Below are 72,089 nucleotides of genomic sequence, written 5' to 3'. Positions count from 1 at the left end.
CATCTACCAAACTATACTCCACATTTTTCCATATTTTAACATTCATTTTAGACTTAATTGAATCAGTCATTTCATTTTCAGATTAAATATTTATTTTTTTCTATATTTCATATCATCACAGTATCTAAAAAGTTACCTGGACTTACTTTTTCACTTAGAAAATGTGGTAACTGTGTCCGAGAGTATCGGAGACTTATTCAGAGAAATAATTCTTTAAAGGCAGAATTCAATTTGGAGCCAATATCATAGAGATTATTTTCCGAAGCTTTTCAAGATCATCTCTGAATTTTCTTAGTACAATGCACCTTCTGAGGCAATCTTGGCCTAATGTCTTACTTGTTAGACTTTCAGTATATTGAATGGTAACAGATTAGTTGTTGAGTGTCAGTGTGTGTAAGTACTCACGCTCAGGAACAGACATCAAATGTGAGTTTTCTCACTGGAATCAATCATTAATTATTTTGATAGAGAGTTACCTAGATTTCTGGGCTTCAATAAAAGCCTTAACTACCTCTAGATTTCAATTAGGTGCCCTATACAAAGTACTACTAAAGAAAAAATAACTCATTGTAAGCAAGATAGACTTTGGTATTACAGAGAACTAAGTTCAAATTTGTTTCCACTTATCAGAGAATACTGGATTTTCTAGAATTTTCTTAATACCACTCAGATTCAGTTTCCTCAAGACTTTTACTTATGTATATTTGTTTTAGGTGAAAAACATCTATTTCTGCTTCATTGACTATGCCAAAGCCTTTGACTGTGTCGATCACAATAAACTGTGGAACATTCTGAAAGAGATGGGAATACCAGACCACCTGACCTGCCTCTTGAGAAACCTGTATGCACGTCAGGAAGCAACAGTTAGAACTGGACATGGAATAACAGACTGGTTCCAAATAAGAAAAGGTGTACGTCAAGGTTGTATATTGTCACCTTGCTTATTTAACTTATATGCAGAGTACATCATGAGGAACGCTGGGCTGCAAGAAGCACAAGCTGGAATCAAGATTGCTGGGAGAAATATCAATAACCTCAGATATGCAGATGGCACTACCCTTATGGCAGAAAGTGAAGAGGAACTCAAAAGCCTCTTGATGAAAGTGAAAGAGGAGAGTGAAAAGGTTGGTTTGAAGCTCAACATTCAGAAAACAAAGATCATGGCATCTGGTCCCATCACTTCATGGGAAATAGATGGAAAAACAGTGGAAACAGTGTCAGACTTTGTTTTTTTGGGCTCCAAAATCACTGCAGATGCTGATTGCAGCCATGAAATTATAAGACGCTTGCTCCTTGGAAGGAAAGTTATTACCAACCTTGATAGTATATTAAAAAGCAGAGACATTACTTTGCCAACCAAGGTCCGTCTAGTCAAGGCTATGGTTTTTCCCGTGGTCATGTATGGATGTGAGAGTTGGACTGTGAGGAAGGCTGATCGCCGAAGAATCGATGCTTTTGAACTGTGGTGTTGGAGAAGACTCTTGAGAGTCCCTTATACTGCAAGGAGATCCAACCAGTCCATTCTAAAGGAGATCAATCCTGGATGTTCATTGGAAGGACTGATGCTAAAGCTGAAACTGCAATACTTTGGCCACCTCATGCGACGAGTTGACTCACTGGAAAAGAGTCTGATGCTGGGAAAGGTTGGGGGCGGGAGGAGAAGGGGACGACGGAGAATGAGATGGCTGGATGGCATCACCGACTCTGTGGACATGAGTTTGAGTGTACTCCGGGAGTTGGTGATGGACAGGGAGGCCTGGCGTGCTGTGATTCATGGGGTCGCGGAGAGTGACTGAGCGACTGAACTGAACTGAACTAATCTATTGCCTAATACTCATTAACTACAATGTCTCAAAAAAAATATCAAGTAACATTTCAGGATTTTGTTTCATTTAATTATACACTCTCAAATTACCTCCTTTATGATGTCCTGAATATTCACTGGAAGGACTGATGTTGAAGCTGAAACTCCAATACTTTGTCCACCTGATGAGAAGAACTGACTCATTTGAAAAGACCCTGATGCTGGGAAAGCCTGAAGGCATGAGAAGAAGGGGACGACAGAGGATGAGATGGTTGTATGTCATCACCGACACAATGGACATGAGTTTGAATAGACTCCGGGAGTTGGTGATGGACAGGGAAGCCTAGCGTCCTGCACTCTATGGGGTCGCAAAAAGCTGGACAAGACTGAGTGACTGAACTGAAAGGATCTATCTCTTAGTACTCATTAACTACAATGTCTCCAAAAATTCTCAAGTAACATTTCAGGGTTCTGTTTCATTTAATTATATACTCTCAAATTACCACATTTATGATGTCCAGGTAGCTTTCAGCTTTCTCTCCAAACAGTTTCTGACTCTCATAATAAGTCTTTGATGCTGACTAGAATAAGCTTTCTTTTTTCTTAATCTCTCTTTGCAACCCCTGGACTGCAGCACACCAGGCTTCCCTGTCCATCACCAACTCCCGGAGTTCACTCAAACTCATGTCCATTGAGTCGGTGATGCCATCCAACCATCTCTTCCTCTGTTGTCCCCTTCTCCTTCTGCCTTCAATCTTTCCCAGCATCAGGGTCTTTAGGCAAATACAATAAAAAATGAAGAGACTGAATTATCAAATTGATTATAATGAACTTGAAAAAAAAGTATAAAGGAGACAATGTAAGATGTCTTCTTGTTTTCTTACTTGTTTAGCTGAGTGTATCTTAAGTGTCATCCACCAGGATATAAATTAGACATGAAAGATGGATTTGGACTAGGAAGATGTAAAATGTAAGGTGCCTGCAGCCTACTTGAAAATGTCCAATATACCCAGACATGAAGTTCTTGAGATTATACGATTTTGTTGGCTGGGAGTATAAATTTTGGAATTATCATTGCACTGGTAGTCACTGAAGGAAAATAATCCTTAGAGATACAGCTGTACTGAATTGTTCTCTATCCTGAGTGGAAGCTGCATTAGAATTAATTTAGTTTGTATATACTAATGCTGGAATCAAGATTTCTGGGAGAAAGATCAATAATCTTTATGATATGCTAATGACACTACCTTTATGGCAGTAAGAAAAGAGGAGCTAAAGAGCCTCTTGATGAAAGTGAAAGAAAAGAGTGAAAAAACCGGCTTAAAACTCAACATTCAAAAAAATGAAGATCATGGCATCCAGTCCTATCACTCCATGGCAAATAGATGGGGAAACAATGGAAACAGTGAGAGATTTTATTTTCTTGGGCTCCAAAATTACTGCAGATGGTGACTGCAGCCATGAAATTAAGAGACGCTTGATTCTTGGAAGAAAAACTATGACCAACCTAAATAGCATATTAAAAAGTAGAGGTATTACTTTACTGACAAAGCTATGGTTTTTCCAGTAGTCATGTATGGATGTGAGAGTTGGGCCATAAAGAAAGCTGAACACTGAAGAACTGATGCCTTTGAACTGTTATGTTGGAGAAGACTCTTAAGAGTCCCTTGGACTGCAAGTAGATAAACCAGTCAATCCTGAAGGAAATCAGTCCTCATTATTCATTGGAAGGACTGATGCTGAAGTTGAAGCTCCAATACTTTGGCCACCTGATGCAAGAAGCTAACTCATTGGAAAAGATTCTGATGTTGGGAAAGATTGAAGGCAGGAGAAGAAGGGGATGAGATGGTTGGATGGCATCACCCACTCGACAGAGGTGAGTTTGAGAAAGCTCTGGGTGATGGACAAGGAAGCCTGGCGTGCTGCAGCCCATGGGGTTGCAAAGAATTGAAAACTGACCCACTAATGCATGCAAGATATCTGGAAATTTGTAATGTTACTTAAAAGTCAACTTTTTATGCATATGACAGATATATCTGTGAAAATGCACTTCACAGTTAACAGTAAAATTAAGAAAACAACTGTAACATTAAAAAAAATAATACCTTATTTGAGGAGGCAGTTCAAGATACTGGCATAAGAATGTCCTGAACTCACATCTTCCCATGGACACAGCAAATGTACAAGTGTACATGGAAGAAATTCCTTTGAAAAGAACTGAAGAACTACTGGAACACTTGCTTCACAACAAAGTACAAAAGGGCCACATCAAGATAGGTTGGAAAGAGAGAGAGAGACTCTTCACAACCCTGCCTCTGGCACAGTGGCCCACAGTCTGGAGGTATCTAAATAATAAATAGATAAGTAAATAAATAAAACTTATCTATGAGAAGATGTCAATCATATATTCAAATAGGGTTAACATCTAAAGATATATAAAAGCTCATACAACACATTATAAAACATGGGCAGGGAACCTCAGTAGTGTGTTTTTTTTTTTTTTTTCCCAAAGAAGACATATACATGGCCAATAGGCACATGTTCAACATCTCTAATCATCAGGGAAATGCTTATAAAAATCATAATGAGATGTTACCTCACACCTGTCAGAATGGCTATCATCAAAAAGATAAGAAACAGTAAATGTTGGCAGGAAGGTCTAAAATGGGAACCCTTATGCACTGCTGATAGGAATACAAATTGATACAGTCGTTACAGAAAACATTATGGATGCTCCTCTAAATATTAAAAATGGAGTTATCATATAATTCAGCAATTCCAATTCTAGGTATTTATCTGAAGAAAATGAACATACGAATTTCAATGTTCAATGCACCCCGATGTTCATAGCAGCATTATTTATAATAGCCAAGACATGGAAGCAGTCTAAACTTCCTTCGACAGATAAATAAGATGTGGCGCGCACACACACACACACTCATATATATAATGAAATATAACTTAGCCATTAGAAGAATGAAATCTTTACTAATATTTATGGACCTTAAGATTATTATGCTAAGTAAAATAAATCAGATGGAGAAAGACAAATAGCCTATGACTTCACTTATATGTGGTATGTAAAAATAAAACAAAACCACACTCAAAGATATAGAGAATGAACTAGTGGGGCAGGAGGGGAACATGGTTGGGAGGTGTGCAAAATGGGTGAAGAGGATCAAGAGATTTAGTTGTGATCTTCCAGTTATAAATAAATCTTGGGTTTGTAATTTGCAACATGCAGAATACAATAATTAATATTGTATTCACTTTACATGGTAGAGATGGTAACTAAACATTGTGCTAATTATCTTGTAATGCATATAAATGTGAATTCACTATGTTGTACATTTGAAACTAATATAATATTGTAGGACAGTTATACCTTAATTTAAAAAACAATTTGATAAATTTTAACCAGAACAGTCATGTCACTATTGTAATATTGTATACATAAAGAAGGAAAGAAGAAAGAAAAGAAAGTGAAGTCGCTCATTCATGCCCAACTCTTTATGACCCCATGGACTGTAGCCTGACAGACTCCTCCATCCATGGGATTTTCCAGGCAAGAATACTGAAGTGGGCTGCCATTTCCTTTTCTAGGGGATCTTCTTGACCAGGGATGGAACCTGGGTATCCAATACTGCAGGCAGACTTTACTATCTGAGCCACCAAGAAAGTCCAAAGTGAAAGTCGCTCAGTTGCATTTGACTCTTTGTGACCCCATGGACTATACAATCCATGAAATTCTCCAGGCCAGAATACTGGAGTGGGTAGCTGTTCACTTCTCCAGGGGATCTTTCCAACCCAGGGATCGAATGCAGGTCTCCCCCATTGCAGGCAGATTCTTTACCAGCTCAGTCACTAGGAAAACCCAAGAATACTGGAATGGATAGCCTATTCCTTCTCCAATGGATCTTTCAACCCAGGAATCAAACTGGGATCTCCTGCATTGCAGGCAGATTCTTTATCAGCTGAGCTACCAGGGAAGCCCTTGTATACATAGTACATATAAATATATATGTGTATTTTATATTCGTGTATATAATTTTTAATTTTCTCTGAAATTCACACCATTTTCCCCCATCTATTTTACTTTACCACTAATAATTGTCAGGAGATATCTCTCTGAGTATATTGTTGTTGGAATTATCAATATTAATCTTTAAAATATAATTAATTTACAATAGAGAAAATTGTATTCTGAAAATTTTTATATGTTGTTCTCTTTCATGCTTCACTTCATTGAAGCAGTGACTCTAGTCCAAGGCTTTATGAAAGCAGATTTCAAATTTGTTACTGCTCATTCTAAATTCTAAAAATATAATTGGGCTTGATAAAATGAGAACTTTTGCTCTTAGACTCATTATTGAATACTGGCACTTTTAATAATAATAGAAAGTCATAAGAGTGTCTATTTCCATATTAAAAAAACTGATAAACATTTTGAACTTATTCATATTTACCTAATGTAGACTGAAATACTTGTATATTTAAATGTTGTATTATTATAGTAAAAAAGTTATAGATCAGAAATATTTATAATGTGTGAAACATATTTTCTAGATCATATAATTACATGCACTTATATATTTTCCAGTGTTGATCACTTGACAGAACTGGGAGTCAAAATTTCAAGGTATGGTTAGAGATAAAATAATCCATTTTATAATATAAGAAAACAAACTGCACATAATCCAATAATAATTATTAGCAGTTGTTAACTTCAAAGCTATAGTTTTTCCAGTAGTCATGTATGTATATGAGAGTTGGACTATAAAGAAAGCTGAGCACCAAAGAATTGATGCTTTTGAACTGTGTTCTTAGAGAAGACTCTTGAGAGTCCCTTGGACTGCAAGGAGATCCAACCAGTCCATCCTAAAGGAAATCAGTCCTGAATATTCATTGAAAAGACTGATGCTGAAGCTGAAGTTCCAATACTGTGGCCACCTGATGTGAAGAACTGACTCATTGGAAAAGACCCTGATGCCGGGAAAGATTGAAGGGGATGACAGAGGATGAGATGGTTGGATGACATCACTGACTCAATGGACAGGAGTTTGAGCAAACTCAGCGAGATAGTGAAGGACAGGGAAGTATGGTAGGCTGCAGTCCATGGGGTTGCAAAGAGTCAGACACGACTGAGTGACTGAACTGAACTGAATTTCAAATCTTAGGAAATGTTCTATCGAAAACAGTAACTGACATTTCCTTTTACTCCTACTCTTCACTGACAAGCTGTATCATTTGGAAAGCTGGTTTATTTTCCTTACTCCTCATCTTTCCTCTTTGTCCTTGTTTTACTTCTCCTCTTCTTAATTTTTACATTTTTGTTTGAAAGAGGTGAGAAAGAGTGTCTTTTGCCTTAAGTCTTCTGGACTTGACTCTGCTAATCTAACTGCCAAAAATTGAAAGTGTTAGTCACTCAGCCATGTCCGACTCTTTGTGATCCCAATGGAGCCCCTCAGGCTCCTCAGTCCGCGAAATTCTTCAGGCAATAATACTGGAGTGGGTAGCCATTTCCTTCTTCACAGCATCTTCCTGTCCCAGGGATCAAACCCAAATCTCCTGCACTGCAGGCAGATTCTTTAGCATCTGAGCCACAAGGTAAGCCCTTGCCACTGGACACACTATCATTTTTGATGCCAATAATTTATTTTCAGTTTTATCCGATAATAATTTCAATTTTTAATCAAAAATTCCTAGAAGTCTTTTTTTTTTTTCCTTATTCTTTATTTTGTCACATCTCTCCTCCAGGATAATTTAACAACACTTTGGGGTGTTCTCTTTTTTTTCTCTCTCTCTCTTCAATGTTTTTTCTTTCAGTTTTTTCAAGTTCTCTTTTCAAACTTCTGGGTTTAGTTTTCTAGTTGATACCACCATGTTTTGCACCTATCATTGTCTCCCTCCACAAAGTCTTCCTCAAGAGGTTTAATTTAGTTAAATATGCCTGTGTACTAGGGCTTTACAGGTGGTGCAGTGTTAAAGAATCCACCTGCCAATGCAGGAGACATAAGTGACTACAGGTTTGATCCTGCATTGGGAAGATGCCCTGGAGGATACACTAGAGTAGGAAATGGCAATCCACTCCACTGTTCTTGCCTGGAGAATCCCAAGGGCAGAGGAGCATGACAGGCTACAGTCTTTAGGGGATTCCAAAGAATAGGACATGACTGAGCATGCTTGCATACTAATATATATGTACAAACATATATTATATACATATACAAACATTTTTCTCTATTGTCAGATAATGCTGCATTGTACTTTGGATATCAATTGCTGGAATCTATCAAATTATAACTGTTTTTCTGCTAAAATCCCCTCAATAGAACCCTTCACTCTATTTAAGATATTCAAAAGTAAAACCATAACAGAATAATTAAAACACAGTCATATATTCATATTAATGGTATTGTTACATTCATATACTTAATAAATATATTAATTCATGAGAAAATATAACAGATAATTATAATGTGGTTTAAATGATTTTGCTAATATTGGTCAAATATTCTTTGTTAAAACACTAATGAACTAAGTATTGCTTAGTAAGCGAATACAACTGATAGGTTTTCCATGCTAAAAAGCACTACAAAGATATCATGATTGTTCCTCCTGGGAATATATTAAAAGTGCTCTTTAGGCTTAGTATGAACACAAGCTGAGGCATATATTTTACATTTATTAAACCTTAGTTGCTTGAGCCATAAACTCTCACAATGTGAATATTTTCTGGGTGGCCTCAATTCCTTTTCTTAAGTATAGTTTCCCCAAAATTCTTATTATTATAAATGCTGTTTATGATAAAATATTTGATAAGCTGTTTTCTATTTTTGTAATCTAGATACTTATTTCTAATAGCAGTGGAGGGAAATGTAATTAAACTGGAAACAATTCAATATTTTAGTTTACCTCTGCTGCTGCTGCTGCTGCTGCTAAGTCACTTCAGTCGTGTCCGACTCTGTGTGACCCCATAGACGGAAGCCCACCAGGCTCCCCCGTCCCTGGGATTCTCCAGGCAAGAACACTGGAGTGGGTTGCCATTTCCTTCTCCAATGTGTGAAAGTGAAAAGTGAAAGTGAAGTCGCTCAGTCGTGTCTGACCCTTAGCGACCCCACGGACTACAGCCTACCAGGCTCCTCCATCCATGGGATTTTCTAGGCAAGAGTACTGGAGTGGCTTGCCATTGCCTTCTCCGAGTCCACTGTTATTTATGGACTTCCCTGGTGGTTCAGATGGTACTAAATCTGCCCACAATGCCAGAAACCAGTGTTTGATCCCTGGGTTGGGAATATACCTACAAAAGGGAGCAGCTACCCACTCCAGTATTCTTGCCTGGAGAATTCCATGGACAGAGAAATCTGGAGGGTTACAGTCCATGGGGTCTCAAAGAATTGGACATGACTGAATGATTAACACTGTATTTACAGGGCTTCCCAGGAGGTGCTAGTGGTAAAGAATCCCCTTGCCAATGCAGGAGATGCAGGTTCAATCCCTGGGTTGGGGAGATTGCCTGGAGGGGGCATGGCCACCCTACTCCAAGGCGACCACTCCAGTAATTTGATTGGAGAATCCCATGGACAAAGGAGCCTGGTGGGCTACAGTGGGATTGCAAAGAGTTGGACACTACTGAAACAACAGTATGAACGCACTGTTATTTAGGCAATGTCTTAGGTCAGGAAACAGCAATATGAAACATACATTTACATGCCAAATGGCACAGTCTTAAATTACTGAGATTGCAAGTTGAAGTAAGCATGTGATATCTCTAATTAAACCTATAGACTTCAGAGAGCACATGTGTCTATATGTCAAAATTGCATCCAGAATCAAACAGAACTTCCCAACAAATTTGCTTTACTTAAGACTTATAGAAATCAGATCTCTAAAATGAAGAAATAGAAAATGAAAATAATGGAATTTCTATCATGCCAGCAGAGAGAGAGAGACAGAAAGAAAAAACGGAAGAGGAAGAGGGAGAGAGGGTACATGAAATTACATGCACTGAATAATTTTTGGACAGAGATATTGACCAGCTTCAGAAATTTCTAACAGAACATAAAATTACAGTCTATCATCAGGCAAAATTGCTCATCAATTGATATAATCTGCCCTTTTTCCTGGCACATTAGTAGAAGATATAAGAGTTCAATTAATAATAAAAATGCAAAGAAATCCAATATTCTCCTTCATATACAAACACCATAAAAAATACTTAAAGAATCTACAGAATCATTTGCAGCCTTGGGGATTTTTTTTTTAAATATTAATCAATCACCCCCACACACACTTACCTCACACTTAGTATATATATACTGGCTTCTGCCAGTTATTTTACTCCCTCAAAAATGTTAAAGTCATTTGGTAGACTAAATACTGATGATTCAGCCAATATTCTCTTCATGAGAGAGATAACTAACTAGATTTCAGTGCTGAATATGAAAGAGGAGAAATAGGAAATAGAAAAACGTCAATTGGTCATCAGAGCAATAAAATTCAGGATATTTCAGTTAAGTTTTATTTTAGGGTTCACTAGGAAATAGCAAACCACTCCAATGTTCTTGCCTGGAGAATCCCATGGACACAGAAGCCTGGTGGGCCACAGTCCATAAGATCACAAAGAGTCAGACTTGACTAAAGTAACTTAGCATGCATACAGCTTTGTTTAATTTTATTTTGCAACAATGCACCATCTGGGATGCCAAGAGAAGAAAATTTTCTTATATATCCACATTATAATAAGAGTTTATTTCTATTCTTTGGTGAAATGTTCTCAAAACTTTACTACTAAATGAATTATTTTCCCAGTCACTTTTTCACAGGTGCAAAAATTTTCAAAGAAAGTAAATAAGTGACACCTAATTTATCACAGTTCTGTCCGTGTCCTTTGCTAGTGGGCTCTGTTATGAAACTCTGTGAACTAAAAAATGCTCTTTTATGATGACAAAAAATTCAAAAAGAATCTCAAAGAATAGTGTTGCTTAATAGTGTTTATATTATTTTCCATTCAAATTTCATTAAAAACAAAAAACAATTAAATGTAAAAGAAAACTTTATGCATTTGTTATTGCATGATATGCCAATCGATAGTGAAATAAGCATGGGTGGAAGTGATGACCATGAGCGTACAGGATAATAATGGGGCGGGGCCTTACATCTTATCAGTTCCAGTGTGTGAAGTGAGATTATTCCATTTTATCTGGTCACATCCTTGTAATATCAGAAGCAGAACACCAGATAATAAGCAAAAGCTCTGAGCCTCACAAGCTGGGTACATTCCTTGGAAATGCCTCCATCTTTCACCAACACTCATGAAAAATACATAGCAGAATGGGGTAGAGTTATGACTCAAAACATGCAGCAACATTCTACGTTTCACAGGTCTTACCAACATTTTAATGAAATAACCTCTATGATCTGCTGACCAAGGCTAATACAAAGGTTTTTAAACTATCTCACAATTATCAGGACTGTGAGTAGATACCTATGACCCTGACCCTGAGAAATAAAATATTGAGCCATCCTGAAAGACATTGACAAGGGACAAAACTCATGTCTAAACGATCAGCTCATGGTCACCTGAAATTTGACAAAACTGATTCAAATTTACTCTGGAGTTAAGTACATTGTAAAAGCCTTAGCTCTCTGTCAAAGATGTGATATTTAAACAACATAGTGACTCTAGTTAATAATACTGCAGTGCATGTCTGAAGGTTGCTAAGAATATAGACCTTCAAATCTCTCAGCACAAGACAAAAATTGTTACTATGTGTGGCAATGCATGTTAACCAGACTTATTTTTGTGATTACTTCACAGTATATGCAAATATCTAATTGAGTTGTATACCTGAAACTAATATAATATTATGCTACTAATATCTCAATCTTTTTTTTTTAATATGTGAAGTTTGAGAAAGTTAGGAAAAAAGGAAATGAAGGGGTAGTCTCCAAATTATTAAGTAGAATATAACTTATACCCAAGGGGCTGTTGTCCATCATGTGTGCATGTTAAGATTTATAATTAGCTGGGAGGAAGAAAATGTCCTGAATGGCCCACAAGACTTGTGGTCAATATTAGAAAAATGCTTTTCTTTGTTTTTCATTAAAAAAAAGACAACATTTAGTTCCCAATGATTGGATTCTGCTCTAGAGAATATATGTTTTCAGTTCAGTTCAGTCGTTCAGTTGTGTCTGACTCTTTGCAACCCTATAGACTGCAGCACACCAGGTTTCCCTGTCCATCACCAGCTCCTGGAGCTTGCTCAAACACATGTCCATCGAGTGGGATGCCATCCAACCATCTCATCCTCTGTCATCCCCTTCTGCTCTCGCCTTCAACCTTTCCCAGCATCAGGGTCTTTTCTAATAAATCAGTTCTTTGCATCAGGTGGCCAAGGTATTGGAGCTTCAGCATCAGGCCTTCTAATGAATATTCAGGACTGATTTCCTTTAGGATTGCCTGGTTGGATCTCCTTGTAGTCCAAGGGACTCTCTAGAGTCTTCTCCAACATCACAGTTCAAAAACATCAGTTCTTAAGCACTCAGCTTTCTTTATAGTCTGACACTCACATCCATACACAGTTACTGGAAAAACCATAGCTTTGACCAGACAGACATGTCGGCGATGTAATGTCTCTGCTTTTAAATATGCTGTTTAGGTTGGTCATAGATTTTCTTCCAAGGAGCAAGCATTCTTTATTGCATGGTTGCAGTTACCTTCTGCAGTGATTTTGGAGCCCAGGAAAATAAAGTCTTCCACTGTTTCCCCATCGATTTACAATGAAGTGATGGAACCGGATGCCATGATCTTCATTTTTAGAATTCTATGTTTTAAACCACCTATTTCATTTGAGTCACAGCATTATAAAACTTGGTATAAAGGTTAGGTAGACAAATAGAAAATCAATTATGGGTAGCAACTCCACATTTCCAGCTAGTAAATCAAACTGATTTTAATAAAGTACCAGGACAATAATAATAAATTAAAAAGAAGCACATGTGGAGTTTCCCTGGTGGCTCAGTGGTAAAGAATCTGCCTGCTAATGCAGGAGACACTGCTTCAATCCCTGATCCCAAGAGTGGGATCCAATCCAAGTCTCCTGCATTCCAGGCAGATTCTTTACTGCTGAGCCACCAGGGAAGCCTCCTGGAAAGGAAAGATGTATTTAAGGTTTCTGCACTCTGAAATTTATATTTGGTGACAGATTTCTTGGGAATTTAGACATTCTTTGTTTACTGATGATAGTACAATAATTCAGAAGTATATGAACCATAGGTCTTTTGCAGATATGAGATCTGACACCTGTACTACCAGGGATTGCAATTAGTGAAAAAAGTGCAGTCTGTTTAAGAACATCAGAAATAATTTTTAATTTCTCACCAATACTTAAAGGCAATATCAAGCAAGTTATAGATGCAGGGAAAAAAATCTAATTTTTACCTTTCTCAGTGTGTAATGATAATTGAGTTCAAATTTGTCACATGCAATTTTTAATTCAAATTCCCTTATAGAAATAGTTCCACAATGAGTCCCAAGGTGACAAATAAGCCTCTTGATCTTTTATTATCATACAAAAATCAAATTCAGTTAAAGCACTAAGGGACTTCAAGGGGAAAATAAAAGTGGTTCTGTACCATAATCACTGCTTTTAACATTCTAGGTAGATCAATAAAGCGACCATATAGGACATATCAACTGACTGTGAACCACTGGCATATAGGTCAGGTATTCATAATATTACAAACCCATATTAGCCGTTATTATAACTTGAAAAAGACATAACCCCAGACATAAGCAGGCTCTACACAATACTGAATTTAGCAAATGCATCATTTTCATTACCAATGCACCTGGTGTACAAGCCCAAGTTTTATTGGTATCATAGTGATAGCAATCCCCTTTCTTTGTCTTAAATCAAACTCATATTAACACTCTGTCTCTGTGCTATAATTTACATAGAAGGAATCCAAACTGGACCATTGATTAAATTCTACTAGTTGCCAACCTGATGTCTTAAATCAATGATATACTATTAATCAGGTTAACTGGATATTGAAATGAATACTCTAGATTTCTTTTTGTCATGTATATGGAGCAGGTATGAGTTATAAACACAAATAAATCCATAACATGCAATGAGTGACAAATTCATTAGGATCCAGTATATGAGAAAGTGAAAAGTGAAAGTGAAGTTGCTCAGTCGTGTCCTACTCTTTGCAACTACTTGGACTGTAGCCTACCAGGCTCCTCCTTCCATGGGATTTTCCAGGCAAAAGTACTGGAGTGGGTTTCCATTTCCTTCTCCAGGGGATCTTCGCAACCCAGGGGTTGAACCCGGGTCTTCCGCAATTGCAGGCTGACACTTTACTGTCTGAACCACCAGGGAAGCCTATATATGAGAACTATGTTTAAAGATCTGACAATACACTTAGCCCTAACTGCCTCTTTGCATAACGTAAACAGATTCTGTATCCAAAGACAAGCAGTGCAAATTAACATAGTGGAACAGAGAGCAGGAATAATTCCAGCATGAGGTCAATTTGAAGTTGGGAATATATTTCTCAGAGTGTCCAAGTAGATGGGCATACCAATGTGTCAAGGCTGGCAGAACCGTAAGAGAATTAAAAACAATACTTTATAAAATTAGAGGTGGAAAGAATGGTCATGTTGATCAATTTTATGTATCTGTTACTTAGATACATAAACACAAGATTCTATAAACTAGAGGCAACTAGGACAGCCCTTTATGAAATGGATGATAGATAACACTAAATTTAACCATAATAAGACAAGCTGAATAGCACACAATGGTAAATATATGTCTCACACAGGGCTTCACTTGGGGCCACTTTTGTTAAAGTTCTTTGTCAGTTGATTGCACACAGTAAGAACATGAACTAGCCTGGTCTCTTCCAGCATTTTTGAAGGGAGATTGTTAGTAACTAATAAATTTCAGTATTACCTAATCTTTGTTCATAATAAACAAATGGAACCTAATTAAACTTAAAAGGTTTTAAACAGTAAACAAAACCAACAGCAAAACAAAAGAACAACCTGCTAAGTGGGGCAAAACATTTGACAATTTATATAACATTTATATTCTTGATAAAGGGTTAACATCAAAAACATATAAACAATTCACACAACTCAGAACAGCTTAAAAAAAAAAAACAATTAAAAATGAGTGGAAGACCTGAACCGATATTCTTCCAAAGAGGAAATGCAAATGACCAACAGTCACGTGAAAAGATGCTCAGCACTAATAATCAGGGAACTGACAATCAAAAGCACAATGAGATGTCACTTCACATCTATCAGAATAGCTATTATCTAAAAGAACACAAGTAATAAATGTTGGTGAGGATGTATAGAAAAGGGAACTCTTGCATACTGTTGGTGAGAATATAACTTGGCATTGGCACAGTGGAAAACATTGTGGAACTTTCTCAAAAAACTAATAATAGAACTACCAATGACTCAGCAGTTTCACTCCTTGGTACATATCTGAAAAAGCAAACCACTAATTCAAAAAGATACATGTATCCCAATGGCAAGAGCAGCATTATTTACAATTGCCAAGACACAGAAGCAACCTAAGTGTCCATCAGCAGAAGAATGGATAAAGAAGACACACACACACACACACACACATAGGTACAAATATTTCTCAGCCATAATAAAAGATGAAATGTAGCCATTTGTAACAACATGGATGCACTTGAGGATACTATGCTAAGTGAAATAAGTCATAAAGACAAATACTGTGTGATATCACTTACATGTGAAATCTAAAAATACAACAAACTAGTGAGTATAACAGAAAAGAAGCAGACTCACAGAAAACAAAATAGTGGTCACCATTGTGGAGAGTGAAGGGGGGAGGGCCAATATGGAGATAGGAGATTAAGAAGCACATACTATTATATATAAGATAAGGTATAAGGATAGACTTTATAACACAGGTGATGTAGCCAATATTTAATGACTATAAATGGAGTATAATTTTTAGAAATTGTGAATCACTGAACTGTACATCTGTAAAATAATATTGCAGATAAACTAATACTCTATACTTCAATTTTTAGAAACATGTTAAAAAACTCTTTAGTATTACCTAATGATTGTTGAAAAGATTGGACATTATTCATTGATGGATTATTCACTATTAATTTAAACATTTTCTAAAAGTGCAAAAATTAATTTGTATCTGTGATGAATATTATAATCTTCAAGACAAGGAGGGAATGTTAGGGCCTATATTAATGATGAATGCTGCAATTTTATTTATGTGATTAAGTATCACTTAAAGCAGAAGACTGAAGGCATTTTTAAACCTGTACCCACACTCTCAACTCAATTCTACTCAATCTTCTTCAGTAATCTTAATCATACAGTATTCTGCTTTCCATAAAACATGATTATAAAAGAATACAATAATTCTTAGTGGAGGGGCAAATCCCCAGTAAGATGCAGCCCAGTCTACAGAAGAGAGGTATATTGATACACCTTGCTTGGGTGATTCTCCCTGTGCTCAAGTTGAGTGGACTTTATGACATTTGAGAGTTGTTCAGGATGTTACTATTACCCCCCAAAAAAAGAACTGTTATCTAGTAAGAAGCCTGGGATCCCAATTACTGATTAGTAAGCTATTGTGAGGCAAGTCCTTCAGGCTGACTCAAAAGGTTGGTTAGGCCAGGATTTGTCTTCTTGGAAGGATAGTTGCTAGGACTACTTCTATTGCTCCAGCATCAGCCACCAGATCAAGGTTTAGAATGGATGCCATTACCACTAGATCTTAGAAGTAACATTGAAAATTGAAGCTGTAAAAATTTTTAAGTAGAATAAAACTTGGCAGATGCCTTTAAGCTATTCTGATATTTCCACGATAGTAGACAATTGACTTTGCAGGCAATTGAAAGTATGAGCTAATCTTCCAATGTAGGATAAAATACGCACGGGTCTGATTTTGTTTTATGTTGTGTGCTCCCAAAAAGCTCAAATATGTTGATGAGAGAACAGAATGGCAGTAGTTTGGAGATGACAACAGAGTAGAAGACACCAAGTTGTGCTCTCCGTTACTGAGCACAAGGTCCATGTTAGTGGGAGGAAGAAAAAACACAGCAGCTAATTGGAGAATCAAAAAGGAAGTATTGTTCTCAGAGAACAACTGACATTACGGCAGAGAGAAAGAAATGGAGAAAAGCATTTAGTCTGTAATCAAGAGAAGAAAAACAAAAGTCTTATAGAGAAACAGTGCTTTTAGTCAGTGGAAGTCTTTCTGAGTAGGAGAGTTGGATATTTGGGCTAGACATCTGGGTTAGAAACTAAATACAGGGCAGGGAATATGCATACGTGGAACCAGTGATTCTCACATTTTAAGCAGCTTGCGTGTCACCTGGGAAACCTGCTTAAGTGGACATACTTGTTCTGGGAGTCTGGAGCAGCTCCAAGATTTTCTATTTCCTATAAACTGCTCACATGATGCCAAGGCTGTTGGTTTGTGGGAAATGATTTTTGGTATCAAGGCTACCAGCCAAATGATGTATAGGCTTATACTGTGGGAGAAAAGGCAGAAATGAGGAGGATGTGCTAAGTCCCTTTAGTCATATCTGATTTTTTGTGACCCTATGGACCATAGCCTGCCAGGCTTCTTTGTCCATGGGGTTCTCCAGACAAGAATACTGCTGTGGGTTGTCATGCGCTTCTCCAGGGGATCTTCCCAACCCAAGGATCCAACCTACATCTCTTGTGTGCCCTGCATTCTTTACTACTAGCACGAAGGATGGTCAAAAGACTAATCTCAGACTTCCAGAAAGGATGCAGGATTTACATTACCACATTCTCTAAATGATTGGTGAACTGCTTAAGGGAAGAAATCATGCAGAACTTTAAAACTTTTTATTAACTTCAAGAATGTCTGCTTGATTCATTGAAGGTTCCAGATAAATACTTCTTCTTTGATTAATTCATAAGTGTGTGCTTTTTATCTAAAGAGAAAATGTATTTGTTCATGGTGGATTGCATTAAATAATAAGCTAAATAATAAAGCAGTCACTGCATTTTTAAACAAGTGTAACTTATTCATTTCTCTGAATTAATATTATGCCACTTTCAGTGATTTGGTTTCATTTTTATATTTGTTATAGCCACTTATCACAATTTTAATTATAACCAATTTAATTTAATTAATTTTCCAAATATACTTCATTATAATGCAGCACAGAAAGAGCCCTCAAGATAAATTGTACATGGAAACAGTTTAATATATAACTTCATATTTCAAAATATATTTATTTGTGTAGTTATCATGAATTAATCTGTATAAAACAATTGCTTTTATTATATAAATTCATATAGCAATTTTTTTATATACTGTGCTAGTTGCTCAGTCATGTCTGATTCTTTGCAACCCTTTGGACTATAGCCCTCCATGTTCCTCTGTCCATGGAATTCTCCAGACAAGAATACTGGAGTGGGTTGCCATTCCTTTCTCCAGGGAATCTTCCCGGCCCAGGTGTTGAACCCAGGTCTTCTGCACTGCAGGCAGATTCTTCACCGGCTGAATCACCGTGGAACAGAATTTATAGTAAATACAATTACTGATAATATTGAATAATTTACTCTTAAGTCAAATAAAATTTGTAACTAGCATCCACAAATAAGTGTTAAATTAGTATATTGCCTCATCCAATATCTTTTCTTCTGTCCTAATTTTTGGTGGGATTATATTCAATCCTATTTGATTAAGCACATATTTACTGCACAATTTTTTTTTATCACTGGTGCATTGCATATTATGCTCCGGGGGCCCAGGGATGAATTACAGTTCCTGGTGTTATTCACACTAGAATCATATGGAGGTAATGACCTCTCAGCACTTGCTACAGTGTACAGCATTCTATATAAGCAGTGTTACAGTAGAAAAAAGTGATACAGAAGTGCAGATAATTAACATCATTTCATTCATTACATTTGTCAACTGTTCAAGAGGAAATTCGTGTATTTGGTATGAACTGAACTTTAAAGGTAAATAAGAAAATGTATTGCTCACAGTTCTGAAGACTGGAAGGATGAAATCAGGGAGCCAGCATGGCCAGGTCCTGGTGAGGGTCTTCTTTCTGGTTGCAGATCCCTGACTCCTCCATGTATCCTATAGGATGGGAAGATGAAAGAGCACTCTGGGGTCCCTTTAATAAGGACACTAATCCCATTCATCTCATTCATGAGGGTTCCACTCTCATTACCTAATTACTTTCTAAAATTCCCACCTCCAGAGACATAGATTGGGGTTAGGGTTTCAACATATGAGTCTTTGGGGGAGTGTAAACAATCAGTACATAACAATAAGCAAGACTAAAGATATGGAAAAGTAATGCAGGAAGTATATTAGATAAGTAGCATGGTGGAACTGAAGGAGGGCTAGAAGAGGTAGCTAGAAAAGAAATTTGGGAGCAGAGTGACACATAGAGCCAATATCAGTATGTCTGCTGAAAAGATGATAAATGTATCTTATTTGTGTTAGTAATAAACAAAGAAAGTCAGAGTTATTACAGTGGCCATGATTCTTTAATTATAATTATTATTAGATTTTTGTTCTGATATTTCCATCTAATTTGTTCTGATATTTCCATCTAATTATAATATCCACAACTACATGAATTTGAAAATATCAGGCAGAACTGGGTTTGAACTGGAGAGTGACATGTCATAGAAAATAGTCCTTATTTGCTTTATACTATATGACACCACCCTTATGGCAGAAAGTGAAGAGGAACTAAAAAGCTTCTTAAAGAAAGTGAAAGAGGAGAGTGAAAAGTTTGGCTAGAAGCTCAACATTCAGAAAACAAAGATCATGGTATCTGGTCCCATCACTTCATGGGAAATAGATGGGGAAACAGTGGAAACAGTGTCAGACTTTATTTTTTTGGGCTCCAAAATCACTGCAGATGCTGATTGCAGTCATGAAATTAAAAGATGCTTACTCCTTGGAAGGAAAGTTATGAGCAACCTAGATAGCATATTAAGAAGCAGAGACATTACTTTGCCAACAAAGGTCCATCTAGTCAAGGCTTTGGTTTTTCCAGTGGTCATGTGTGGATGTGAGAGTTGGACTGTGAAGAAAGCTGATCGCCGAAGAATTGATGCTTTTGAACTGTGGTGCTGGAGAACTCTTGAGAGTCCCTTGGACTGCAAGGAGATCCAACCAGTCCATTCTAAAGGAGATCAATCCTGGGTGTTCATTGGAAGGACTGATGCTAAAGCTGAAACTCCAATACTTTGGCCACCTCATGCGACAAGTTGATTCACTGGAAAAGCTCTGATGCTGGGGGGATTGGGGGCGGGAAGAGAAGGGGACGACACAGAATGAGATGACTGGATGGCATAACCGACTTGATGGACATGAGTTTAAGTGAACTCCGGGAGTTGGTGATGGACAGGGAGGCCTGGCGTTCTGTGATTCATGGGGTTGCAAAGGGTCGGACACAACTGCGCTACTGAACTGAGCTGAACTGAACCAATACTCGGTCAACCACAAGAAGGGCTTATTATTGATAGTTTTTTTTTTTTTAATATTGTAGAATCATTATATCATCTTAGGAGATGGAACAATAGCAGATGTTTCCATTTAGTCAATTGCAGTGATGAAAATGGAAGTATCGAATTTTGGTGCATTCTGATTCTGATCATTAGCAGGGTAAAAGATGAAGCAAATGGTCAATTCAGGGCTGGTCTAGTAAAGAGAGGACATGGTGTCAGAGCCCACTTGATACAAAAGAATATGCAGGATTCAAAATCGTGTTGTATATATGGAACATAAAACTCTATATGATGAAAGGGTATAAAGGAAAAGTTGAATAAGTTTGTGAGCTTAGTTTCTCATTACGAATAGTTTCTCAAAGGAGAATTAAAAAGTGACATGGGCAAAAGCTGACTGGGAAACCAGGATCCTGAAGATTCAGGAGATATCAAAAATTCTGGGGTAAAGTGATGGTGGAATAGGCTAAAATTGGGACTTACAATATCTTGGCTAATAACTTAGCTTGGGGCTGAAATCATTGTACACAGTTGATTTTTCTGCATTAATTTTTCTTCAGCATAATAAGGGAAGGATCTGTCTACAGTGGATATAGAGATGATCAACTAAGATTTCACATTGAAATCATCTGGGAAAACATCTGCTGCTGCTGCTGCTGCTAAATCGCTTCAGTCATGTCCGACTCTGTGAGACCCCACAGACGGCAGCCCACCAGGCTCCACCATCCCTGGGATTCTCCAGGCAAGAACACTGGAGTGGGTTGCCATTTCCTTCTCCAATGTGTGAAAGTGAAAAGTGAAAGTGAAGTTGCTCAGTCTTGTCTGACTAGTAGCGACCCCATGGACTGTAGCCCACCAGGCTCCTCTTCCCTGGGATTTTCTAGGCAAGGGTACTAGAGTGGCTTGCCATTGCCTTCTCTGGGGAAAACATCTAGGCAGTGTTAATGCCCCTGCCCTACTGCAGATCAGTTGAACCAAAGTCTCAGAAGAGGACATGTTATTTTTAAAAGCTTCCCAGATGATTCTCATATATGGCAGGATGATAAACTACTGATCCAATTGATTAAGGAAGTGAACTCAAACCAAAAATTCTCAGAAGTTGTAGTTAAGAAATTAGTCTCTATCCATAAATTCAATATGATGTTCCTAAAGACTGATTACTCTGTGGTAAAGTGAAAGTGGTAATCTTTTTCTGGAATAAATAAAGAACTCTAATTAATCAATCAGAACAGAAATGCAATGTAATAGAGCACTGGATGATGGATACGACAGACTATTCAGAATTGAAGAAAAAGTGTCCAATGAAATTATTAAAAGATGCTCAATCTCACTGGTAATAAGTGTAATGACATTTTACACCAAAATATTTCATTTTCATACATGTGGCATACTTTTGAGAGTTTAAAGAGTTTAACTATATCTTAGTAAGAATATGGGAAAAATGAATACATTTATACTTTTGGATGAAATACAGGTTGTTAAAAATTGGTGGAAATTTTGATAAATTATATTGAATTAAATATGTAAATGCAATAAAAGAGAGTGAGTCTATTCCTGGAAAAATACTCTATAGAAATATTAAACACATTCACTCAAGATGTTCAATATAAGAATATGGGTCCTAGAATTTATGGTAATAGAGAAAAATCTAGAGATAACCTAAATCCTCATAAAATAAGATATTAGGTATATATTTTGTTATATTCATACAAATGAATTAAATAAATGAACAATGGCTACATATGTCAGTATAGATATATCTTATATACAAGTAGGAGTGTTTGAGTGTGTGTACACTAGGTGAACAACTTTGGGAGTCTTCATACATATATATGAAAGTGAAAGTGTTAGTTGCACCGTTGTGTCCGACTCTTTGGAAGCCTATGAACTGTAGCCTGCCAGGCTCTTTTGTTCATGGAATTCACCAGGCAAGAATACTGGTGCTTGCCGTTCCCTTCTCCAGGAATAATTATATACATTAGCTTATGAAAGAGGTATTACCCAGGTACAACAGAGTGTTTGATCTATCAAGGTGCAAAACGATGGTATCAAGAAAGAGTAATGGAAGATTAAGCATATCTTAACACCTTATTTCTTGAAAAAAAATTGAAGCAAGTGTTGAAAAATGTTAAGATTTCTTTTAACAAGTGGATTGTGCTATTATTTTCTGTGTTTGGGATGTTCATCAGTTCAGTTCAGTTCAGTCGCTCAGTCGTGTCCGACTCTTTGCGACCCCATGAATCACAGCACGCCAGGCCTCCCTGTCCATCACCAACTCCCGGGGTTCACTCAAACTCATGTTCATCGAGTTGGTGATGCCATCCAGCCATCTCATTCTCTGTCGTCCCCTTCTCCCGCCCCCAATCCTTCCCAGCATCAGACTCTTTTCCAATGAGTCAACTCGTCGCATGAGGTGGCCAAAGTATTGGAGTTTCAGCTTTAACATTAGTACTTCCAATGAACACCCAGGACTGATCTCCTTCAGAATGGACTGGTTGGATCTCCTTGCAGTCCAAGGGACTCTCAAGAGTCTTCTCCAGCACCACAGTTCAAAAGCATCAATTCTTTGGCAATCAGCTTTCTTCACAATCCAACTCTCACATCCATACATGACCACAGGAAAAACCATAGCCTTGACTAGGCGGACCTTTGTTGGCAAAGTAATGCCTCTGCTTTTTAATATAACTAGGTTGGTCATAACTTTCCTTCCAAGGAGTAAGCATCTTTAATTTCATGGCTGCAAACAGCATCCACAGTGATTTTGGAGCCCAAGAAAATAAAGTCTGACACTGTTTCCACTGTTTTCTCATCTATTTCCCATGAAGTGATGGGACCAGATGCCATGATCTTTGTTTTCTGAATGTTGAGCTTCAAGCCAACCTTTTCACTCTCCTCTTTCACTTTCATCAAGAGGTTTTTTAGTTCCTCTTCACTTTCTGCCATAAGGGTGGTGTCATCTGCATATCTGAGGTTGTTGATATTTCTCCCAGCAATCTTGATTCCAGCTTGTGCTTCTTCCAGCCCAGCGTTCCTCATGATGTACTCTGCATAGAAGTTAAATAAGCAGGGTGACAATATACAACCTTGACGTACTCCTTTTCCTATTTGGAACCAGTCTGTTCATTGACTATGCCAAAGCCTTTGACTGTATGGATCAGAATAAACTGTGGAGAATTCTGAAAGATATGGGAATACCAGACCACCTGACCTGCCTCTTGAGAAATCTGTGTGCAGGTCAGGAAGCAACAGTTAGAACTGGGATATTCATAATCAAATGCAATTTTAAAAAGCTGTTTTGGACAGTTCCTAGAGGAAACTACAAATCAATACTATTCTCCTTATTGCAGAAGTGTCCTGTCAGTTCAGCATAATGAATGTGTGTGAGGGGAGCCCAGCAACATCAATGTTAGTTTACGGAGATGCCACAGAACATTGGGATTTTTTCCTTCTCTTAAGTTTCTGTGATCTTTGCTGAAATTTTATTCCCACTAAAAATTAAGCTTCTTGGGGTGAGGTTTTTTGTCTGTTTTGTTTATCATAAGTAATTTATTAACATTTCCTGCCTCATAATTATTCCTTAAATATTTTCTGAATAATACTCTATTTTGTTTGCATTGAAAGTCTCCAATTTCATATACTTACATGAAAAGTTCTGAGAGTAGAAAGGCATGCTGTCATGTGACATTTAAAAGTAACAACTAGCTTGTTCCAATTTGTAATCAATGAATTCCACGAACAGTTCTGTGTTATTTATAGTTCAGTTGCTCAGTCATGTCCAATTCTTTGCTAACCCATGGACTGCAGCACGCCAGTGTGCCCTGTCCTTCACCATTTCCTGGAGCTTGCTCAAACTCACGTCCATTGAGTCAGTGATGCCATCCGACCATCTCATCCTCTGCCATACTCTTCTCCTCCTGCTTTCAATCTTGCCCACCATCAGGGTCTGTTCCAATGAGGCAGTTCTTCCCATCAGGTATACAAAGTATTGGAGCTTCAGCTTCAGCATAGGTCCTTCCAGTGAATATTCAGGACTGATTTTCTTTAGTATTGACTGGTTTGATCTTGTAATCCAAGGGACTCTCAAGAGTCTTCTCCAACACCACAGTTCAAAAGCATCAATTCTTCGGTACTCAGCTTTCTTTATAATCCAGCTCTCGTATCCATACAGGACTACTGGAAAAACCACAGCTTTGACTATATGGACCTTTGTTGGCGAAGTAATGTCTCTGCTTTTTAATATGTTGTCTAGGTTGGTCATAGCTTTTCTTCCAAGGAGCAATCATCTTTTAATTTCATGACTGCAGTCATCATCTGCAGTGATTTTGGTGCCCAAGAAAATAAAGACTGTCACTGTTTACATTGTTTCCCCATCTATTTGCCATGAAGTGATGGGACCAGATGCCATGATCTTTCTTTTTTGAATGTTGAGTTTTAAGCCAGATTTTTCACTCTCCCCTTTCACCTTCACCAAGAGACTAGTTCCTCTTCACTTTCTGCCATAAGGGAGGTGTTATCTGTGTATGTGCACTTATTGATATTTATCCTGGCAATCTTGATTCCAGCTGTGCTTCATCCAGTTTGGCGTTTCAATGATGTGTTCCGCATATAAGTTAAATAAGTAGGGTGACAATATACAGTCTTGACATACTCCTTTCCCAATTTGGAACCAGTCTGTTGTTCCATGTCTGATTCTAACTATTGCTCCTTGACTTGCAAATAGGTTTCCCAGTAGGCAAGTAAGGTGGTCTGGTATTCCCATCTCTTTAAGAATTTTTCACAGTTTGTTGTGATCCACACAGTCAAAGGCTTCGGTGTAGTCAATAAAGCAGAAGTAGAGGTTTTTCTGGGATTCTCTTGCTTTTCCTATGATCTAACAGATGTTGGCAATTTGATCTCTGGTTCCTCTGCCTTTTCTAAATCCAGCTTGAACATCTGGAAATTCTCTGTTCAGGTAATTCTGAAGCCTCAGTTAGAGAATTTTGAGCATTACTTTGCTAGTATTTGAAATTAGTGCAATTGTGCAGTGGTTGTGCACAGTTGTGCAACTGTGCATGCTACAGTCCATGTAGTGCAAAAAGTTGTTCACCACTTACAGACTGAACAGCAACAACATCGTGCTGGATTGTCTATAATTAACTATTTAGCACCTCGTATTTTTCGAAAACAGGAAACTATATTTCCAAAAATCACTTTCTAATATGGTCGGTGATAGAATTTTCCTCTATGGTCCAGGGTTAGAATTTACTGTGAGAGGGAAATTTGGAAGATGGAAGGAAAGAAGAAAATATTTGTTTCTGGAGACTGTTGTGTTAAGGGACAATGGCATCTGACTCACTTTTTACCACTTTGCACTCCCTTTCGTCTTGGAGAGACTTTCCAGACTTCTCCCTAAACTTCTTTTAAAAGTACTTTGCACAATTTCATTTCCTCTTTCTGCCCCAGTGCTCAAATGCTCTAATCTACCTGCTGCCTCATTCTCCCAGCTCCTCCCCATCTATGGATACCCTCATTCCTAACCTTTACCCTGTATTCCCCTCATGTTTGCGGGGGCTGTTTTCCTGAAAGAACCCAGAATGACCGTATGTTAATAGTGCCTCTGGCTGTAAGTGGACTTGAATTCTCTTTATTCCAAGAATCCCGATGACTTAGCAACATTTGGATTTCTTTTGGTAAAAACTCATCAACAGCAGTTCATGTGCTCTTCCTTCTCAAAGAAGACCTGAATAACTAATTAATACAATCTCTATCAAAGAGGTTTCAATAAATAGATGAAAGTGAAGTGAAAGTCTCCCAGTTGTGTCCAGTGCTTTGCGACCCCATGGACTATAGCCTGCCAGGCTACTCTGTCCATGGAAATCTTCAGGCAGGAATATTGGAGTAGGTAGCAGTTCCCTTCTCCAGGAGATCTTCCTAGCCCAGGGATCAAATACAGGTAGATATCCTGCATTGCAGGTAGATTCTTTACCATCTGAGCCACCAGGGAAGCCCAAGAATACTGGTGTGGTTAGCCTATCCCTCCTCCAGGTGATCATCCCAACCCAGGAGTAGAACAGGTGTCTCCAGAATTGCAGAAGGATTCTTCACCAGCTGAGCTATCAGCGAAGCAATAACTAGATACTATAATGCTTAATTTTAAGTATGTTTTCTGTCATATATTACCAACCACTGGATATGAACATCTTTAAATGGATATTTACCAAAAATATTAGTCCCTTCTTAAAATATGAACTGTGAATAACTTTTAAATATCAAACTCTATGGGATCTAACTGCAACAATTCTGATTTTCTTCTATACAGAGAGCTTTCACACATTTATTAAGGTTTGTATGTGTGTTGGGGCAGAGTGTTGGTATATAGAAAATTGGTATCAATATAAAATACATGATTGATTTTTATTCTTTAAGATGACCGATTAATTGAGTGAAATAATTTGTGAATAAGTGATCATAATTCAAAAAGATGCTTTATTAGAGTAGAAGTTTTAATTTTCATTATTTGTACATGGGTGTGTGTACATGTGTAAGTCACTAACCAAAAGAATATGAGTCAAGCTGACCATACCAAGCCCCTCTGGTGTGTGCTATTTCTTCACACTCTGGCCCTAAATTGATAGAAAAAATACTGAATTGATGAGATGTATATTTTTCAGCGTTTTAAAGTGGTAATATGAAAATTGTTTTCTTATAGTACAATAATCCTAAATAAATGCTTGTGAAATAGAAAGCTGTTAACGGTCAACATTATCAGAATAAAGATCATTTTTCATAGATATTGTAATTAAGTTGCTGAGTATAAATGTTCTATTTTGCATTTGAATCACTTAAAAAGAAGTGACTAAAATGTAAAGTTTTATAATTTACTCTATTGCTAGGGGTACTTGACCAATAAATTCACCTAATATTAGTTTGGACTTTTGGTTGAAGTTTATTGCTTTTTTGATCAAATTTGGTTTGGAAACGAAATAAACTAATAGCAATAACATTAACTGGATCACTGCTAATTCTTGTGAAAAATGAAAATTACACTGTTTTCTCTTAACTTTGGAAGATTTGTGATATCAAATTACCCTAAAGAGCACATCTAAATGTGAGATTTCAAGAGAATGCACTTTCCAACTGCTCAAAGTTTTCCAAAAATATTGGTGTGCTAATTATCTAATTAACTGGGATAGACAGTCCAATTATAATTCTGAAGTTCACTGTGGAAGTATAATTATTTTTGTAATCATTAACTTGGCTTAATCACCTTTAACACTAGTTTTGTAGGTCCTCAACTAATTGGTTTTACTAGCTAATTACTGAATACAGAAAAATTTGATTTTCATTAAGATCTGATAATATCTATTATCTGGGTAGGAATGTGTGGACATTGTGTACATGACACTAGATAAAGGTCACTAGAGGTCAACTTTTGTTGAACTCAGAAATCCTATAATGTAACTAATGTATAGGGACACATATAGATGCAAAGAAAGTAGTCTATCATTAGCTTCTAATGGAATCTTTGATTTTGTCTGCTTGCAAACTCCCTTTCCATATAAATTAAGTAATGCTGAAAAGGTCAATTTCAGTTGCAGCTTTCACTAAAATAAATTTGAAGTTAAACTCATAGAGAAAAAAATGATAAATAAAAAAATACAATGCCCTGTTGGAAGTCAATATAACTTTTCCAATCCCACACTTGCTTTTACTTATTTAAAGTTTTTATTTTTTTTATTTCAGTCCTTTATATATCTTTTTACTAAATTTATTATTCTCTATTTTCCATTTTAAAGCTAATAGAAAACATCTTTAAATTTTAATACCAGTTATAATAGTTTCTGTTATTCACTTTGAAAAGTCAGATCCTGAAAGTCATTTATGTTAGCAAATTATATTCATTACAAATTCTGGAACCAAGTTCAATAGATATTTGTTCCCTTTGGATTGTTATTTTATTATCTGAATGTCATACAGTGATTTTGTCCCCAAAGATGAAACAAAATATTCACATATTTATGAAAAATAAGTAAATGTCCCTGAAAGTATGCGTATGAATACCCAAAGGCACATACACTACAATTTAAATTTATATTGTTAAAATATTGCCATTTGTCTTAAAAACAGCAAGCGTCTAGCCAAAAATGTTTCTAATGTGATTCACATATCAAATTTTATTGTTTGCATATTAAAATATAAAATAATTTATATAAAGTGATCAAACAAATTGGAAATAAAAAACTATATAATCTATCCCTTTACCACTTTTGCTTTAACTAGAAAAAACGTTGTGTTTGTTGAGGAAAGTTTAAGAAATACTGTATGTGTTTACTAATATCAAACTGCAAAATGTCAGAATAGTTCAAAATCAACAACTTGTGGTGTACAATACAAAGAAGGACCAAAAATACATAAACTACTATTGCTTCTCACTCTCAGCAACAACCCAAAGGACAGATGAAAACATACTGTCTCTTTCTTTAAGGAGAGTTGTCATCTTATCAGCAAAACTAAATGTAGGAAAAATTATCTAAATAATCAATTGAGAAAGTTCACAAGACATATTCATTAACTAAAGTATTAGACATACCAAATTGTTGCAGTTCATATAAATTACATGAAATTTACCTGTTTTGAGCAATCTTTCTATTCTACATAGTACAATTTATCTTAATTCAGACTGAAATAATTTGAAGATTGGAAAACATATTGGCCATATGGTACATGTGTACACATGTGTACAACAAAGTTGCCCTTTTATTAATTAATGTAAAATACAAAAAATAGTCATCAACTTATTATGTAAACAAATGGGTAATAAATAAAATAGGTAATACATGCCTATGGCACAGAATTTTGAAAAGACAAAAAGGTACCTTGTGCATAGTAAGGTAACAAACACTTCAGTTGCTAAGCTCTCCTGTTCCTCTACAATTTACACCATCCATACATAGTTAGCACTTAATTACTGTTCTTTCAGACATTTCTAAACATATTTTACAAGTTAAAAGATAGTATCATATAATACTCTGTTTTGTATATTGCTTTTCTACTTAAAAGCATTTTTTTTAATGTAAATAATTTTCAGTAGCTACAGATATTCCTTCCTTTAGAATATCTGTAGCTATTTAACATGCCCCTTACTGATGCATGATGTTTTTCATGCTAGACATACCTTGTATATGTTAGTCACTCAGTCATGTCTGACTCTGGAACCCCAAGGACTGTAGATATACTGTATGTATTTACATAAATACATACATACATGTATTCAAATGTACTTACATTTAAATACATATCACTGTAGACTCCTCTGTCCATGAAATTCTCCAGGCAAGAATACTGGAGAGGTTTGCCATTCCCTTCCCCAGGGGATATTCCCAACCCAGGGTTCAAACCTGGGTCTCCTGCATTGCAGGCAGATTCTTTACCTATTAAAACACCAGGGAAGCCCAGACATACCTTAGTTTTCTACTTTAACAATATTTCACTAAGTATTGTTATACCTAGATTATGTACCACACGTACAAGTATATATCTAAGTTTTCTGCTTTAAAGAATATTTTGCTAACTTTTATTATACTTAGATCATCTCCCATAGGTCCAAGTACCTTTGTAGGAAAAATTCACGTATATGAATGGCTGCATCAAGGGGTGTGGTAGATTAATTTCTTTGTGTGTTTTAGGCACTTGGTCATGTCCAACTCTTTGCGACCCCATGGACTGTAGCCCACCAGACTTGTCTGCCCATTGGATTTTCAAGGCAAGAATACTGGAGTGGATTGCCATTCCTTTCTCCAGGGGATCATCCCAACCCAAGGATCAAACCCAGGTCTGCCGCATTGCAGGCAGAGTCTTTACCTACTGAGCCACCAGGGAAGCCCAGCTTAATTGCTTTAATGACTTGAATACTTCACATTCTCTGGCATCCATACTTTTTGACAAGTGGCTTTCAAGTTAATGTTGATAAACGAATGGTTATTATTTCCCTCCCCCTTGATTCTGAGTTCAGACATATAACAGGTTTGTGGACCAGTGCAATGTTTGACAGTAGGATGTAAATGTAGGCCTGAAAGACACTTGCAAGACTGGATTTGCTTGCAATGGTTCCTCTGCCTTCACCACACTACCCTATAGTAGGAACATGGGAGACACCTGAAACAGAGCAGTAACCCCGGCCAACACATTCCAGATAGCAGCAATGCAAAGGAGACCAGACAAAACCAGAACTAACCTGCCTAAATCAGTGATTAACAGTTCTGTGAGAGTTCAAAACTACTGTGTTTAAGTCATTGAATTTGGGATGGTGTGTTATACAACATTATTATGGTAATAGATAGCTGATATAAGTGCATGTGTGATTTTAATAGTTATTGTATTATTAATAAGAATGATACTAGATTTACTGTAATCAATAATGTAAGAGAGAGCAAAGCACTATGCCATTAATTTGTTGTTCTTTGACAATAATTAATAGATAGTAGCTCAGTCAGTCGGAGAAGGCAATGGCAAGCCACTCCAGTACTCTTGCCTAGAAAATCCCATGGATGAAGGAGCCTGGTAGGCTGCAGTCCGTGGGATCGCTAAGGGTCGGACACGACTGAGCGACTTCACTTTCACTTTTTGCTTTCACACATTGGAGAAGGAAATGGCAACCCACTCCTGTGTTCTTGCCTGGAGAATCCCAGGGACGGGGGAGCCTGTTGGGCTTCCGTCTAGGGGGTCACACAGAGTCGGACACGACTGAAGTGACTCAGCAGCAGCAGCAGCAGCTCAGTCAGTAAGAATCTACCTGCAATGAAGGAGATCCTGGTTCAATTCCTGTGTCAGGAAAACCCCTGGAGAAGGAAATGGCAACCCATTCAAGTATTCTTGCTTGGAGAATTGCATGGACAGGGAAGCCTGGTGTGCTGCAGTCAATGGGATCACAAAGAGTCGGACATGACTGAGCGACCGAACTGCCTTCTTTTAATTGTGTTTATTTCCTCCTCTGGCTTCTGATACAGGTTAAAATAGGTAGACAATTTACATGCTGGCACTTAATGATAAGTTGTGCTAGTTCTGGGAGATATGCTATGAAAAATGAATCTAAGAAAGAATGTGATACTACCTGGTGGAGGAGTGGAATAGTTGAGAACAGTTGGATAGGGCACAAGCGGTGGGGCTCTCCAGAGGTAGATAGTGAGCATTTCTAAGATTTAGTGTCTGCCTCTTTATCCCACCATCATGAATCTTTTAAAATAATACAGACAAGTCTTCAATACTTGATAGCCATCATTTCAGTGTGTGCTCAATTACTCATTCATGTTCAACTTTTGTGACCCCATGGACTGTAGCCAGCCAGGTTCCACTGTCCATGGAATTTTCCAGGCAAGAACACTGGGTTGGGTTGCCATTTCCTACTCCAGGCTTCTTCCCAACCTGGGGATCAAACCTTCATCTCTTGCATTTCCTCCATTGACAGGCAGATTCTTTACCACCACTCCACCTGGAAAGTCCAAGTATTAAGTTTAGATTAGACCATAGACTTCAGAGTCAAATAGACCTATGTTAAAGATTTGTGCAGAAACTTATCTTCTATGTGAATTTTGGGGCTCTTACTTGTTTTTTCATTGGAACATCTGAACTTGATTTTGCATCTTAACAGCAGTAGGTGTTGGACGATGAGAAGTGCTGAAGATATGTGTGTAGACATGTAATTGATTTAAATTATTTTCTGTAAGCAGTAGTTTTATAAACTTAAAATTTTTCAGAAAGGCAAGAATAACTGGATCTGTATAGAGGAAATGGTATTTCACTAACTGGTAGAGTTAGATTTTTAACAAGCTTCTGATATGAGATAAAATTTCATGTATACAGGAAATTGTATTGCAACATATTGTTGATAAAGAATGAAGTAATTTGAAACATCTTTAATAAAAGTAAATGAAACAATCAATTCAGGTCCTCTAATGTAATAAGCCTCGTTCAAATTAAGTAGTTTCTAGTAGCTTTCATCATGTTATAGCTTTCCCCCCAATCTTTCTCTACATTTGCAAATTTTTACATTTGGATTAAATTAAAACATTCATCTAAACTTTTATTTCCTTTTAGTGTTAATTAATATTGCTTTGTGCTCTCTGGACTATTTTCTGGCTCAAAAGATTCTCATAATCTTTTATTGATTTTATGCACTCTATAGCCTTTCCTAATGTTTTCTACTTCATAAATAGCAAAACAAGTTTATAGCACATATTATGAGTCATATCAGAGAAGGCAATGGCACCCCACTCCAGTACTCTTGCCTGTAAAATCCCATGGACGGAGGAGACTGGTAGGCTGCAGTCCATGGGGTCGCTATGAGTCAGACATGACTGAGCGACTTCACTTTCACTTTTCACTTTCATGCATTGGAGAGGGAAATGGCAACCCACTCCAGTGTTCTTGCCTGGAGAATCCCAGGGACGGGGGAGCCTGGTGGGCTTCCGTCTACGGGGTCGCACAGAGTCCGACACAACTGAAGCGACTTAGCCGCAGCAGCATGAGTCATATATGCTTTCGAAATGCAAGGAAATCTTTCAAAATCAAATAAGTTTGTGCAATATGAAGGAATAGAAATGATATACACAAAAAAGGGCCACTGAATTTTTCAGTTTTATGTAGCTTTAAATATATATATATATATATATATCTAGATACTTCCTCCAGAGAAATTGCAAAATATCCAACTATCTCGAGCCCACTCAGGCTGCTGCTACTGCTGCTGCTACTGCTGCTGTTGCTACTGAACCATAATTGCCAAGGATAGAACTAGGTAATTTGAATTACTGAAACATTCTTCTCATCTGATTATTCAATATGTTGACACTTGAGAAGCATTATAAGAATAAGTAGTCAGCATTATAGGGATAATAAATCAATAATACACAAAGTTGACTTTTTAAATAATATATTGTAATATTTTATTTCAATTCATTAAAAAATTTGAAAATATATCATCAAAAGTTCATTATATGTGTTTTAGTGTATTAATAGTGGCAATAACAATTTACATTTATTGAGCTAAGTGCTTGCTGCTGCTGCTGCTGCTGCTAAGTCGCTTCAGTCGTGTCCGACTCTGTGCGACCCCATAGACAGCAGCCCACCAGGCTCCCCCGTCCCTGGGATTCTCCAGGCAAGAACACTGGAGTGGGTTGCCATTTCCTTCTCCAATGTGTGAAAGTGGAAAGTGAAAGTGAAGTCGCTCAGTCGTGTCCGACCCTTAGTGACCCCATGGACTGCAGCCTTCCAGGCTCCTCCATCCACGGGATTTTCTAGGCAATAGTACTGGAGTGGCTTGCCATTGCCTTCTCCAGAGCTAAGTGCTTCAGTTCAGTTCAGTTCAGTCGCTCAGTCGTGTCCGACTCTCCGCGACCCCATGAATCACAGCACGCCAGGCCTCCCTGTCCATCACCAACTCCCGGAGTACACTCAAACTCATGTCCACAGAGTCGGTGATGCCATCCAGCCATCTCATTCTCCGTCGTCCCCTTCTCCTCCCGCCCCCAACCTTTCCCAGCATCAGAGTCTTTTCCAGTGAGTCAACTCGTCTCATGAGGTGGCCAAAGTATTGGAGTTTCAGCTTTAGCATCAGTCCCTCCAATGAACATCCAGGATTGATCCCCTTTAGAATGGACTGGTTGGATCTCCTTGCAGTATAAGGGACTCTCAAGAGTCTTCTCCAACACCACAGTTCAAAAGCATCGATTCTTCGGCGATCAGCTTTCTTCACAGTCCAACTCTCACATCCATACATGACCACGGGAAAAACCATTGCCTTGACTAGACGGACCTTGGTCGGCAAAGTAATGTCTCTGCTTTTTAATATACTATCAAGGTTGGTCATAACTTTCCTTCCAAGGAGCAAGCGTCTTTTAATTTCATGGCTGCAATCAGCATCTGCAGTGATTTTGGAGCCCAAAAAAACAAAGTCTGACACTGTTTCCACTGTTTTTCCATCTATTTCCCATGAAGTGATGGGACCAGATGCCATGATCTTTGTTTTCTGTAAGTGCTTAGAAAGTTGTAATTATTGTCCTCATTTATTGATAAGATTGAAGCCAAGGGGATTAAATAATTAGACAAAGTGTGACGAAAATTGTTACTGGTTGAGTTACAATCAAGGAATGGTCATGGCGTTAATCCTAATAAGAGTTTGTATATACGTTTGTGCTTTAATGTATATTCCCCTGGCCCTTTGTATTATATTGCATCAGGAAAGTTTTGTAATATGAGGCAAGAGACACTACTTATGCAGATAATAGTACAGAGACTAGCATATCACAAATGATCAAAATATAGAACAAAATGGATAAAATATATATCAACAAGAAAATTGAGCAAAGGACAGTTACATTGGAAAAAAATAGGAACTTTACAGAGAAAAGTATTACACATTGTTGACAGCCTTACTGACATTTCCTGTGAATTTTCAATTTTCCTCTTGGAAAGTGGTAGAATTGTACTTCACTGTTCCCTTTGGAGTTAGGTGCAAATAGGATTTATTTGCATTTTGAAATGTAACTAGAAGGTATGTGTGATTTATGGTGGGAAACTTTAAGAGCCAGTAAGATATTTTAGAAGTTTTCCCCCTCACTTCAATGAGCTGGAAGTGTGTATCCAGATTAATAACTGTGATAAGAGATGCCCCCCACCTCCACTCAAAATATGTTCATCACATTGAACATATGGAAATCCAGGGAATATTTTTAGCTTGTTTATTAAATTTCAAAGAGTAAGAGAAAGGCATGGATATCTAATAAATGCAAAAGAAAAACTATGCTTAAAGAAGGAAGAAATATTCATAGACAAATAATTTCATTGCTACACATTGATTTGATACTCAATAAAATATTATTAAAATCTGCATCCTCACCAACATTTATTACTTGTTTTTGATAATAGCTATTAAAATGGATATGAAGTGACATCTCATTGTGCTAATCTTTTAACTTATATTAATTTTCTATTAAATGTACACGAGAGCACACTTGCATAAATCAGTGTTATGGAATTACTAGTATGAATTTATCAATATGTTTTTGTATTTGAGTGCCTATTTCTGATGATAAAAACTATATATTGATTAGTTCACAGTAAAGATTAGATCATATATTGATAATCTTAAAAATGTGATATTTCATGTCGCAAACAGTCATTCATGGAAATAAATGAAGAGGAAAATATACATAAATTAGAAGCATATATGCTAAGTCACTTCAGTCGTGTCTGACTCTGTGTGACCCTATGGACTGTAGCCCGTCAGGTTCCTCAGTCCATGGAATTCTCCAGAAAAGAATACTGGAGTGGGTCACCATTTACTTCTCCAGCAGATCTTCCCTACCCCGCAATTGAACCCACGTCTCTTAAGTCTCCTGAGGTGGCAGGTGGGTTCTTTATCACTAGTGCCACCAGGAAGCCCCTTAGAAATGTATGCTAACATAATATTCCATTATAATAATAGATGCATTTTATTTATCAATTTTAATGCTTACTGAAATAATGTCTCCACTATGGTAAATAATAAATGATGCAAGCTATCAAGAATATAAAAATTCTTCTATCTTGCTAGATATTTTTTCTCTGTAAATATGGGGATAAAATTTTACAAATCACAGCAAAGACCAGTATGTGCATAATTTATTATGTTTCACAGAATAAAAAATATTTTGTTTTCATAAATTATTCCAGTCCACAGTAACTGTGAAACAAAACTACATGAACTATGATTCATGTAATAACTGTTCTGAAAAAGAAGAGAAACAAGATTTTAAGAAATAATAGAGAAGGTTACCTTTGGTTGAAGAAATATTATAATCTAAAAATTATAAAAGTTTACTTAGAAAATAGCAACCTTGAAGGGAAAAAATGAGTTATTCACCTATTCATAGACTAGTAAACTGTCTGAATTCTAAGAATTTAAAGGAAAGGGAAGAAAATCCTTTAAGCTTCCTGACTGAAAAGTCACTTAGAAAGAAAAATATTCAAATATATTAAACTTCTCATCTCTAACACCAGAAGCTAGAAGAATTTATGAAAAAATTCTCTACCCAGGAATCATATATCATGTTAAGATGGTATTACTTTTTAAAAGATATTTCACCTTTTTTGTGTGGGGGGAAAAAAAAGGAAAAAAACTTGTTGAATGCAAGTATTCAAAGCCTATATTGAGATGCAACTCACTTGCAGAAAATACTTGACAAAGGACTATAAAGCAAAATAAAATTTATGAGGAAAATAGACATATATAAAAAAGAAAATGAAGAGGAAGTTGTGCGGTGATCTTATAACAATAATTTAAAAAGGTTTATATTGTCAATACTAACTAGGTGTAGAAAAAAATCTATAAACTTTTAATGCTTGTAATAATGATTAAAATGTTTAATATAAAATGTTTAAAATTTTTTTAATGTTTTAAAATGTTTAATTTTCTAAGTACTTAAAATGTTTAAATACTACTTTCAGAAAAGCTAATAAAAAAATAGGAAATGTTGCTTCACAAAATGAATCCAAATTATTTATATGACTTTGATTAAGGTTTAACATTTATCTCATGCTTTTGAATTTAACTTTCCTTTCTCTTTTTCATGTGGAGTAGTTACTAAGTGAGAATATGCCAATCTGGGAAATGAATAGCAAACTAATCAACCTAAAGAGGTTTCTAAACATATGAGGGTTTTGTTTTGTTTTGTTATGAGAAGGAATTAAAAATAGATTTTTAAAATATATTTTTCAGTAAAAGAAACCTTTCAGAAAAAAAATTATAAGGTAATATAAGTTAAAGTCAAAATTACCCTCCATACCAAAACTAAGTTCCCTTTCTTTTCTATTTGGTTTCCAGGTGGTGCACTAAAAAAGGATCTGTCTGCAAATGCAGGAGACAGAGACACAAGTTCCATCCCCGGGTCGGGAAGATCTCCTGGAGAAGGAAATGGCAACCCACTTCAGTATCCTTGTTTGGAAAATCCCTTGGCCAGAGGAGCCAACTAAGCACACATGCACACATGCTTTTCTAATATACTTGCTTCTTAAAATCATATTTATGGAACAGTTGGTCACAAAGCCTTTTTCTTGTTTTCTTCATACCTTCCATTTTGGGTGTTTTATATAATATAGTTCTTATATAGGTAGGGATTCTTTCTTCTTTAGTGTTTGTCATACTGGCTCTCATGTCTGGTTTATACTATCAAGCACTCTGAACCACATAAAACATTTTTTTTACTACCAAAGGATATTTTAAATCTACCTATCTTTTCATTTTTCCCCAACTTCCAGTTTTTCTTTTCTTTTTTAATTTCATTTTAAAATGTTGCTTTCCTTCACAGTTAGGAGAATTAGAAGGAGAAGAAGGAAAAGGAGAGGAAGAAGAAAGGAAAGAAAGAAAAAAAGGGAAAAAGGAAAATAAAAACAAAAATTAAAAACTCTCAAGAATTTTGGGAACTAAATGCTTTTGAATTCCAGAATTTTAGTTTTATCTTTATTTATTTATTTATTTTTTCAAAATGGGAGAACACTGAGCCCCTGGGTAGGGTTAAGTTTTGGATAGGGTGTGCATTCGTGCTAAGTCGCTTCAGTCCTGTCAACTCTTTGCTATCCTATGGACTGGGATAGGGTGAGGCCTAGGACTTTTGTTTCCTGTTCCTTCTCCATTTCCCACATGTGATCAGTTATCAAAGGCTATAAATATCAATTCCTCTGTAATCACTTATTGGAAAAGAAGGTATCACCTAAAACATTGTTGGCTTATTCTCATCTCTAGGCGATTTCTAGGGAAAACTATTTTCTATAATCATTCATCTATCTTAAATGTAGATTTGATTTTCTAAAATTGTTCCCATTTAAAATCTCCCATAAGCTTTGATAACGTATATAATAAACTGCAAAATCCTTGGCACTCCATTATAAGATTTTCATTGAATTTCATTTTCACTGAATATCTTTGTTTTTCCTAAGGATACTGATTACTTCCTGTTTTTTTTTTTTTGGTGAATATTTCCAGCATTTCTTTACAAAATGACTGGCTGCTGCTGCTGCTAAGTTGCTTCAGGCGTATCCGACTCTGTGCGACCCCATAGACGGCAGCCCAGCAGGCTCCGCTGTCCCTGGGATTCTCCAGGCAAGAACACTGGAGTGAGGTGCCATTCCCTTCTCCAATGCATGAAAGTGAAAATAAAAGTGAAGTCGTTCAGTCGTGTCCAACTCTTAGCGACCCTGTGGACTGCAGCCTACCAGACCCCTCTGTTCATGGGATTTTCCAGGCAAGAGTATGGAGTGGGTTGCTATTGCCTTCTCCACAAAATGACTGGAATGATATATATTCTCACAGGTTTAACTCACTCAGCGTGCATTAGTATAAACTCCAGTTACTATTAAGTTTATCATATGGTTTAATATGTTGAAAGCATTATAGAATTTTCCTTCTACACCATTTTCCTCTACAGTATAATTTGTTACTTTAATTCATCAAATGTGAAATAATATGTTGCATATATAATAAAGAAAAATCCTAGTCTCCTTTTATTTTGAGGACTGATATTTTAATATCTTAAATACAGAGTTGACGAAGTTGATGCCACTGCCATTTGGAAAAAAATATAAAAAAGAATATAATATAAAATAAATGCTTATGTGCCCTTTTTAATATTATCTACCTATCTATATATGTCTATTATTGGTTGAGATTTTCCTTCAAGAAAGTTGCTTTGAAGCCCTAATCTTCAGTTCCTCAAAAAGTGACCTTTTTGAATGGAGGTTTACACAGAGATAGTAAGTTAAAATGAAGTCATTAAGGTGGGCCTAATCCAATTTGATCTGTATCCTTATTAAAAAAAGAAAAATATGGACACAGACAGACATCATAGAGGGAGACAACTTGAAGAGATACAGGGAGAATACCATGTAAAGGTGAAAGATTGGAGTGAAATGCCTATAAGCCAGGAACACAAATGGTTACTGCTAAACCACCAGAAGCTAAGGGAGTGTCATGGAACACATTTTCCCTCATATACTTCAAAAGAACCAACACTGACAACTTTTGATTTCAGAAATCTAGCCTCCATTAACTGTAAGCAAATAATGCTCTGTTATTTTAAGTCATCTAGGTTGTAGTACTTTGTTATATTAACCTCAAGAAATTAATCATTTATTTATCTACCTTCTAGCATCTCAGTTATATTCCTGCATTACAGATATAGCAGATTTATTTTGATCTAGTTTTAGAAAAGGCAGAGGAACCAGAGATCAAATTGCCAACATCCGCTGGATCATGGAGAAAGCAAGAGAGTTCCAGAAAAACATCTATTTCTGCTTCATTGACTAACCAAAGCCTTTGACTGTGTGGATCACAATAAACTGTGGAACATTCTGAAAGAGATGGGAATACCAGACCATCTGACCTGCCTCTTGAGAAACCTGTATGCAGGTCAGGAAGCAACAGTTAGAACTGTACATGGAACAACCGACTGGTTCCAAATAGGAAAAGGAGTGTGTCAAGGCTGTATATTTTCACCTTGCTTATTTAACTTATATGCAGAGTACATCATGAGGAACTCTGGGCTGGAAGAAGCACAAACTGGAATCAAGATTGCTGGGAGAAATATCAATATGCAGATATGCAGATGACACTACCCTTATGGCAGAAAGTGAAGAGGAACTCAAAAGCCTCTTGATGAAAGTGAAAGAGGAGAGTGAAAATGTTGGCTTGAAGCTCAGCATTCAGAAAACAAAGATCATGGCATCTGGTCCCATCACTTCATGGGAAATAGATGGAAAAACGGTGGAAACTGTCAGACTTTATTATTTTGGGCTCCAAAATCACTGCAGATGCTGATTGCAGCCAGGAAATTAAAAGACGCTTACTCCTTGGAAGGAAAGTTATGACCAACCTAGATAGCATATTAAAAAGTAGAGACATTACTTTGCCAACCAAGGTCCGTCTAGTCAAGGCTATGGTTTTTCCCATGGTCATGTATGGACGTGAGAGTTGGACTGTGAAGAAAGCTGATAGCCGAAGAATTGATGCTTTTGAACTGTGGTGTTGGAGAAGACTCTTGAGAGTCCCTTGGACTACAAGGAGAACCAACCAGTCCATTCTAAAAGAGATCAATCCTGGGTGTTCATTGGAAGGACTGATGCCAAAACTGAAACTGCAATACTTTGGCCACCTCATGCGGCGAGTTGACTCACTGGAAAAGTCTCCTATGCTGGGAAAGGTTGGGGGTGGGAGGAGAAGGGGACGACCGAGAATGAGATGGCTGGATGGCATCACCGACTGTGGACATGAGTTTGAGTGAACTCCGGGAATTGGTGATGGACAGGGAGGCCTGGCGTGCTGTGATTCATGGGGTCACAGAGAGTCGGACATGACTGAGCGACTGAACTGAACTGAACTGAACTGAAGTTGGGATACAACAAAACTTGCCTGTGACTATACCTGTTGTTATTCCATCTACATGTAAATTATCTCATAGACACTTCAGTGTTCAGCAATGATCTCCCATGACCAGGTTGCTAAATAGCCCATTAAGTTGGCTATGTATTTGAGTTTCTAATTGTATGCCTCTTGTTTAAACTGTTATCCCAAATAACATCCTTTTGAATTATGCAAATTAGAATGGGTTTTCAACCCCATCCAAGCTGTTTCAGAACCAGACCTTACTGTCTGTTCTTTGGGGCCTGAGATGTCAGATAACAGTCTCCCTTCTGTCAAGGTATGAGGAATTATATATCCTTTGTTACCCCTGAGTCTTGATCAGAGACATCCTGCTCTACAATAACATTTCTTAATGAAGAATTCCGTGACTTAGAGACTGGAGACTTCAGTTCCTGTTCAGTTCAGTCGCTCAGTTGTGTCCGACTCTTTGCAACCACATCAAATGCAGCATGCCAGGACTCCCTGTACATCACCAACTCCCGGAGTTTACTCAAACTCATGTCCATTGAGTCGGTGATGCCATCCAACCATCTCATCCTCTGTCATTCCCTTCTTCTCCTGCCTTCAATCTTTCTCAGCATCAGGGTCTTTTCCAATGAGTTGGTTCTTTGCATCAGGTGGCCAAAGTATTGCAGTTTCAGCTTCAACATCAGACCTCCCAATGAATACACACTATTGATCTCCTTTAGGATGGACTAGTTGGATCTGTTTGCAGTCCAAGGGACTCTCAAGAGTCTTCTCCAACACCACAGCTCAAAAGCATCAATTTTTCAGCGCTCAGCTTTCTTTATAGTCCAACTCTTATATCCATACAAGACTACTGGAAAAACCATCGCCTTGACTAGACAGACCTTTGTTGGCAAAGTAATGTCTCTGCTTTTTAATGTGCTGTGTAGGTTGGTCATACTTTTCTTCCAAGGAGTAAGAGTCTTAATTTAGTGTCTTAATTAAGTGTCTTAATTTCATGGCTGCAGTCACCATCTGCAGTGATTTTGGAAACCAAAAAGAGGACATTTCAGTTATGTTTTTTTTTTTTAAATGAATCTAGTATGTAAATTATTTGACCTATTCCTTAGTGATGTGTGCTAGGTAATAAAGTGCCTAGCAATATTTGGTAGTTAACATAAAGAATATAAATCTTGTACCCTCATATTCCAGTACAATGAATCTCTACTCATAGGTCATTGACATAACTAAAATGTCTCTATTGATGTGTACACATACACAAAGGCTCATACACATATGCATAAGCCCAAACATTAGATTTTGAAAAGAGGATAATATGGTAGTTATTAGAATAATATGATCTAATTGGATGATATTTGTGGAAGTCATTATTTTCAAAAACTATCAGTTCATGTACATGACATTTTTTCAAATCGAGGTATTCAGTCTCCAATAAAAATGGAGCAATGTTTGCTTTGTTCAACATAACAACTCTGGAGAAAAAACAAAAACAAGCTACTGCTGATGGTATCAATTGAATATAAATCAATCAATGGAATATAAATCAATCAATATCAAAGGAATATAAAACTGTGTAACATGAATCTGCTGAATAATTTGTGAGTGCTTCCTGATTGTTTTTATCCCTCTCACTGTAGTGTAGAACTTTGCCCACAGTATAAAATATTTACAAATCCTCGAAGTTAGAGACCAGAAAAATCATCTCTATTAAGAATGTTAATATTGGTAAAAAAGTTAATGTAACATAACAAATAATCAAAATATGTATTTTTCAAAGTAGAAAGACTGTTGGTTAAAATATTCCCACTACTTCCATGTAGCAATTAGGCAAAAAGAATTAGTTTGATAAAGTACAGATTTCTCTCAAATCTTCTCTTCAAAATGTCCAATTACCAAAAAAATATATATATATACTGAAATTTTGAATAAGAATATAAGAGTAGGATGTTATAACCTTCTTCATTACAACATAGCAATTCAATTATTTCTAAAAGTTCAAATTTATTCTGCCAATCTATTTCCTAATATAGATAGGCTTACAGGTATTTTTAGTAATGGAAAATTTGTAAATATCTTAGTCGGTGAGTATTAATGGACAAATATATTTTCTAGTTTTATTGAGAAATAATTCACATGCATTCATGTATAACTTTAAAGTGCACAGAATAATGATTTAATTTATTTATATTGTGACATGATTGCCACAATAAATTCAATGGACATCCACCTTCTCATATAGGTATGATAGAAAACAAACAAAAAAAAATGTGTTTTCCTTGGGGTGAAAACTCTTAGGATTTACTCTAATGGCAATTTTCTTATATACCATACATTAATATTATCATAGAATTTGTGTTTTGACCACCTTCTTCCAATTTCTCCTTTCCCTACCCTCAGTGCCTGGTAACCAAAAATCTGAGTGTCATCTATTTTCCTATGAGTTTTTTTTTCATATATTTGTTGGTTTGTCAGAGAGACTTAAATTACCTTGTATTTTTGAAATATAAATTTGTGTTATTTTATCTCCACTCAGTGAATTTTGTTCAGCATTTCTTATAAGGCAAGTCTGGTGGTAATGAACTCCCTCAACTTTTCTTTGTTCAGGAAAGTCATCATCAACTCTCCATTTCTGAAGGACCCCTTTACTGGGTTGAAATTCTTGATTGAGGGTCATTTTGTTCCAAAATTTTTAAGACTATGTCATCCCATTCTCTTCTGGACAGAAGTTTCTGCTGAGAAATCCTCCCATAGTCTTGCAGGTTTCCCTTTTATGAATCTTCTCTTATTTTTCTTGCTGATTTTAAAATTATTTTTTGTGTCTAGAAAATTTGAATATATTGTGTCTTGCTGTGGCCCTATTTCAGCTCAAACTATTTGAGATCCTTTGAACCCTATTGATCTGGAGGTCCCTTTCTCTCCCCAGATTTGAAAAGTTTTCAGCCAGTATTGCTTTAAATATAATTTCTGTCCCTTCATCTTTTTTTTTCTGAATTTCCATAAATGCAAATATTGTGGGTTTTTTTCAAGTTTTCCGTAATACCCATAGGATTTCTTCACTCTTTTTCATTTTTTTTTTTTTTTTGCTCTGATTCAGTTCAGTTCAGTTCAGTCGCTCAGTTGTGTCCAACTCTGCGACCCCATGAATCACAACACGCCAGGCCTCCCTGTTTATCAAAAGCTCCTGGAGTTCACTCAAACTCATGTCCATCGAGTTGGTGATGCCATCCATCCATATCATTCTCTGTCGTCCCCATCTCCTCCTGCCCCCACTCCATCTCAACATCAGAGTCTTTTCCAGTGAGTCAGCTCGTCACATGAGGTGGCCAAAGTATTGGATTTCAGCTTTAGCATCGGTCCTTCCAATGAACACCCAGGACTGATCGCCTCTAGAATAGACTGGTTGTATCTCCTTTCAGTCCAAGGGACTCTCAAGAGTCTTCTCCAACACCACAGTTCAAAAGCATCGATTCTTCGGTGATCAGCTTTCTTCACAGTCCAACTCTCACATCCATACATGACCACGGGAAAAACCATAGCCTTAAATAGATGGACCTTGGTTGGCAAAGTAATGTCTCTGCTTTTTAATATGCTATCTAGGTTGGTCATAACTTTTCTTCCAAGGAGTAAACGTCTTTTAATTTCTTGGCTGCAATCAGCATCTGCAGTGATTTTGGAGCCCAAAAAAATAAAGTCTGACACTGTTTCCACTGTTTCCCCATCTATTTCCCATGAAGTGATGGGACCAGATGCCATAATCTTTGTTTTCTGAATGTTGAGCTTCAAGCCAACCTTTTCACTCTCCTCTTTCACTTACATCAAGAGGCTTTTTAATTCCTCTTTTGCTCTGATTAGATAATTGCAAATGTCCTGTCTTCAAGGTCATCAGTTTTTCTGAATGATCAAGGTTCTTTTGAAACAGTACTGAATTATTCAGTTCAGTCATTGCATTTTTCAAATCTAGGATACTTTTATGGTTATTGTTTCTTGGACAGACTTCCTGTTTTGTTCATGCATTATTTTCTTCTGTCATCTCTTTCTCCTTCCTTCAATCTTTCCCAGCATCAGGGTCTTTTCCAGTGAGTGATCAAAGTACTGGAGCATCAGCTTCAGCATCAGTCCTTCCAATGAATATTCAGAGTTAATTTCCTTTAAGATTGACTGGTTTTATATCCTTGCAGTCCAAGCGACTGTCAGGAGTTCTCTCCACAGTGGGTGGTTCAATAATTCAGCTCATTATCTGAGCAAAAGCAAACCAAGTTTGCAAACTCTTCATCTGAAGACTTGAATCAGGCATATCTGAACCCTGCTGAGTTCCCTGGTCAGAACGTGCCTCTGAGCTGGTTCTGCAGATAAGTAAAGCCTCTGATGAGATAACAACCTGGGCATTGTAGGTGTGGATTTGATCTGCAAAGATTGATTTGCTGGATGTTGCAAGAACCTCCCCACTTCTCCATCAAGTCAGATTCCCATTGGTGAGCCTCTGCAGGTTCTCCTGTCATCTCTATGGTGTAAGGTCAAAGTAGCTGCTGCTGCTGCTAAGTCACTTCAGTTGTGTCTGACTCTGTGCGACCCCATAGATGGCAGCCCACCAGGCTCCCCCATCCCTGGGATTCTCCAGGCAAGAACACTGGAGTGGGTTGCCATTTCCTTCTCCAATGTGTGAAATTGAAAAGTGAAAGTGAAGTCGCTCAGGCATGTCTAACTTGTAGCCCTACCAGGCTCCTCCATCCATGGGATTTTTTAGGCAAGAGTACTGGAGTGGCTTGCCATTGCCTTCTCCAAGGTCAAAGTAGAGTCTCCCATAAATTGACCAAGAATGTCTGGGGGAATTGGTGATCATTCCTGGGTTCTCTTTCACCACTGGAGGAACCCTAGAGGCTCACAGGAGACCTCTGGAGTGGTGTTGCATCAGTCTGGGGGGACGGGCAATGTCCCATCTCTTACCCTTATAATGAAGTCTGTCTCTATGGGGCAGGGGGCACTTCAGCCTCATACTTATGTTCCCTCAGTGGTTTCGCTCAGTGATGTCTTGTTCTTGAATGGTTGTAGTTGTTCTTTTTGTGAGGGGTGGTGATGTCCGAAGTAACCCACCCAAGATATTGGTGAGGAAACTCCTAATGGATAAATCTTAATTGGTGAATGTCAGAATAAAGTCTGACAATCAAAGAGTGAACATTAGGTGAGCTTCTATCATTCGTAATATTGTTATTATTTCAGGCACCCCATTAAGCAGATACCACATACTCCCAATACTGTTAAAAACAAAGACCAGTGAGTTGCACATATCAAAAATACCTCCATATTTACAGGTATGTTCTTAATAATTAGGTGATGCCCAAATAAACATTGAGCATCATTTCAATGTTTTAATTTTTCCCTTTTGAATTTGGCATACTATCATATATAGGCCAATTTCTGTCCACTTGCATTATCACATATTTTCCATCAGGATACCTCAAAATTTTTTCTATAAGCATATGGTTAATTGAGCAATGAATAAAACATTAAGAAAAAATGATTGTTCTTTTTTTCTATCTTCTTCTGGTTGCACTCTGCAGTTTGTAGGATCTTATTTGAGTCCAACCAGGGATCTAAGGCCCCTTTCAATGGATGCCTGGAGTTTGAACCATTAGACTGCCAGAAAATTCCCGGGTTGATTGTTCTGAGAAAAGCAAAGTATCATTTTGATAACTGTTACCTGTCTTTTTGTTTTCATTTTTGTTATTTGGGCAGGTGATCAAAACGTATGAAGCCAAAAAAATGAAGGAAAAAATGATTATAGAATTTTGTGAAAGGATAACCAGTTCATTCTAAAGGAGATCAATCCTGGGTGTTCATTGGAGGGACTGATGCTAAAGCTGAAACTCCAGTACTTTAGCCACCTCATGCGAAGAGTTGACTCACTGGAAAAAACTCTGATGCTGGGAAAGATTGGGGGCGGGAGGATAAAGGGACGACAGAGATTGAGATGGCTGGATGGCATCACTGACTCGATGGACATGAGTTTGAGTGAACTCTGGGAGTTGGTGATGGACAGGGAGGCCTGATGTGCTGTGATTCATGGGGTCGCAAAGAGTCAGACATAACTGAGTGACTGAACTGAACTGAAATGATAGTTTTAAATCTTCTATTTTTCCGCAATTTTTATTTATGTTAATTGCTAACTTTTAAAATTTTGTAATTAGAATGCTCATTGTATAAAAGCATGTTTATTACCTAATTTTGTGTTTGCGTGTTATACTACTTTTATTTCTCATAGTGGTCCCCACAAATTGTATAGCTATCAGGCCTGCAATCCTGAAGTTTACACTTTGTAAGGACATTGTCAAAGATGTGACCTCATGGAGGACTGTGGTCTTTATATTCTCCAACCTGAAGGTCCATGACCTAGTCTTCCACTGTATGATCACATCTAACCCACTGCCCTGTACTTTAACTTCTGTTTCTGAATATGCTACATTCCTTCTACCCATTACATGGTTACCAGGGGAGCTAAGTTTGCTGTTTTTGCTTTCATAACTATGCTCATGGCAAGCAGTTTATTCTACATCAACTTCTAGATGTATCAAAATGCATTATTGCAGGGTTCAAATATCATGGCATCCGGTCCTAACACTTCATGGCAAATAGATGGGAAACAATGGAAACAGTGACAGACTTTCTTTTCTTGGGATCCTTTTCTTGCAGTAATTAAAATCATTGCAGATGTTAATTGCAGTCATGAAATTAAAATATGGTTGCTCCTTGGAAGAAAAGCTGTAACAAACCTAGACAGCATACTCAAAAGCAGAGGCATTACTTTGTCACAAAAGGCCTGTCTTGTCAAAACTATGGTTTTTCCAGTAGTCATCTTTGAATGTGAGAGTTGGACCATAAAGAAGGCTGAGTGCCAAAGAACTGATGCTCTTGAACTGTGGTGTTGGAGAAGACTCTTGAGAGTCTCTTGGACTACAAGCAGATCAAACCAGTCAATCCTAAAAGAAATCAGTCCTGAATAATCATTGGAAGGACTGATGCTTAAACTGAAACTCCAATACTTTGGCCACCTGATGTGAAGAACTGACTCATTAGAAAATACCTCAATGATGGGAAAGTTAGAATGCAGGAGGAGAAGGTGGTGACAGAGGATGAAATGGTTGGATGGCATCACTGACTCGATGGACATGAGTTTGAGTAAGCTCTGGAACTGGTAATGGACAGGGAAGCTTGGTGTGCTGCAGTCCATGGGGTTGCAAAGAGTCGGACACTACTGAGCAACTGAACTGAACTGAACGGAACTGAGGGCTATATAAATTCTTCCATCTCCCATCAAGAGGGACAGCTTATTTTTAAAAAAACATATCATGGAATGTCTTCTTGTATCAAACTACTGCAAATCCCTTCTATTAATTCTTTTCAAATCTACATAGCAATTGTATTCTTAAAGAGCCTTGAACAATGTTAACATTAAATTCTGCATAATTTTATAATTTTAAAGATATTTATGATGATATTATTCTCAAGGATTCAAATATATTTCAATTTTTTTGCCTATTAAAAAAAAAACCTTCCATAAAGTTTTATACTAATATTTTCTTGTTTGTTTAGCTGGCATCCTCATATACTGTTACTATTTGATAGCATCAAATCACTGCAGTGATTCAGTAGTTTTTGGTCATTTCTATATAAACTGTTATAAACATGTATTTTATTACCATTAAGAATTAAATAATATTAAGAAGCTATTAAGCTACTTTCTTTACAAGAAAAGCATTAACATTATGACAAGGTATTAAATTTTTTTAGAATACTAGTAACTGAAATTAATAAAGAAATACAATCATTTTAATGATTTCTCATAAGTCATCAGTGTTTTATTCCAAAATATTTTACCTTGCCTCCTGTGAAAATGGATTTCTGAATGTTATGAGAATTGGATATCCAAGTATATACTGTCCATGCTGTGCTGTTAAAATGACTAAGTTTCTTTCTGGCCTATCCTGCTGCTGCTGCTGCTGCTAAGTCACTTCAGTCGTGTCCGACTCTGTGTGATCCCATAGACGGAAGCCCACCAGGCTCCCCTTTCCCTGGGACTCTCCAGGCAAGAACACTGGAGTGGGTTGCCATTTCCTTCTCCTGGCCTATCCTAAATAAAGCTATATACACCATTAACTGGGAAATGGTGGTTCCCTAGCAGATTGACCCAAGTTTTAAGGCTGTCTTTCACTGTGCCATATATTTGACTTAAAATGTTTACAATTCAGGAACTTCCATGGAAGCAGGAATCCGTTGTCTTCACTTTTATAGTTTATTCTTGGAGCATTATCTCAAGTTTCCCATCTGAACCATTTGCAATACGCCACCTGCTCAGTTTGAACCAGAGGGTGCATGTCACTATTGAGAGAGTTTTGTATTTATCATTTTATTATCAACTCCCTACCCAGAAATATTCTGTGAAAGCTTGATCCTTAAATCCTAATTTAAAATATGACTGCATATTGGAAATGTCTTTATCACTTCTGCTGGTCAATGAAATCTGGAAGCTGCAGAAAAAGAAATTTTAACAACAGCAGTGTTTTTAAGGACTCAAAAACATCTGGTGAGGAAGTAAAATGGAGGACACAGGGAGATGATGCAAATTGCCCAGAAAACTGCTCTAAACAGATGAATGTTTTTGTTCTGCCTGCCACAAAATCCCACTTGAATCCGTGAATAAATCCTGAAGAACTTCTCCTAAACCGTTCCAAGGAAAATGTACTATCTTATGCTCCTAGCTTAATTCAAAATGAAGGCACATCCTACACAGTCCTGGGATACTCCCCTGGTGCTAATGGCTAAAAGAAATCTACATGATAAATTTTATCAGGTATTTTGTATCACAGTACTTGTACCAAAAGCTAAGGCCAATTAACTGGATGTCACCTAACTTCAATTGTGACAATATCTGACATTATAAAGTCTAATGACAACAGTATATGTGTGCTAAGTCTCTTCAGTCGTGTTTGACTCTGTGTGACCCTATGAACTGTGGCCCCCCAGACTCCTCTGTCCATGGGATTCTCCAAGCAAAAATACCAACCAGAGTGGGTTGCCATGCCCCACTCCAGGGGATCTTCCAACCCATGAATCAAACCTGATTCTCCGGCATTGCAAGTGGATTCTTTACCACTGAGCCACTGAGGAAGCCCAATAACAACAGACAAAATGAAAATAATTAAATATAATCATAGCAATTATATTTGTTGAGAAATTTGTGAATCAAAAATTGATGGCAATTTAACCAAGTATTCAATGGAAAAAAAATACGGGGATCAGTTTATCATTATTTGTTAAGAAAGATGTCTCTGAAGAGGTGACTCAGGACATATATTGCAGTAGTAAAATGATCAATATATTTTTCTCTTTTCTATTTGTGGTATCAACTTTGAAAATCTAAACTGCATTTGTGCTTATGGGAATTGTTTTTAAAGGTATTCTTTCTGAAACTTACTGAAGAAAGGTAATGCCAAAGAATGCTCAAACTACCACACAATTGCACTAATCTCACATGCTAGTAAAGTAATGCTCAAAATTCTCCAAGCCAGGCTTCAGCAATACATGAACCATGAAGTTCCAGATGTACAAGTTGGTTTTAGAAAAGTCAGAGGAAACAGAGATCAAATTGTCAAAATCCGATGAATCATCGAAAAAGCAAGAGAGTTCCAGAAAAACATCTATTTCTGCTTTATTGACTATGCCAAAGCCTTTGAATCTGTGGATCACAATAAACTGTGGAAAATCCTGAAAGAGATGTGAATACCAGAACACCTGACCTGTCTCTTGAGAAACTCGTATGCAGGTCAGGAAGCAATAGTTAGAACTGGACAGGAAACAACAGACGGTTCCAAATAGGAAAAGGAGTACATCAAGGCTGTATGTCACCCTGCTTATTTAGCTTATATGCAGAGTACATCATGAGAAATGCTGGGCTGGAAGAAGCACAAGCTGGAATCAAGATTGCCAGGAGAAACATCAATAACTCCAGATATGCAGATAACACCACCCTGATGGCAGAAAATGAAGAAGAACTAAAGAGCCTCTTGATGAAAATGAAAGAGGAGAGTGCAAAAGTTGGCTTGAAGCTCAACATTCAGAAAACTAAGATCATGGAACTGGTCCCATCATTTCATGGCAAATAGATGGGGAAACAGTGACTGACTTTATTTTTTTGGGCTCTAAAATCACTGCAGATGCTGATTGCAGCCATGAAAGTTAAAGACACCTGCTCCTTGGAAGAAAAGCTATGACCAACCTAAACAGCATATTAAAAAGCATAAACATTACTTTGCCAACAAAGGTCCATCTAGTCAAGGTGATGGTTTTTCCAGTGGTCATGTATGGATTTGAGAGTTGGACTGTGAAGAAAGCTGAGTGCCGAAGAATTGATGCTTTTGAACTGTGGTGTTGGAAAAGACTCTTGAGAGTCCCTTGGACTGCAAGGAGATCCAGCGAATCCATCCTAAAGGAGATCAGTCCTGGCTGTTCATTGGAAGGACTGATGTTGAGACTTAAACTCCAACACTGGCCACCTGATGCGAAGAGGTGACTCATTTGAAAAGACCCTGATGCTGGGAAAGATTGAGGGCAGGAGGAGAAGGTGACGACAGAGGATGAGATGGCTGGATGGCATCGCTGACTCAATGGACATGAGTTTGTGTACACTTAGGAAGTTGGTGATGGACAGAGAGGCCTGGCGTGCTGTGATTCATGGGGTTTCAAAGAGTCAGACATGATTGAGTAACTGAACTGAATTGAAGTTTTGTCTTCAGTGGTATACTTTTCAAGCTAACAAATTTCTATGTCATTATAATCTGAGGAAAAAAAAAACTATTTCAAAAAACACGAGTGATTTCTTCCTGTTAAAATGTTTTGACAGAGACAATTACTTGAACAAGAGAAACTTGATTCAGAAATAATTTTTATTTCACATAAGCTAAAGAAATCCCATTGTTCTTTTCAATCTCTAGGAAAGAAGTTGATCAGTATTCAAATACACACACCTCAAATACTTTACTTGACAAATATACCTGTTTCAATTACTTTCTTTAAGTTTGTTGTTATGTCTTTCTGTAAAAAAGTGGGCGTTTCTTTTCATAATAAATATAGTACGGTCACCTATTTCACAGTCTAATGATATTCATTTTCACTATATAAACACAATTTGCATGGAAACAGAAATGACAAGTTTTTGGAAAAGCTAAAGAATAGAATTAAATACTACTGTGATAACAAAACTGCATCATTTTTAGGTATTGTGGTTAAACTAGAATTATACACTTAAAATGGAAAGAAATAGAAATGGCAACATTTTATATTATCAAATTCTCTTTTCATTTGCATTCTAGTTTTTATAACTCAAATTTGTTCTACACATTTTTTAATTGATTTATTTTTATTGAGGGATGATTGCTTTACAGAATTTTGCTGTTTTCTGTCAAACATCAACATGAATCAGTCATAGGTATACATATTTAAAGACATGGTACTATGATGGAAATGCAATGCAACTGTGGATTTTGAACAGGTAAAACAACTCTTTTTATTTATTTTTTTATGAATACTTTTTGGAAATGAATAGAAATAAGATTTGCAAAACAATGTGAATGTACTTAATGCCACTGAATGGTACACTTAAAATTATTAAAATAATAAATCTAGTTATATAGTTTAACACAATAAAACAGCAACACTTTACCTACTATGAGAATGAAACAAGTAGTTTAATGATTAAAATGTGAGCTCTGATACCAGGTTGCTGCTGCTGCTGCTGCTGCTAAGTCGCTTCAGTCGTGTCCAACTCTGTGCGACCCCATAGAGGGAAGCCCACCAGGCTCCCCGTCCCTGGGTTTCTCCAGGCAAGAACGCTGGAGCGGGTTGCCATTTCCTTCTCCAGTGCATGAAAGTGAAAAGTGAGAGTGAAGTCGCTCAGTCATGTCCAACTGGTAGTGACCCCATGTACTGCAGCCTACCAGGCTCCTCCGTCCATGGGATTTTCCAGGCAAGAGTACTGGAGTGGGGTGCCATTGCCTTCTCCGGATACCAGGATGCTGCTGCTGCTGCTGCTGCGTCACTTCAGTCGTGTCTGACTCTGTGCGACCCCATAGACGTCAGCCCACCAGGCTCCCCCGCCCCTTGGATTCTGCAGGCAAGAACACTGGAGTGGGTTGCACTTTCCTTCTCCAATGTGTGAAGGTGAAAAGTGAAAGTGAAGTCGCTCAGTCATGTCCGACTCTTAACGACCCCATGGACCGCAGCCTACCAGGCTCCTCCATCATGGGATTTTCCAGGCAAGAGTACTGGAGTGGGGTGCCATAGTTAGCAAGGTTTAAATCCTTGCTTCACAGTTGATTGTTTAATAAAATCAGTCAAGTTAATTCATCTTTTTTACTTTTTTTTTTTTTTAACTCTGAAGGGAGCTTTATGTGAATATCTAACTCAGTTTGAGAATAAGATGATATAAAAAATTTCTTAGGTCATAGTAAGGACCACATATGGAACAATTCAAAACCCTAACTTGCATCTCTAATTTCTATAATCCAGACTTTGTTAATTAACTCTTTAATTTGAAAATATACTCTGTAGCTTTTATTTTTATTTTCCAGTATTTAAACAATCATTTTTTTATGAGAATCAGTAACAGCTATTACCTTCCAGTGATGGTCTAAGGATTACCTACTCCTCACAGAGATCCATTACACAGTCATAAAATTAGAAGAGGTCCTGGATTATAGAAAGTCCCTCAGCAATGCTATCTTGTGTCAAAAACCTATTAAAACACACACAAATATGAAATACTCAATATATCATGGCTCTAGGTCCTAGATTATTAAGCCAAAAGACTACATACACACAGCAACAACACTTAAGTCCCAACAGGTATGTTGAAGTGTATTTGTACATACTTTTGTTCTATGATATGCCCACAGAAGTCAGTAAGACTATTGTTCTCTATTTATGTTTAATGGTAACATATTGTAGAATCGCACGAGAAGACTGTCTTAAAAATTATGCTCTACCGTACTCATGTCTGCCATTTTCAATATCAGTCTTCTGAAGAATGTTCTATAAGAAACATGAATACTAAACTCTTAGTACATTTTTACACTTTGTTTATGATTTCCATTTTGCTGCTATAAGGAACATACCCATTAGTCAATAATTAAGAACAAATAATATCATGTTTGACAACACCACATTTTGAAAACTGCAAATAAAAGCTAAGTATTAACTCATAATATGTATATATGAAGTATGAATTATTGCACAATGTGAAATTTTCTGATGATTGGTAAATTTGAAAGCAAAATAAAATTATTGTGATTTAAATAATAGCTGTGGTATCACTTTAAATAATGAAAAATAAATACATTGGACTATGTTGCAAATATAGTTTCAATATTGATGATAAAATATTTCTATATAAAAGTTACTGTTTCATTTGCCTTTTTCATGGTTTGTTATTTTGCCTTGTAAAATTCCCTAAATTTAAAAGAATATTTAATCCTTAAAAATCTACACTTAGAAAAATAGATTTTACATAATAAATAATTATACATGTGTACATATTTGTATACAATACTGCTTATTTAACTTATATGCAGAGTACATCATGAGGAACGCTGGGCTGGAAAAAGCACAAGCTGGAATCAAGATTTCTGGGAAAAATATCAATAAACTCAGATATGCAGATGACACCACCCTTATGGCAGAAAGTGAAGAGGAACTCAAAAGCCTCTTGGTGAAAGTGAAAGAGGAGAGTGAAAAAGTTGGCTTAAAGCTCAGCATTCAGAAAACTAACATCATGGCATCTGGTCCCATCACTTCATGGGAAATAGATGGGAAAACAGTGGAAACAGTGTCAGACTTTATTTTGGGGGGCTCCAAAATCACTGCAGATGCTGATTGCAGCCATGAAATTAAGAGACGCTTACTCCTTGGAAGGAAAGTTATGACCAACCTAGATAGCATATTAAAAAGCAGAGACATTACTTTGCTAACTAAGGTCCATCTGGTCAAGGCTATGGTTTTTCCAGTGGTCATGTATGGATGTGAGAGTTGGACTGTGAAGAAAGCTGATTGCCAAAGAGTTGATGCTTTTGAACTGTGGTGCTGGAGAAGACTCTTGAGAGTCCCTTGGACTGCAAGGAGATCCAACCAGTCCATTCTAGAGGAGATCAGTCCTGGGTGTTCATTGGAAGGACTGATGCTAAAGCTGAAACTGCAATACTTTGGCCACCTCATGCGACGAGTTGACTCACTGGAAAAGACTCTGATGCAGGGAGGGATTGGGGGCGGGAGGAGAAGGGGACGACCGAGAATGAGATGACTGGATGGCATCACCGACTCTATGGACGTGAGTTTGAGTGAACTCCGGGAGTTGGTGATGGACAGGGAGGCCTGGCATGCTGTGATTCATGGGGTCACAAAGAGTCGGACACAACTGAGCAACTGAACTGAACTGATATATTTGTGTGTGCATGTGTATATTCGCAATTATATACCTATAAAGGAGATTCTTTCTGGTGGCTCAGTGATAAAGAATCTGCTTGCTAATGTGGGAGATGCAGGTTTGATCCCCAGATCAGGAAGATCCCCTGAAGAAGGAAACATCAACCCACTCTAGCATTTTTGCGTGGGGAATCTCATGAACAGAGAAGCCTGGCAGACTACAATCCATGAGGTTGGAAAAGAGTTGGATCAGAGTTAGTGACTAAATAACAAATATCTATATAGTTAAATCCTGATATTTGAAGTAGTTATGTTCTATATAATATCAACATAAACACTGATTTAGCATATACTGAATCTCTGTTTCTAGGAAATACACAGGTTAGATCAGATGTCAGATCTCAACATTTTTATCAACTGATCAATGCTTAGTCTTATTTAATGTGTGTTTCTGTTTAAAGACATCATATATTGTTCATTCAGTAACAGAGTAGATGACAGCACTTTAACTTAACTTATGCCTGAGTGAAACATCAGATACATATATTTTCTTAGTAAGGCTCATCACATCCTCCTTGTGTTTAAGAGCACATTACACAACACTTCAGAACTATTCACAGTGTCCATTTTAAATTGTGAAATTATTAACAACAACAAGAAAACTCTAAAAAATGCAAAAAAAAAATGTAGCACTACATGGACCAATAAACCATGGAGCGGGTGCTTGTATGAGATTTGAAATAAGAGCAGAGCATTGCCTTAACTGGGTACACTCATGCCCATGAATGACTCAAAGTTTTCCCCTCACTACCTGTGTCCAAAAATGAATGAACATGAAAGTACCACAAATATTTTGGAGCTACAAATAAGTACATTTTTGTGAGTAGCAAAAATCACAAATAGGAAATCTGCAAAATGATAAGCATAGATTACTCTCACACATATATAGACATGCGTATGTGTGTGTGGCAGGGAGGGGTCTGTGTGCAATCAGAAATTTTGCATCATGTGGCAAAATAATTTGACACAATTGTCAATATGCAATACTATAGTACATTTGGAGAAAATATAATACACTTCTATGACTACTATATTTTTTTGCTAGTGCAAATGTCATCAGTGACATAAAAGGTTAGGGGAATTTAAGATTTTTTCAACTACCAAGTCTCCAGGCATTTAGTAACCAAGAAAAATTCTTGGCTTTATGTTTCTATAATTCATTTTAATTGATTGTTTCTAAAGTTTTTAAAGTTTTATTTTAAAAGACTAGTCTTATTAATATTTATGCTGCCTGTTGGAAAACTTTAAATAGGAGGTCATTTAGTTTAAGCATTCATTTCATTTCACACGAATGGAAGACTCACCACTTAGTGAAAAAGAAGTTTTGATATCTAGTGTCAGGTATACCTGAAAGAAGAAATCTCAAAATAAATTTAGGAATACATTCCAGGTATGTTGATCATTTTTAGTAACAAAAATCCAATTCAACCTGATTTGTTAGCTAACAAAATTAATAAACATCAGTGATTACCAGAACCCAACCTAATTTCAGTGTCTCACTTGTCTTTTCATTAACACATTTAACTGTGTGAGGAAAAAATATATGTCTAATAAACAACACCTCAGTAACTGCAAAACATTTGCCTCATATAAGCATGTCTAATGTAAAACTTAATAAGGAAAATTGTTAGAAAAGTTCATGGCAAGAATTCTAATTACATGAAAGCATGCATCTATTAAAACAAATATGGAAATATGAGACAATTATTTATATGCTTCCACATAAAATATGCAGATACATTAGCAAATAATCTGAATAAGTCTGACTGGTACTATTTTTGAAAACAGATTATATAAATACACAAATGGTAAGAACACTTTGACAGATCTGAATAATAACTAACTCAACATTAACTAAGAAATCTAAATATTAATATACTGAGTAAATAATTCAGATCAGGAGACAACAATCAGAATGTACATTTGATGTTAACTATGCATCATTGGAAAGAATAAAAGTTTTTAAAAGTCTAACATATTAACTTAGTGATAGTGAAACCCTATGACTAGTAAACAAAGCAAAACTAAACAGAACAAATTCATGTAGAATGAAGTTTACTGCAATTCCAATTCCATACCCAAGTCTAATGTCATAAGATTTTTTACTCACATAGAATTAAGACACCCATATGTTTATTTCAAGTAATCTAGTATTCATGAAAAAGTTTTATTTTCTAAGAAAAGTGCTTGTCATTTCACAGTACATCTTTCATTTATAGCCTTTTTTTTAAGAAGCCACTATATCAAGCAGTTTGACAACTGATTTCATGGGCTGGTCATGGCAAAATCAGCACATTTCACGGTTTGATGGTTTAGTCACTAAGTCGTGTCCGACTCTTGCGACCTAATGGACAGTAGCCTGCCAGGTTCCTCTGTCCATCGGATTCTCCAGGCAAGAATACTGGAGGGGGTTGCCATTTCCTTCTCCAGGGGATCTTTCCAACCCAGGAATCGAACCCGGGTCTCCTGCATTGCAGGCCGATTCTTTACCAACTGAGCTATAAGGGAAGCCCAGTTTGGTATGAATTAATGAAAACAGCTGCAAAAATACAAATAATGTCAAATGCCTTTTAGATGCTCCTAATGAACAAAATGAATAAAAATTAAAGTGCACTTAAATGTGAACTTGACATTTCTTTTTTGTTTCACAAGGTCATACAGAACTATAGTAAGTATGTTTCAATCTATTATTTGGCCATACAATAAATTTTTTGAGTACTATTTTTCTGATATAAACAGATTATTCTTGATTTTCTCTTATATTTATGCTTTCTAAAAATGATATGCTTTTGTTGGTTTTCATTTTGTTTCAAACATTTAGTACAAGCTTTCTTTGGCATTATGTATCTATTTCCATTATTTAAAACACAAAGGAATAAAGAAAATCCAAAAAGTGAAAACAATAAAAATGTTTCTTAATGCATATTTACATACACAGTAATTACAAAGCAAAGGACATGACTTTTTAAATAAGAGAATGAACACATAAAATATTTGTTCTGCTAAGTAATTAACAATGGAACCCATAAAACAGAGTAGCTGGTTCAAATTCAGCTATAAAAAGGAATGAAGTACTGATATAGGCTACATCAGAAGATGAACCTTGAAAATACTGTGCTAAGTGAAAGAAGTGAGTTTAAAATATATATATACTTTATGATTCCTTTCATTTGAAATATCTGGAATAGGTAAATAGGGAAAGAATGTAGACTCTGTCTAGGACTGGGGGAATGACAGATGGACTGTAAAGTTAAAATGTTAAAGTGTACAGTGTTTCTATTAGCAATAAAAAATTATAAAATTGTTTGCAATGATTGTAAAACTCTCTGGATTTGCCTTAAAACATTGAGTTATATAATTTAAATGACTGATTTGAATGTACATGAATTACACCTCAAAAAAAGTTTTTATTTAAAAAAATACTCTAATGTACAGAGCTTTAGTCTGCAAAAGGAATACTGAAGTGAATTTGCTAGTAAATAAAAATGAAAGGCAACAAATTTTAATCTTTGGGATTCATCTTTCAACTCAAAAGAAATTGACAAAGTTATATGTAATCTGAAAGTGTGTGGGCTCTAGTCAAACAATAAAAAACAAATTCAAACATAGGTATTTTTTTGAACTCAGGAATCATAAAGTAGACTTATTAATCAGTTTTTCAGTAAGATATGTAAGAGCCTCTTTACACTATATACCCAAGTTTTCAATAATAACTTTTCCTTAAAAACTGTAAAAGAAAATTTATCAACCATAGATATTAGTAAAAAAAAAAAATTATGTAGAAGTTAATTGCTTGTATTACTTCTAGATATGCTTCTGCACATTTCTGGCTTTTTATTTCAAAGTTTAGGAAATCTTTTTCTTAACAGCTTCTTTGCCGCTTTGTAACTACATATAATCTTGAAAGATTGTTCCTGATTATGTACATGCACACTCACTCCACTGGTCTCATCTCAGTTTGTACATGATCATTTACACAGGTTCAACAACAAGTGATAAATAACACATAAAGACTGTGTTAAACACAACAAGCTGAACATATTAAAAGCGTTGACTTAGGCATAGAAATTTTTATAAGGAATCTGATTGGATATTTAAAAGACTTGTAGGTTGTTTTCTATCCTGATGCTTTGTAACCAAACTTAAGAATCTCTCTATTCACGGATTCTGCAGCCATATTAATATAGAGAGAGAGTTGAGGGAATCTCTTCCTCAGGTTGCAGACACCATTTTATTTGGCAAAGGCACAAATTTTGCCTCAAGCTTATAGGAGAGCCTTCAGGCAAATCGTCAAATAAAGAATTCATCTGTTGAATAATACAACTAAATAATAATGATTAGTTTATTATAGAAACCAACACTATCAAAATGTGAAGGAAAGAAAAATTCTCTTTTGGGGTATAATAAAAATATTTCATGAGGACTTGATCAATATTTTTCCTAAAAAATGATACACTATTAAAATCATTCACAAGGACAAATTAGCAAGTTTTTAAATTTAATTTATATTATAAATAAGTCCATTAAAATTATGAAAACTCTGCTACTATTTTAACACATTCCATTTCCTTTCAGCGTCAAATATTATAAATTCAGGGCAACAAATCGCCTTCTCCAAATGGTTTACATTTTGCTATGGATGCTCAAGTCTTATTTGTCACTACTTTTTGATATTATGGAGGAAATGGCATTTAATTTTAGGTGAAGACTATTATCTTGTTTGTTGAAAAGCAGAACACATCCTATTAACATAGATACACACGGTATTTATCTATTCTATTGTTCACTGTGTGTCCTCAACCATGAATACTAATTATAACACAATACTAATTATAGCACACTCAAAGTTATTTTCAAAGTAGTGCTGAAATGAATTTGCTTACTTTTACAAAACTGATTAATACCTATCAGAGGACTGACATCAGGCTTTGGGGCGAGGGGTGTTTGGCTATCATTTTTGTCAAAGGAAAAGCCAAAACCCAACATTTGGGTGATAATTAAATAATACATCACAAAGTCAAAGAGAGACAAATATTCCTATAGGCTTACATATTCTTTAGGAAAGTTTGTTACATGAGGGATGTGTGTATTCATCTTGATTTCTAAGTCTGAATAATTAAAATAAAAATACTTTCATCTAATCAAAGGATAGGTGATATATACAATTAAATTTTTATACCATTGCTGGATTGAATATTTCTTGACATACCCCATAATAGTCTTCTTATTTAAAAGAAGGAATTTTGAAAGATATAAGGGGATCAATAATTGTAAGAATGTCACTGTAAATTAATTAAGAACAGTCAAAATTTAGATCAGTTCTGAAGATTCTTATATTCATGATCCTGTGGAGTGATTTTCAGATAACGGAAGTTCAGTTCAGTTCCCCACTCCAGTATTCTTTCATAGAGAATCCTGTGGACAGAGGAGCCTGGTGGACTGCCTTCTATGGGCTCGCACAGAGTCGAGCACGACTGATGTGACTTAGCAGCAGCAGCAGCAGTTCAAATCAATGCCTCAGTCTTGTCCACCTCTTTGTGACCCCATGGACTGCAGCACAACAGGCTTCCCTGTCCATCACCAACTCCCGGAGCTTACTCAAAACTCATGTCCATTGAGTCGGTGATAGCATCCAACCATCTCATCCTCTGTCATCCCATTCTCCTCTTGCCTTCAATCTTTCCCAGCATCAGGGCCTTTTCCAATGAGTCCCTGATCTAAATTTTGACTATTCTCAATAAATTTACAATAGCATTTTTGCAATTATTGTTTTCCTTATATCTTTCAAATGTTTCCTTCTTTTAAATAAGATTATTATGGTATGTGTCAAGACATATTCGATCCAGCAATGGTATAAAAATTTGATTGTATATATCACCTATCCTTTGATTAGCTTAGATGAATGTATTTTTATTATATAAACTTTAAGAAAATTATTCAAACTTAGAAGTGAAGAGGAACTCAAAAACCTCTTGAGGAAAGTGAAAGAGGAGAGTGAAAAAGTTGGCTTGAAGCTCAACATTCAGAAAACGAAGATCATGGCATCTGGTCCCATCACTTCATGGGAAATAGACGGGGAAACAGTGGAAACAGTGCCAGACTTAATTTTTTTGGGCTCCAAAATCACTGCAAATCCTGATTGCAGCCAAGAAATTAAAAGACGCTTACTCCTTGGAAGGAAAGTTATGACCAACCTAGATAGCATATTAAAAAGCAGAGACATTACTTTGCCAACCAAGGTCCGTCTAGTTAAGGCTATGGTTTTTCCCATGGTCATGTATGGGTGTGAGAGTTGGACTGTGAAGAAAGCTGATCGCCGAAGAATTGATGCTTTTGAACTGTGGTGTTGGAGAAGACTCTTGAGAGTCCCTTGGACTGCAAGGAGATCCAACCAGTCCATTCTAAAGGAGATCAATCCAGGGTGTTCATTGGAAGGACTGATGCTAAAGCTGAAACTCCAATACTTTGGCCACCTCATGTGACGAGTTGACTCACTGGAAAAGAGTCTGGTGCTAGGAAGAATTGGGGGTGGTAGGAGACGGGGACGACAGAGAATGAGATGGCTGGATGGCATCACCGACTCGATGGACATGAGTTTGAGTGAATTCCGGGAGTTGGTGATGGACAGGGAGGCCTGGTGTGCTGTGATTCATGGGGTCGTAAAGAGTTGGACTCGACTGAGCGACTGAACTGAACTGAACTGAGAAATCAAGTTGAATACACACATCCCACATGTAATAAGCTGTCCTAAATAATATTTAAGCCTATAGGGATATTTGTCTCTGACTTTGTGATGTATTATTTAATTGCCACCCAAATCTTGTTTTTCTTTTTTCAAATAAAGAAAGAGAAAGGAAAAAGTGTCAAGAAAAAGAAAAAAATGATTGAAATAAGTAATCCATTTCATGACCTGTCCCATGTGAAACTGAATGATAAAACAAATTTCATTGGGAAGGAATGATGCACTACTGTGTGGCATACAGTTTCAGTTGGGTGGCACAGGGAAAGGGAAGACTTATAAAGAAAACAAGATGAGAATAGAGAGGTATTTGGGAATCATCTTGCACTAAAATAAATAGAAAAGTGAGGTAGGAAAGTTGAGTTTTGATGCTTTCATGGAGGTAGAATGGATGGTTCAATATGTGGTTTTTAATGTTGTCTTCCCAATCAAGTTAATGATATCGGGAATGAGCAAATTCTTTCATGTGAGATCAATTTATGTTTAACCCATGAAGAAATTATGTTTAAATAGCCTAACAGTAGAAAAAGAGTGATACTTTCCAAATTGTCTTTTTTTGGGGGGCAATTAATTTGGACTAGTTCCATAATGAATTCATTTTAAAACACTGTTTTATAACCACAAAGCTTGAAAGTACTATAAATTTTCTCACCTGTAAAATAAAATTATTTCTAAATTAACTTCAGGTACTATGAATTTTATTTCTTGTAAATTTAGTTTAGTTAGATTAAATGATATGGTCACAGAGAAAGGGTAGAAAACAGTGTCTTTATTCCTGAATGAAAGGGCCTTGTGAAGCTGGAATAAGTCTATGTAGAAGTGGAATATTTTTTCTTTGTCTACTGAGGTCATTGAATTTATATGAAGGCATTGATTTTGTTGCTGCTGCTACTGCTGAGTCACTTCAGTCGTGTCCGACTCTGTGCGACCCCATAGACGGAAGCCCACCAGGCTCCCCCGTCCCTGGGATTCTCCAGGCAAGAACACTGGAGTGGGTTGCCATTTCCTTCTCCAATGTGTGAAAGTGAAAAGGGAAAGTAAAGTCGCTCAGTCGTGTCCAACCCCTAGCGACCCCACGGACTGCAGCCTACCAGGCTCCTCCATCCATGGGATTTTCTAGGCAAGAGTACTGGAGTGGCTTGCCATTGCCTTCTCCGATTAATTTTATTATTGTCGATAAACTGAAAAACATATCTAAGTTTTCTAGAGCTACAGCTGCCTTTACATTATTGACTTTTCAAATTATCCTGACAAATGGGATATTTTAAAATATGCCAGTTGGGTGGCTTTAACTGTGATCTCCTTATGAAATATAAAGGAATTTAAACTTAATTTTTTCACAGGATATGTAGTGAGTTTACCTGATTTCTGAGATAATCATGATTTCAATATATATCAATTTGATTACATTACTAAGCAACACTTTTGATAGCTTATGGTGAGCGGTGTCAGATTCGTGATCTCCAAAGAAGATTTAACTTTGGGACCAGGGACCAGGCTTGATCACTCAAGAGCTTTTGTATAGCAGAGTTTCATTCAAGTATTAAAACGGACAGAGAAAGCTTCTGACAGAGACATCAGAAGGGGAACGGAGAGTGTCCCCCTGCTTGTTTTAGCAAGCTGTTTTATATCTGCTAGTAAGCAGCAGCAGCAGAAAGCTATTAATCAGATAAGAGAGACACCTCAAGGCTGAGGGAGTTTCACCAGGCCCCTCTCCCACAATATGCATTTTTGAGATAGGATGGCAGGAGGTGTGCCATCCCCTAGCCATAAAGCAACTGATATGAATACTGGTTTGTTGAGCTATTATCAGCCCAAGGTTTGAGCAAAGGAAAAAAGTTCGTCTTTGGTGGAGTCATTTTGAAGAAAGGCAAATTCCAAAGCAAATACATAGTTTCATTAATAGCTTAAGAAAAACATTTCCATGGAGAGTTTGTTTCCTCCTGCTGCTTAAGGAAGAGATTTAAAAAAATGTCTGACACTTGCAGCCTATTTCCTCTGTTTGGAGACCCCTGGCCTTCCTGCTTGTTATTCTCATACTATAAAAAAAAAAAAAAAAAAAAAATTAAATAAAGATAAATAAAAAGAAATAATAAGCTGTAGAAAAATAGTAAATGCAGATTTCATGTCAAATATATTAATATGTTAACACATTTTCGTGTGTTAAGTATTTAAGTATTCCTGTAAAATATGAACAGACTTGCCAACACCAGCAGTCTTATTTTACCAGTTTCACTTACAAAGAGCATACTCTTATCTCATATTCTCATCCATTAAGACAAAATTAAATGATTCCATTTCCAATGGGATTAATTTTCACTTGAGGCTTGCTGGTTTTATAAGGCTATCCCATTGTTGTTCAACATGGAATGGAAAATACCGTACCATAGCAAGTGTGTACAGGTGCAGGAATTTAAAAAAAAACAAAAAACTTTGTCCCTGTAGTTAACCTTTGACCTCCCAGGAATTGTTTGTGGTAAAGTCTGCCTGCCAAGCAGGAGATGTGAGTTTGAGCCCTGGGTCAGGAAAATCCCCTGGAGCAGGAAATGGCAAGCTACTCCAGTATTCTTTTGTAGAAAATTCCATGGACAGAGGAATCTGGTGGGCTACAGTCCATGGGGTTGCAAAGAGTATATGAGCACAGACACACATGCAGTTTCCTTTGCCACAAATAAAATGTGGTCCAGTCATTGCCCTTGTCCAAGCTATCAGATTGCCTACACTTCTTTCAATGTGTTTAGATGTGAAAAGATTTGTAATTCCTGGAATTATTCCCTCCAATGATATTTTGTCCTGCTATTAGCATTGGTATTTTCTTAATAGGTGGGAAAATTGATCCAAATCTGACTGATTTCCCTAATACCAAATGTTAAGTCTCTATCTAATCTCTTCATGTTAGATCAATTCTTGGACGTTCAGTCACAATACAGACTGTTTCAACTGGTAAAGAAACTGCTTGCAATGCTGGAGACCTGAATTTGATCCCTGGGTTGGGGAGGTCCCCTGGAGAAGGGAAAGACTACCCCTCCAGTATTTGAGCCTAGAGAATTCCATGGACTGTATAGTTCAGATAAAAGAAAGAATCACATATGGCCAATACACGTTTGCAGTTCAGTCTTGCTAACAATCAGAAAAATTCAAAACAAAATAATTATCAAATAAATTTTTATAAATATTTAATTTATAAAAATCAAAAAGGCATATGTTAGTTTCCTACTGCTTCAGTTTAAAAAATTACCACAAATTTAATGGCTTAAACAACATATATTTATTACTTTACAGTTCTGAAGATCAGAAGTTATGAAGTGGGTCTCACAGGGATGAGTTAAAATGGTGCAGGGTTACATTTTTATCTGAAGGTGCTAGAAGAGAAATTTTTTTCCTTTACAGCATCTAGAAGTTGCCTCTATTCCTCAGTTCATGACTGCCTTCCATCTTCAAGGATAGCATTGTCCCATTAGGTCTTTCTTATATCACATCACTCCCACTCTGACTCTCTTGCCTACTATTTCCACACGTAAAGGGCCCTAGTGATTATATTTGAATTGCAGATAATTGAAGATATGTTGTAGATAATTCAGGATAATCTACTATGTTAAAGTCAGCTGATTGACCTTTTTGTCTTCAACCGTATGTTTCCCTTTTGGCAGGAAGTATGACACATGATTAAAATTGTGTGATAACACGTACCTGATTATCTTAATAGCTAAACAACATAACAAATTTATTACTTTCTCAACAATATATTCACTGTAGTTCTCAGAAAAGAGTTTGTAAAGACATATATGTGTAAATCAGATGCCTCAACTGCACCTCTAGTTTACACTTAATTTATTGCATATGTACTGAGGGAGTCATGAAGCATCTCATAAGAGGAAAACTTGGACTGGAACAACCCATCAAACCATAGGTTACTCACATAATGAATATTGTATCTCATCCAAATGAATAAAATGTGATTATTTATTCAATGTATATTACATTTCAGCTAAAATGAATGAATTATATAACTGCTAAATAGTCAAAAGAAAGTTCTTAGGAAGTCTGTTGTTTTGCACATAGTATCAGACTTAATTTTACCATGGGAAAACAATCTTAATCACTTATTTTAAAAGGAAAAGCATGTTGATAAAAAAATGACAGTAATTAACATTAATAAATTTTAAGACAAAATTTGATTATTATCACTTTTGCTGGAAGCCTTTCAGGAACCATCCCTAGGTAACTTGTGTTTGCCAACTACCTACATCTTTTATGGGCTTCCCTGGTGACTCCTGGGCTTCCTTTGTGGCTCAGTTGGTAAAGAATCCACCTGCAATGTGGGAGACCTAGGTTCGATCCCTGGGTTGGGAAGATCCCCTGGAGAAGGGAACAGCTACCACTCCAGTATTCTGGCCTGGAGAATTCCATGGACTGTATAGTCTACGGGGTCACAAAGAGTCGGACACGACTGAGTGACTTTCACATTCATGCTGGTGGCTAAGATGGTTAAGAATCTGCCTGCAATGCAGGAAAGCAGGGTTCAATCCCTGAGCTGAGAAGATTCCCTAGAGAAGAGAATGGTAACCTACTGCAGTATTCTTGCCTGGAGAATTCCGTGGGCAGAGGAGACAGCAAGCTACAGTCCATGGGGTTGCAATAAGTCAGACAAAATTGAGCAACCAAGATTTTCACTTTATATCTTTTATTACACACATTCCATTTCATTATATATATATATTTCTTACTGAAAATATAAATTTTTTAATCTAAACAGAGAGATTCCGAAGGGATATAACTCACCTATGCTTCTCTTCATTTCTGGCTTTTAGATAATGAGTCTGCAAATTTATTCCATAAAGGGTTTAGTAATAAATATTTATGTTTTCCTAACCACATATAGTCTGTGTTGCAACTATTCAATTCTGATATTGTAGCATGGAAGTAACCATAGATAATACATAAGTAATGGGTTTGGATGTTCAAATAAAAACAGGCCAGGCCATGGATTAGGTCAATAGGTCATAGTTTGCTTAAGGCCAGTCCTAAGACAACTCCTCACACCTTGATTTGTACATGGAATTAATATGTATTAACTCACAGATATAAAACTGAAATAGTTTAGCAAAAATGTGAGCCCAAGAGCAAGTTAGAAAGAAAATGAGATTTCAATCATGAGCTAAATTTTATAAACTCATCTTAAAATCTTGGTGATATGGAGGTAATACATGTGTATATGTGATGTGTATTACAATACACTTCCATGGCTTCCATCTAGTAGTTGTTTATTGGCAGTGTAGCACTACACGTATCCATGTGAGCATGTTTCAGTCTAGTTTCTAATGCTAGTTTTATTTAACAGTGACATTCCACATATGGTTAAGCATGCTTTTTTACTTTTTAATTATTAACATTCTGTGTTTTTTATTTATTAGTATTTTAGTTTTTTGAATTATTCTCTCCTCCCTGTTGATTGTATTTTTTGCTTATTTATTTTATTTAATACTTAATGAATCAACCAGTTCTGTGAGAACTCTCTAATGATTCTCTAAAATATCTCAGCAAACTTAATAGGGATATAATTCAAAATTAAATGGAGCCAATAAAACTGTGAACCATATCCTTAAATATCCTCACAAGAGAGACAAAGATGGTTCTCTTACAGTGCTAATAGCACTTCATCAAGTTATGTGTGGTAACTGCTAAATAACAGTTTTCATTTTTGTTTATGCCTATGGTTCAAAGTATATTACATATAATAAATTCGTAAAGATATACCAAATGGAGCAATCTTATGTATTTATTCTATTTTTCACTGTTCTAATGTTGATGATTTTATTCCATTTTTAAAATTCAGGACACAACCCATTAAACTAATAATGTGATTGATAAGTTAAATGCAATCCAGTTTGAAAATCACAGTGTTAGAGCATAAAATGGTATAAAGTTAGCAGTGAAGAACTTTTTCACATACTTCCTGTTACACATTTTAGTTACAGGCCATGTGTTTATATATATATATATATTTTAATTAAGACATTTATTTCTGAAAAATTTGCAAGTTTGGATTAAGAAAATTTCAGGATAAGAATATGGCTATCTCTACTACAATTGCTTCAAAGATAATTTAATTATTTGTCATCCCACTGAATTCATTATAGAAATTTCAATTATTTATTATTTAGTTCTATAATAAAACTTAGCCAATTTTCTAAGTTTTCAGTACTGTTTACATAGGGATATTTTTAAAGTGACATACTGATAGTATTATGCTCAGATCTATTAAAAATAAATATTGATTTTTATAAACATCTAGTTATGAGTAGCACATTAGTCTGTGAAAAGAAGAAAATTAATTCTATTAGATTGAGAGCATTTATTGATTTGTTTAGAATTATTTAGTGTATCTAGTTGGATCTTTTATGAGAGAGAGGGATTCTTACAATTTTATGAATTTTTTCCCATGATCATATCAGTTCAGTTCAGTCACTCAGTTGTCTCCGACTCTTTGCAACCCCATGAATCACAGCACGCCAGGCCTCCCTGTCCATCACCAATTCCCAGAGTTCACTCAAACTCACCTCCATCGAGTCAGTGATGCCATCCAGTCATCTCATTCTCTGTCATCCCCTTCTCCTCCTGCCCCCAATCCCTCCCTGCATCAGAGTCTTTTCCAGTGAATCAACTTGTCGCATGAGGTGGTCAAAGTATTGGAGTTTCAGCTTTAGCATCAGTCCTTTCAATGAACACCCAGGATTCCATACCTATAAAAGAGCCAAAATCCAAAACACAAACGGTGTCGCATGATGATGAGGTATAGAGCAATAGGAATGCTCATTCTTTACTGGTGGGAATATAAAATAGTACAATCACTTTGGCAACTTCTTGCAAAAATAAATATGTTCTTACTACATGATCTAGCAATGCACTATTAGATATTTACTCAAATGAGTTAAATATGTATATCCACATAAACCAGCACATGAATGTTCATAGCAGATTTATTCATATTTGCAAAAACTGAACACAACCAGGGTGTCTTGCAATAACTGAATTGATAAATAAACTTTGGTCCACACACAAAGAAATAGGCATTATTAGAAAAGAAATAAGCTGTCAAACTACAAAAAGACCTGGAGGAAACTTAAACATATGCTGCAAAGCCAGTCAGAAATGACCGCATACTGTATGCCTACGATTATATGACATTTTGGAAAAGGCAACTATAGATAAAATGAGACGATCAGTGTTGCCAGGAGTTCTGGTGGAGATAAGAAGGACAGATAGGTGGAACACAGAAATTTTTGTTGTTGTTGATGTTTAATCACTAGTTCTGTATGACTCTTTTGAGACCCCATAAATTTTATCCCTCTTGGCTCCTCTGTCCAAGGGATTTCCCAGGCAAGAATACTGGAGTGGGTTGTCACTTCCTTCTCAAGGGGATCTTCCTGACCCAGGAATCGAACCCACATCTCCTACATTGGCAGGCAGATTGTTTACCGCTGAGCCACCAGGGAAGCCCCAGGGATTGTTAGGCACTCAAAATATTCCACATAATTCTATAGCAGATATTAGATACTATACATTTGGCACAACCCATAGATCTGTGAAACATGAAGAGTGTATCCAAATGTAATTATTAACATTTGTTAATTCAGTTCAGTTCAGTTCAGTCGCTCAGTCGTGTTCGACTCTCCGCGACCCCATGAATCACAGCACGCCAGGCCTCCCTGTCCATTTGTTAATACTGATACATTAATACTGGCTTAGTTTTAACAAACATACCATACCAATGTGATATGTTAACTAGGACAAACTGAGGGCAAGGGAGCATATGAGAAGGAACGCTTTGCATTTTCTATTGAGATTTCCTATAAAACTAAATCTGCTCTAAATTATAAAGACTGTTAATTTTATTTTATTTTTTCTTTTTTTTTTTTTTTTTATATTGGTTAATTTTGCCATACATTGACATGAATCCGCCTTGGGTGTACATGAGTTCCCCTTCCTGAACCCCCCTCCCACCTCCCTCCTCCCCTTATCCTCCCTCTGGGTCATCCGCGTGCACCAGCCCCGAGCATCCTGTATCATGTGTTGAACCTGGACTGGTGATTTGTTTCACATATGATAATACACGTTTCAATGCCATTCTCCCAAATCATCCCACCCTCGTCCTCTCCCACAGAGTCCAAAAGACTGTTCTATACACCTGTGTCTCTTTTGCTGTCTCGTATACAGGGTTATCATTTCCATCTTTATAAATTCCATATATATGTGTTAGTATACTGTATTGGTGTTTTTCTTTCTGGCTTACTTCACTCTGTATAATAGGCTCCAATTTCATCCACCTCATTAGAACTGATTCAAATGCATTCTTTTTAATGGCTGAGTAATACTCCATTGTGTATATGTACCAAAACTTTCTTATCCATTCTGCTAATTTTAGAATGTGTGTTAGTCCCTCAGTCGTATGTCCAACTCTTTGTGACCCATGGACTGTAGCCTGCCAGGATTCTCCGTCCATGGGATTCTCTGTCCATGGGATTCTCCAAGAAAGAATACTGGAGTCCATAACTATTCCCTTCTCCAGGGGATCTTCCCAACCCAGGGATCAAACCCAGGTCTTTGGCATTGCAGGAGGATTCTTATCAGATAAACCACCAGGGAAACCCTAAAGAAAGTGAAGTGGCTCATTTGTGTCTGACTTTTTGTGACCTAATGGACTGTAGTCTGCCATGCTCCCCTGTCCATGGGATTTTCCAGGCAAGAATACTGGAGTGAGTTGTTGTTTCGCTCTCCAGGGGATCTTCCCATCCCAGGGATCGAAACTGGGTCTCCCCCACTGCAGGCAGACTTTTTGCTGTCTGAGCTTGCCAGGGAAGCCCAATTTTAGAATACTAACATTTTAAAATTAAATGTAAAATTTATGTTCCTGTAGTTGAATAGCAAATTGGTAACTGCTTCTATATATTTACCCGTTAGAAACTCATATATTTCAGGAAAATTATCACTTGTTGTTTAATTACTGGTAAAGCAATTTATCCCACCAAAATCAAAGGTCCAGCATTTAAGATTTCTGAAAGTGTCTCTTGTAGTAGCTTGGTTCTATTAATGGCAACTCTTAATGGCTTCCATGTAACTATGTCCCTGCATACTCTGACTTTGCAGTCTCTCTCCGTGACCTGAGATCTGCCCTGTGACTTGCTTTGGCCAATAGAACAGAGTAAATGTAATACAAGCAGAGACATGAAAAGAAACTATGTCAATTCTGTCCCTGCAAAAAGATCAAACCCTGTCGAGTTTTCTGGGTATGAGAGACCACATGCAACTAAAATAAGTGAACCTCATACTAGTTAAGTCCCTCCTACCCCAAATGGTCCTCAGCAAACTTTCCAGCTGCCAGCAGACATGTGAGTGAAGCAAACTGAGACGGCTAAACCTGGCCCATCTTTGTAAAAGATGGAATGAACAATGAACAGATTCACGAGGAGAAGTGAATATGTATTGTTGTAAGTGACTGAGATTTTAAGTTGGCTGTTATGCAGCATTACTGTGTCAGAAAATCTTTTCAATTCCTTTTAAAAAGTCTGCTTCTGCATTTTACTAGAACTGAATCACAAATTAAGACTTTAGAAGCTTTCTAAGAACTTACAAAATTGAGACTGGATAATGGAACTCTTTCTAGATCAACTGTGTATTTCAGTCCCAAGTAGAATATGGTACCTAATAACCTGACATGGAATAATAGGTTTGTTTAGGTGGGTAAAATGGTCCAAATTAGTCCCACATGTAAAAAGAACACAAAATAACAATCAATTAATTAATCTTGAAACAAGGGAGTGTTAAAAAAAACATACAATAATTCATTTTTATAGGAAGCTTACAATAAACACAAATGATCATATACAAAGAAAATACTACATTATGCATACCACAGATCAACTAGTGTTTCCCTAAAGTTTATATGTTGAAGCACGAACTCTCCTAATGACTGAATTGGAGATAGAGTCTGTGAAGAGGTGATTAAAGGTCTAATGAGGGCATAAGGGTAAAGCTTTAACTTAATAGGGCAAGTACCCTTATAAGAGGAGGAAGAGACACTTGGCTT

The sequence above is a fragment of the Moschus berezovskii genome, chromosome 18 (genome assembly GCF_049115385.1).
Source record: "Moschus berezovskii isolate FMDL1 chromosome 18, NW_MosBer_1.0, whole genome shotgun sequence".
In the NCBI taxonomy this organism is placed as follows: Eukaryota; Metazoa; Chordata; class Mammalia; order Artiodactyla; family Moschidae; genus Moschus; species Moschus berezovskii.
This window is presented reverse-complemented; position numbering follows the sequence as displayed.